Genomic DNA, 72,089 nt, shown 5'->3' on the forward strand with positions numbered 1-72,089 from the left:
AAGATACTTTGTGAAGATTACAATAAAAATATCTGAAGAACATCAATGAAGGACTTCTACTCTTTTGTGAATGCTTATGAACATTTCTCTTGAAAAAATTCTCTTGATGTACCGTACTTGATTGTTTGTTGCCTCTCTGTTCTTTCTTTTCATGTTCTCAAATATCTTGGGCAAAGACCATTCTGAGGTGCGACTGAAGAGAGTACACAGGGTGGGACTAAAGAGGAAGGGAGGTAATACCTATGCTATAGAGTTTCTGTCCAAACTTTACTCCTTTAAGGTTCAGGAGAAGATCGTTCTGGAGGCCTGCAAACAAGAACCAATATCGTTTCAGGGAGCCTCCTCTTCCCTGTTCTAGGATGTTGTTCCTGCTACCCTGGCGTGGCAAATGCTTCTCAAACCAGAAACAGATCCCCTCCAGACAGAAGATCTTATATACAGATAGACACTTTTATTTGTACGCTTTTATGATTGTTTAAACAAAATCGAATAAAGCATTATCTGATCTGATCAGATAGACATTTCCATTTGGCACAGACTTCAAGTTTAAAAACAAATCACAGCATTAAACAGAGCTAAAGGGAGAGGCAGTGCTGTTGGAAATAGACATCTCTGTCCCACAGAGCAGACCGGAGCACAGAGAGAAGCTTCAATAGACCAACCCCATGCCAAGACAGGTGGTCAATGGCAACAACAGTGCAGAGGTCGTCATACTGGGAATTAAGGCTATAATGGCAAAGCTTCATGGATCTTAGATGCCGAATGTACATCTAGAACTCAGATGAGTCTGAGGTCCCTGGAATCAACAAAGAACTGTTGACAAGCTCAGCCAAGACACTTACCTCAGAGTGAGCGACCACTTCAATGTGGTCAAATGATCAAACTGCGGGCATATGATCAAGAACGGCGTTAAAATTATCGCCGCTTTAGCAGCAAGAAACTGTTGCTAAAGCTGCGATAATGGGCTTGATAATATGTCCTTGAGAATTCCCATAGAAACCCATGTTCACACAAGAACATGGGCTTCTATGGGAATTGACAAGGGCATATTATCAAGCCCATTATCGCTGCTTTAGCAGTAGTTTCCTGCTGCTAAAGCGGCGATAGTTTTAACTCCTTTTCTTGATAATATGCCCCTGCTTCTTTCCAGGGAGTTACTAGGGAGGGATACTAGACTCCCAGGAATTTCTTAGCTAGAGCCTATGCTCACTAGCTCACTAGATGATCATATGCAGTGTACCTGAGGCACTGGACCACATTCCCAGATCTATCTCTCAACAGAAAAGTGTTTTGAATACTGAGGAGCTGCAGCTCCTACATTTCTTAGTTACATTTTGTTTTTGAATGTATGTCCAGAGCTGGTTGAAGTGAGGGGAGAGTAGAGAGGGCTAGGGAAGCGGGGGCGGGGAGTCTTGGGAGGCTACATGGGGAATCTTTGGGGCTTGTGCTCTCGAGCTGGGGCAACCCGACTGCAGAGAGTGCCCACATGCCAAGTTGTCCCATGGCAGTCACTTTAGGTACCTGGAATCTTAAAGGCATCAATTCCGCACACAAAGCACATTTTGGAAATATGTTCTGGATCTATAGTTTGGAATACTGGCTCTACAGGAAACTCACTTAAAATGGACAGAAGAACATAGATAATGACACAAATATTATTCACTGATTTACAAATCACCAGAAAATTCTGCACTATGGGGTAGCCCTGTTATTTAAATCGTCTCTCAAATTTCAAACAACAGGCCTTAAATCTGAGGAGCATAGGATGCTGATGGTCAAAGTGGTCCTTCATGGCTATAAATGCACTATAGCCACAATTTATGCACCAAATTCGAACCAGACAGCTTTTCTCTTCTCCTTCCTTAGCCATCTGGGGGGCTTTGCAGAGGGCGAGATCAGTGTTCTGGGAGATTTTAACCTCATTTGAGACTCAAGCCTTTGTAGTTTTTACTTCCGGATGGCACACATGGGTGTCTTCTCCTAGTCACAAAGCAAGAAATAACACAGTGAGGGCTATTAGATGCCTGGTGAACGTTCAACCTCACTACCAAGAACTACACCTTTTTCTCCCATACCATAAACAAGATTGTTGAATAAACCAAATCTTTGTGAGCCAAACATTGCAGCTGACTATTGTGACCACTAGGATACATCTAATAAGGATTTCTGGCCATGCCATGCTGGATCTCAATCTGGATTATCCGTGTCTGAAGTCATCCTTCTGCAGGTGGTTCTATCTGGGTCCCTTGACACAAGATTGCCTATTCCGAGATGAGCTCAGGACAACCATCTCGGAGTATTTCCAAACAAATATCTCCCAAGACATTAACTACGCCACAAATTGGAATGCCTTTAAGAAGGTGCTACAGGGAAAATGCATATGGCATGTGACCACTCTCATGAGACAAAAGACCAAGGAGCACTTGGCACTGGAGGTGGAACTGCTCTAAGTGGAAAGAGCCTATAAGGCATCCCCCACATTTACTCTTTAGCAGAAAAAGACTGCGCTGAGGGCAATCTTACAGCTATATAATCTAACGGAGCAGAAACTACACTTGTACACCTCAAAGAAACTATGTTTGAGAGGGGGAACATGATGAGCACCCATTTGGCTAGACAGTTGAGGGTGAAACAAGAAAAAGATTATAAAGGCCTGAACCAGGAACCAGGGGGAGTTTGACCTACATTCATGGGGTTTCACAAGACTCCAAATACTAGAGATTGGGTGCTCAATCACTCGCAAAATGATTGCCTATTAGGATCCACACTCCCTAGAATTTTACCAACCCAACAGCAACTCTTGGATGAGCCCATTCAGGTAGAGGAGGCCCAGGAAGAGATTCACTACCGAAAACGACACAAATCTCCGGGCCTGGATGGGCTCACAGCACAGTTCTACAAAACATTTAGTCCAGTCTTGACTCCCACTTGACCACTCTCTTTAAATCCTTTTCAGAGACGTATGCAATCACCCCCTCCATGGGAGAAGCACTCACAACAGTAATTCAAAAGCTGGGGAAATACCCTAGTAAATGTTCTTCTTATTGGCTGACCACTTTGTACTTTTCACTGATGCAAAGCTGTACACTAAAATACTAGCTAGTTGTCTTGAAGACATCAACACTGATTTGATACAGCCCGATCAGTCAGGATTTATTAAAGGGAGGCAGACTCATGACAATCTGCAATGAGTGGTTCATATAATGGAAACACCCACCAAGAAAAAAATACTTGCAGTACTATTGGCCTACATTTGACCCAGTAGCCTGGTCATTCCTCTTGTCCTCTTTGCGGCTATTAGACCTGGCTTTTTCAGTACGTTTCTCCCCAGACTTCTTGCATTCAGGCTCCTGTTTCTGACCTGGCATTTCACATTTGATGTACTACTAAGTCCCTAGTACAGTGCACTGTGTGTGCACAGGGCATGTAAATAAAATGCTGGTGGTGGGCCTTCAGCACTGATTTGGCAACCCACAAAAGCAGCCTTTTCAAAGCGCTCTCAGTCCTGCCGCTGCACTATCTGCATGCACGTTCTACTGCCATGTCAACCTGGCAAGTGCACCTAAATGTCAAGCCCTAACCTTCCCTTTTTTTACATGTGAGTGACCCCTAAGGTAGGCCCAATGTACCCCCATGCGCAGGGTGCAGTGTATGAGAAAGGTAGGACATGTACTGGTGTGTGTGACATGTTGTGATAGTGGAATACAGTGCATTTTGTTTTTCACTATTAAAAGGCTATCTGTCCCATAGGATAGAATGTAACACCTTACAACTGTAACCTCCAATGGGGACAAGATAGAAAGATGGAGTTTAGTATTCCTGAACTCAGAATGTAGAATTGCATCTTTTAGTAAAGATGATTTCCATATTGTGTGTTTGAAAATACCACTTTTAGAATGTGGGTATTTTCCTGCTTAGCATTCCTGTGTGAATCTGCTGCTTTGTGGATTGACTGGCCTTGGAGTGACAGGGACTAGGGATGTGCATTTTCTTCCAACAGTCACTGGGGGGGGTTGGGGGGGTTGAGGGGTGTCCTGCCTTTCATAGATGAGTCATGGCTAGGATGAATAGACCTGGGCTGCATTTAGAGTAGTGAGAGGAGATTTCCTTGCACCTGAATAGGCCTGGTTTGCCTTGGACAATGGTGTCTCCACTTTCTGCCAGGAAGCTAGCCCAGAGAGGACACAACTGGTTTGGACTGAAAAGACGCTTCCTGCCTCAAGACAACAAAGAGAAATGTGATATAAATATTGGGACCCAGACCCCAGGAATTTAGAACACGCTTGGATCAAGGAACCTGCCAAGGAGAAGAGCTGGAAAAGCTGCCAGGAGGAGTACTGCCCCTTTGCTGTTTTGTTGCTTTGCTGGGTTGGCCTGCAGTTGCTTCTTTATCTTCTGCCTTGGACAGTGAAAGGACTAAACTGAACTTTTTTTCACTTATTGTTAAGTATCTCCAAGGGCTTGAGATAGAACTTGCTTCTTCACGAAGTCTCAGGAATAGCAAAGATTTCACTTACCTCTGGGTACAGCCCCTGGGTCTTTGTGTCTCAATTGCCACAGAGGGAAACTGCAACTCAACGCCATCACTAATACCACCAGTGGTTCCATGAACGGAAGGCACAGTGGAGGGCACCACCACACCACAACCCTAGTCTCACCGACGATGACCACAAACCGAACCGCTGCTTGCACACTGTGTTCACATCTAACATGGGCTTCCATTGGAATTCATAGAGCATATTATCAGGACCATTATCGCCGCTTTATCAGCAGTTTCCTGCCGATAAAAGCGGCAATAATGTATCGCCTGTCCTTGATAATATGCCCCCTAGTTTCTTATCTATGGCGAACACTAAATTGTGGGCATGTAGAAAGCTATTCACTTTAGACCCTACTGCAGAGTGTTTCATATGCAATCCGTCCTTTATCAAAAAGGTTTTGGTTCTTTGGTGAGATTGTAATGAACCATGACTGGGGTGACAGTTGAAATCCCCGGGTAGAATTAGGTTATCAAGACTTAGGCCCTCTCCTTGCACTGTGTCTAATGCTCGTCTCAGTCTGATAAACTTGATGGCGCCAGCCTTACCTTTTTGGTAGTATAAAAATGTACTATGGTCAAGTGGAGCGATCTTCCCACCTCTAATTCAATGCCCTGGAGCACTCTGGAATGCCACTTCAGTTGCTTCATCGCCCCACCAAGATCAAATGCCACAAAGATAATCAAACCACCTCTCTCGCTCTGCCCGCTCTAGAGCTCGCCGCTGGGAGAAAGAAAGTTTTAAAACCCTCAATAAAAAAGTTGTTCTAAATCGCCTAGGTCTCTTGGAGGCAAATGATATTAAAAGATCTAATAAACAAGATCTACCTTTCATCAGCAAATTTCCCTGATAACCCGCCCACATACCATGAGACAAGGTTGAGGTTTTTTTCCGTTGTCATTAGTACGGATGAGATGAGGGATAATAACATTTTCTGTTGGGAGTAAAGCAACTTCGGAAAGACAACCACAAATAGGGTGTTCTGCGTTAGAGTTCGAGGGGGCCTCCTCGTCTGCCAGAACCAGTAAGGGGGACCTTAGAGGGGTTCATTCATAAAGCGACTAGTATCTTCAGCTGGAAGTCAATACAAATCATTGAGGTCTGCCTAAGGGGCAAAGCTGTTAGACAATGCATTCAATCCAACCTGAGCACAAACTTCTCCTCTTTGGGCAAAGGAATGCTATGTGCATGTATTATTCTGACATGTTCAATAAACAAAAGGAATAATTTAATATTATATTGAAAAATATTGAACTGTGCTGAGTAGTTCAGGTGATCCCGTGCTAGAGCAGGGTATTTAACAGTTTTGATCTCGCAATCTCCCTCAAAGCTCTTTCTTGAGGTCCCTCTTCAGGAAATTCTCCTAGCGATCAGGATACGTCTGTGGTCTGGCACATTAAATCTAGTGTGATTGCCCAACCAATGAGACCCTTTATTAATAAGATGACCCGTGGGACCCCTACTAAGACCACGGTACAAGGACAACAGTGTGGGGGGAGGTTAATCTCGGGGAGAAAAGGGATATTAATCAGCATTTTTTGCTCCCTCCCCGGTACCAGGTTACATGTCAGAAAAGACTGGGCAATAAGAAATTGTGACTTAATTGTCTCGGAAGCTGTATTTCTGATAGGAATATCCTGGTTTGCAAGGCCCAGAGACATGTCTATATTGATATGAGTCTGGCCTCTGGTTGGTTGCGCTAGGGGAGGCTGTTTTTGCAATGTACTGATCCAGCACGAGCCAAAACCTGATCAGGAATCAATACTCGATAACATCACAGAACAATGGCCCATACACATTCACAAAAATCCCTGATGCACCAGGGATCATTTTTTATTGACGTTCAATTCCTTTCCTTCAAAAATCCATGTGTAACATCACAAATACATATCTAACTTATACATCAACTTCACTTTTACTTGGTCGATGAACCAATAAGTTGAATAGTTGATGGTAATGAAAATACTATCTAACTAACTATTCAGTCAGCTAAAAAATCACAGACTCTCGGTAAGGTTAATAAAGCTTTATCTCAAATAAATGACTACAAATGCTCAATGTATATGGTCACAAATGCAAACAATGAAATTCGCAAAAGGGAGAGAAAACATCAGCAATTCAAATAGAGGCAAACTTATCAATCAACTATGACATGTGCATGAAAGAGTGGATAGTTTAAGAGACAAACGTTTCAGCAGAGCAATGCGAAACAAAAACACATCTAACAGAGGGATAGATGAAGAGACATAAGTTTCATCTAAATGATACTTGACAATATAAAAATGATGGAGTTGATAGGTGTAGAGACACCAGTTTCAGAGTCAAAAGTACATTTGAAAATAGTTATGCAAAGTACGAGTCAGAATAATACTACAAACTAGGCCTGGGCGATAAATTCCGCTCCGCACGCGAAATTTTAGGAATTTGGGTAATTTCGCATTTTGCAGAGAACGCGGAATTGCCAAAAATTCCGCTATCCACAGCTTCACAGAATTTTTTGCTTGTTCGCGCTTTCAAAATGCGTGTTTGCAAGATATTTCTCCCCGAGCACGCAGGAAAAAAGCATTGCGAACAGGTGGAACAAGCAATTCTGCTTGTTCGCTGAACTTTTGTATGCTTGCTGATATTTCTACAGTTTCACGGAGCTTTACGTAGTGCGACTACGTAAATTCCGCCCACCCCTACTACAAACCCAAAGGATCTGTAGAAATCCACCTCCCTGGCCAAGGAAGTGGAGGTGGTCTCCTGAAATAGAATCAGGGAACAAAGATTTTAGGACCTATGACCTAGGAGCAGGACAGAGACAGGAACAACTAGGCCTCTCTGCAAAACGACAAACAGCGATGCATTCACCCTTTTTCTCTTTCTCCCCGCAAGACGTAAACCACACCCCTAAAGGCCCCCCAGTTTTAACCTAAAACCTGCATGTCCATACCACATCAGTTGAAACATTTCACAAAACTCGCTAGCTGAAATGTGAATTTAGGAGGTGGCATGTCACACCATTGTAACTTCACTCATATTTTAGTCATGTTATTGTTCTACATCCTTTCCCATTGCCTAATTCTTGACTCATTCTCACGATTTTAAGACATGATACATTTAAAAAATGTTATACATAATTTTCAGCAATGTCCGCGGAAGGAGTCTTTAGTCCCACAGTCAGTCACATCCTTTGGCAGGCACTCAATATTCTCCTTCAGCATATCGGCCTTGAACCTTTGCATCTCATCTGCTGTGCTCAGCACTTCTGTCTGTTCAGACAGGTCAGTTTCACTCTTTTGTCCAACCCCTCCTTTATCCAGCTAACTTAAGGGAAATGGAATCTCATCCCGCTCACTATAGCAAGTGGAACATGAATATTCATTAATTATATGATAATGCACGTTTCACTGTTTACCACCCACCTTTGCACTTTCCTAGAATAAGCTTTAAACAAAAGCCGCATTATTTATTATTTGAAAGCAAGATGCAGCATGTAAACTATGAAATGCACATGCAGCCTAGTCATGCATTATTTCTTGTTTCTTTCAAAGGACAACGTAAATACGGTCTTAGTTATTTCATGTATTATCTAACTTTAGTGCATACATGCACAAAGCATTTTCCCTCATGTTCATGTAAGGTGCACATTACTTTTTCTATTACTATTTACTGTTAGTACGTATTATAGGGGTATTCATCCAAACAGGTTTCTTTTTGCGAAATTCTGCTCCATCAATCCCCCCTCTGATGGCTTTCAGGAGCCATCATAAAATACCCACCTTTCATATCTTCTAATTCTATTTCATCTCTTTTTCTCTTTCTTGCTCTTTGTTGATACTGATTCTTTTGTTTCTTTTCTTCCACTCTTACGCTTACAACATTTATATGTTGTTACTATCAATAAGGCTACTATAGCTACTGATATATTTGGCATTATTGTTTTTCCTAATAATGTACTTGTGATGGTAGAAAACCATTTACCTACAGAGGAGAAACTCTTACCAAGTCTCTCCCAAACACTGTCAACCTCCAGTTAGGTCAAATCATGTCATTTTGTAATATTCTTAATATATGCCTCAAATCCTTTACTCTTGTCAGGGATATATCTACAGCAGTGTTGGATTTTTAACATGCCACAGACTCCACCCTCTTTTGCCAATAAAATATCAAGGAAAAGTCGATTTTGCAAAACCATTGATCTGATTGCAACCATTACTCTGTCAATCATCAAGAACCCACCAGCAGTATAAATTGATAAACTATCAACCACTGTGAACAATTTTTGAATTTTGTGTGAATTCAGAATGACTCCAACCAAGGGTATTAGTGCAACCAAAACATCACCTACTATTTCTGAGAAACCTGCTCTCTTGTTATGTGTAAGTCCTTGTTTTATTTCACTTAGTCTGTCATTGTTTCTGCCTACATGATAGACCTTATCAAAGACTATTTAAAAGTATCAACCACCATACCAGTGTGCAGGCAACCTATAATAGGTTTTCTTACCACACACATATTAGCCTCCTGGATGAACAGGATCAGTTCCACCCTTTAATCCCCAACCTCCAGTAATTTGGAAAGTATGCTCACATTCACTAGAACCAATGACATAATTGTTATAGTTAGTTTTCATTCTAAACAAACATATTTTTCTCTTTTGATACCAGTCCAGGGACATTGCAGCGTATGTCTTGCCTTTCTCATAATTTCCTTCTTTAAAAGCCCACGGTGATACCTGTGAATTCTGTTCAGCATCTTTTCTTTGAAAACTTTCTCTTCTATCTTCTACCATCTCTATAAATAAATTTTTTTCAACCAGCAAACTACATGTTAGATTATTTTTATGAGCATATTCTATATCTAAAGTTTTAGTAATATGGATGAACTCCCCCATATAACGTGCATTTTTACTACTTAAATCCTTATTCAGATCCTTTATAACAGGTATATTTGGGTTTTCTAAGTCTTTTAATTCATTTTCTTTAGGTTGGCAAGTTTGCACCTCAACTTGTCACAGTTCTCTTAAGGCGGTCTTAATTTGTTTTCATTAACTTGCTCAGTGTCAGAACTGTGTTTTTCTTCACTTGGATCTAAGCCCTCAATTTCATCCAAGATGACATAAGTCCATTCTGGTACTGTGTATTTCTTACTTAAAATTCCTACTCTCCTTGTCGTTTGTACTAGTCCTTCTCCTGACTCTTCTTGTTCTGTTTGACTTAAGACCTCATTACTTTGTTCTGGTTTTCTCTTTGACTTTCTCCTCACAAGAGTGTACTTCAATCTTTTCACTCCACTTGTCCAATTATCACCTTTTCTTGATTTCTTAGTTTGAACTACTTTTTCACCTTCTGTATCTGGTTCACAAGTTCTTTTATTTGGCCTTTCTTCTAACTGTTCTTCTTCCTGATTTTCAGCAACTTCTGTTTCTGCTGATTTGACATTAATTTCACTGACTCCTGGCTAAACAGTGAACTCACTTTCTTCTGGATCAACAGTGAAGTCACTTTCTTCTGGCTTAACAGCAGTCTCTTGAGACCCAGTATCTGGTGCCCAATCTACTTGACTTGTTTACCATCTGTTTGTTCTTCAGAATCTGTCACTCTAGATTCTTTAGCTTCACAAACTTCAGCCACTGGTCTTTACTATTTGTTGCTCTTTTGGTCTTTCAAGTGGACTTGGGACTCGGCTGGTATGCTCGCATGGATCCAATTTGACAATAAACCACATTTCACTGCCATTGTCCTCACCAGTATGGTTTGATAAGGTCCATTGCACCTGGGTTCTAAACATGATTTTCTCATGGGTTTCTTGACGAGAACCCATTCACCAGGACTCAGATCATGAGCTTGATTCCTCTGTGTTTTAGTGGCATTTCTCCAACCTGGTAAGACACAGAACGCACAAGATCAGCCAATCCTCTGCAATAATCAAGCACTAGTAGTGTATAAAACTAGGACCCCCACTAGCTGTACTCCTAGGTCAGGGATAAATCATATAGGTAAACAACAACCTAGGCAGACGAAATACTTGTCAAATAGATATTATATGCACAGGGGACCATATTCAAAATGAGGTTAAAAAATAGAATTTATTGGCAAATACATCAGAAATTCATAAAATATTACAAAAATAATTTCAATAAGGCAAACATATAATAAAAATAAAATAAATAAAAATAGTTCAAAGAACTATAAGAAAATACACAACATGTAAGGCAATCACATTATAAAAGGCACAATTAAAAAACAAAATTCAGAATACAAAAGAAATGTTAGTGACACAAAAGTAATAACTCTCGACGCGCGTTTCGGCGATCAGCGCCTTCTTCAGGACAAGCCACACAGTAACCTTAGTGATAGTGAACATATATATTACAACCAAATAAATACATCACATAATAAATTTAATAAAAAAGAAAATAACAGGTAATGAATTCTAAGTAACAAATACTATTGTATTATAACTAACATTTGTTAAAAAACATCAAAGAAATGGCATTGTAAATTTGGTCCAAGGCCTATCTATAGACAAGTTCATTATATTAAAAGATACATCAAAAACATCATAGATTTCTGTGCTCGTTTCTCAGAGAACCCATAGTGACTATCAATGTAGACACTCAGTTGGAGAATTCCATGGGACTACAAAAAATTCTTAAATTGAATGGCTGATGAAACCTATAATATATAAAATAGAACGCATGAGGGATATTAACCAAAACGTAAAAAGATTAATTACACCAAATTTCCTTTTCCTCATCACTTGCTTCTTCCTGAATCTGCCTAACTTCATCCCAAGTTTCAAATGTGGTCGTGAACATAAGATGGCATTCAGTATTTCCCTTCTCAATTGCTCTGTTTAAGGCCATTAAATTTGGTGCACAGAAACGCGCTATTTGGTTGGCTTATCTGTTGCCCTTCGTCACATAGTGATCTCCTGAATTATGTGCGGCACATTTGACAATTGCAAATATTTTGGGCAATTGCAAAGCATTCAATAATTCCTTTACAGTTTTGCTGTTTCGTATAGGGGAACCTGAAAAAGTAAAAAATCCCCTTTGCATCCATAGCTGACTGAAGTTGTGTATAATCCCAAAACCATATTGCCTATCAGTAAATATGGTTACCCTCAGGCTTTTGGCAATTTTGCACGCTCTAATGAGAGCTATCAATTCTGCAATTTGAGCTGAGTTTACCCCTTTTAGACAGGATGCTTCTAGAATTCCCGCTATGGTGCAAACAGCATCGGCAGTGCATAATTCACATTTTTCATTTCTGAAACATGATCCATCCACAAATATCTCACAGTCTAATATTTCCAATGGAACATCCTCTATGTCTGGCCTGGGTTTGGTGCACGGTTCTGTCACATCCAAACAATCATAATCCACTTCCTGTCTCGCTTCCTCACAATGAGAATTCCACAATAGAGTTGCCGGGTGTACACCTCGCCACAGTGACATTTTCAGCACTCAGAATCACTCTTTTGTACTTAGTCATCCGACTAGAGGTCATGTACTTTTTCCTGGTATGAGTTAAAGAATCTCATCAGAATGTGGCACATACAGCTTGACTGAATATCCCATCACAATTGCTTCACTTTGTTCGAGACTCATGCAAGTGGGGGCTACTGCTTTCAAACATCCTGGTAAAGCTGCAGCCACCGAATCAAAAGTAGCAGAAAAATATGCTACTGGACATCGTGCCATTCGATGTTTGTGAGTTAGGACTGAAAGCGCACATCTATCTCCTCATCAGGTGTCTGAAATGCAATGGTGTAGAATAGATGGTGCAGTTTGTCTTGCATAATAAATCTCTACCTAAGAGATTTACTTGACTCGAATCACATACTACAAACGGATTCATTTCTCTGAGATTTCCAATATTAACTTTAATTGGATTTGTGACTGGTGTTCTAATATGTTTATTTGAGACTCCTACAACTTGGATAGTTTCTCCTGAGAGGTGTAGGTTCGGAATTTCTGCTGCACTCACAGTAGAACGGGTAGCACCAATGTCCACTAGGAATGTAATATCATTACCTTCCACTTTTCTATCAACAAATGGACCCGACTGATCTACCGCCAAAGATGAGCTAAGTGCATACTCTTCCTTCCCCCTCAGGTACCGTCATTGAGATGAGTCTGAATCACTCTCATTGCACTGCAACCCACATTGCAGAACCATTTGCGCAGTTTGATTCTTACCAACTTGATCACCTCCGTGAAATCCAGTGTTCGCACTGTACCATTGCACTTGAGCATTGACATTATTTGGCATGGGAGCTTGTGGCACCTGTAACTGTGGAGTAACTATCTTCTGCTGTTGTTTTTCACCCACCTAAATCTGCATCTGTGCAATTAAATTGTGTTTTACCCCATTATTCTTTTTAGAATATATCTACACTTGTTCTTCCAATGTCCATGCTTTCCGCACACATGACAAGGAAATTTCTTCATAGCTTCCTCTCTGCTCATTTTACCTCTACCTCCACTGGGTACCTGACCATTCTGATTCTGACCATTCATCTAATAACCTATTTGAGTATTATTGTTTGTTTCTTACTGCTCTGCTACCTTCACTTGCGCCCACATAATGTTTTCTCTTAATCTTTTATGTTTGGTATCAATCTTGTCACTACAATACTTTGCACACCTTAGGATTTCATCAACAGTTTCGCTCTGCCAGCAAATAAAATGCTGCTGTATCATATTGCTAATCTCTGGTCTTAGTCCAAACACAAAATCGTATACAAAATGTCCCATATCTTTGTCTCCAATATTCTCAAACCCATTGTACTGCTTGAAAACCTGCAACAACCTTTCATAATAGGCGCACACTGACTCTTTTGGTTCTTGGGTTGTCCTGTCAATTTTAACCAAATCTGTTTCTTTTGGAAACATTTTCCCTCTCAAATAAGTAATTACCAGATAATACTTTTTCATTACTTTAGCTGATGGTGCTCCTGTTTTAGGGTCTCTAGGATATTTTTCTTTTGGCCAATCGACAGTAATCTTACGCTCTGTCCATAAATCAGTGGGAACAACAATCTCAAACAATCCATCTAGATCATTTAAAAAAACTTAAAAACCTTCACAAACCTTTCTACCTGTTTGTACCACTTATTGGATTTTTCTCTTAATCTGGGAAAATCATTTATAAAAGACAATATATCCTGTCTGGTCCAAGGTACGTGAACATATCTACCACCTGTAACTTCTCTCATCGGGCATGCCCATTCAACTTGCTCTGTCTCTTTCAACTGACACATAGATGCTCCTTTACCAGGTGCTTCGTCTTTCTTTCTCATCTATCTGTATTTCCATCACTCCACTTCTCCCCATTTCTTCAAAATATTCATCAAATCTTTTATTTGCAGCCTTTTTTCCGGATGCATTCAAACTCTCTAGATCCTTGTCAGTAAAGTCCATTCTGTAAGATTCCTGCAACACTTTAGATTTTTCTACCTCTACTCCTAACTCACTAGCAGCTTTTGAAATTTTCCCATGAAGATTCTTCGCTCTCCAAGTAATGCTTTTACACAAGAACAGCAGTTCTTTCTCTCGGTAAGTTCCTAATCTGTTTCGACTTATTGTACCAATAATCATCTCTTCCAGATCTACTTTCAATTGACTCACATTTATACTCTAGGGTTGAGGTTTTGGCTTTGCCATTCCCTTTATCCAATTATTTAATTCTTCTGGTGCAGGACGATATTTAAGCTCTATTGTAATTGCTTTGCTCCTCTACTATCTCAAATGTAATGCTGATGTATATAATCTATATATAATCTATCCCACCGTATTTCAAAATGGGAGGGTTGGGGACTCTGGAATACCTTACCTTTATACTCATCCTCCTTCCCTCTCAGCCTGATCAGAGTACTCATGCCAGATAGCTCTAAATCTTTTGGTTGCTCCCATCCGTTTCGCATAGGCCTCCTCAAACGTAAAAAGTCTGTTCATTTTATTAAGCCAGGGGTCAATTCTGGGTTGTTTATCTGTTTTCCAATTTTGTAGGACTAGAGATCTTGCGACAGCTATGGCAATTAGTATGAAATATAGCTTGTTTAGTTAACCCTTTCACCTCCCCTGAAGTGCCAAATAACACCAGCATAACAGACGGTTGAATTCTAAGAGACAGAGATGAGGAGATCTTAGCAAAAACCTCATCCCAAAAAAGTCGTAGCTTATTGCATTCATAGAAAATATGTACCCATCCTCCCTCCTCCTGGGTATTACATCTAAAGCAACGGTTTCGATTTGTTGGATACATCTTATGCAATTACAGGGGGGGGTATAGTAGGCAAGCCATCTAGATAAAAAAACATCCTCTTGTAATTAGCCCCTCTGAGTGCTTTTTTTGATAACTCATTAAGTTGTTGCCATTCCCTTATTTTAAACTTACAATCGGTCTCTGAATAGATTTTTTGAATTTCTATTGTCAGAATCTCTGCTGAATGGGCTTTTTGATGCAATAGCCGGTACCAGCCACCTACCCCCATAATTTTTTTGCCATTTGCCTGAGAATTTGCTCTGGCATCTTATTCAATGTTACATAATTGTTTTTAAGAAAGTTAATTAACTGATAAAAGCTCAGAGAGAGGGCTGTTGTTAAAGAATTAGCTTGTAATCGGACTGTTTCCCAAGTTATTAAAGTCTCATGATTAAAGAAATGTCCAAGCCGACTAAAGTCTAATTCTTGCCACTGTTGATAAAGGCCTCTAGACAATATAAGACCACCTACTGCAGTCCTCAATAGAAGTAAAAGCATAAAATTCTGGAATATCATATAATTTAAAAAAGCTGCATTCTTTCTAATAATGTTAAGATGACTTTGTATCTGGTCCTTTTAGGCAATTTTGCCATCCGTAAGAAATTCGGGAGCCTTATTGCACTCTCTTTCAGCATTCGCACCAAGATAAATTATCAAATACTGAATTTTCCGCACCCAGTTGTGAAAGCAAATTTACTAATGATGCCTTGTAATATGTTGGAAAATGTGGTAAAGCTAAACCGCCTGAAGCTACATCCAATTGTAGTGTGGTAAATTTCACTCGGGAATGTTTGTTATTCCAGACAAATTTCCGAAATATGTGATCTAATTCCTTAAAATAAGAACTCTGAATTTACAAAGGAAGATTATTAAAAAGAAATAAAAACAGTAGGAGTATTGACATCTTAATCATCGAGTGGACTCAGTGGTATTTTCTAGCCTTATATGATATTGTGTGACCTCTAAAGGTCTCTTTAAATGCTTCCCATACCACAAACATGGATTGCGCTGACAAAAACTCCTTTATAAATACTTTGGTTTCTGCTATCCAGGTAGAATCTTGTTGTAGGGATTTATAGAATTGCCATCTAGACCTGTTATCAGAGTAATTTTTATCCTGAATATAAATGAGACTACGGAGTGGTCTGAAAAGGAGTTGGAAAATATTTCTGTAAGTCCGTTAGCGAATAATTTATCTACTAAGAAAAAATCCAGTCGAGATGCTGATCTAAATCTAGCTGAGTAGTAGGTATTCCATCTGAAATCCGGGATGTCCCAACCTCCAGGAGTCCAATAAAGAAAAATCTTCTGTTAATCTACTTATTAATTTTGTGGTTTTGGGCTTTAACTGACGCTTTGCCTTGTTTGATGTATCCAATACCAAATTCTGGATAAAGTTAAAGTCCCCACCCAAAATTAGTATACCTTCCATTTGTGCTATCAACTGATAGATTTGCTCTAAGGCCACTGTGTCATCATCTATTGGGCCATAGTAATTAACCAGGTTCAATACTGTTTAGTCTAACTTTACTTTTACCCAGATCCATCTCCCTTTACCATCCCGTCGTACCTCTTTAACCTGCCAAGCCAGTGAATTAGAGAATTAAAATCCCTACACCTCTTACCTCTAGACTGGCAGATGAGAAGTAAGCTTGCGTATATTTCTTTGAAGGGATATTTTCGGGGTATCTGACCTAAAATGAGTTTCCTGTAGAAATATAATTTCTGGGGAAAAAGAATTAATCCAATTTAAACAAGCCACACTTTTTAGTGGATTCAATAATTCATTAACATTACATGAAACTATTTTTATATTCTGCAAATTTGGTTCCATTTTTGATTCCATCCTAGAATTCCTCCTAAATCACTAATGATTATTTTCATCACCAAATTCATCCTGCTTTTTGTTATACCCCTCGGGAGGATATCTCCTAGGAATTTCTGGTGCCCCCATACCCTTATCCAAATGACTATACTGCTTTCCTGGTAATGTTTTCCCTTGCTATACCCTTGCATCCCCCCACCCTGAACTCCCACCTCGAAACTCCCAGAAAAGGGGGAATTGCCCACCATACCCCCTGCCTTCTCCCAGGTGCTGCCCCCCAATAAGGTGCCATGTTATTGCACCTTATAGTGACCCTGGCCCCACCACCGCTTTAGCAGAAGCTAGAAGCTTGAGAAAAGAAAGCTTAACTAACAGTATCCTGTATTCATTATTGGCTCACGGTGATTTTTAGTAGAAGCTCTTGGACATATGGAATTTGCCTTGCACAAGAACACACAATTTGGACTGTTGGGTTATAGACCCCTGAGCTCCTTGAGCCTTAAACAAATAGAGAAGTTTCACAAATTTATTTCACCGGCGGGCTGCGGTAGCTAACATGTTGGAGAAGATACAACAGCTTGGTACTTCTTGAGTTGAAATCTGTCGTATTTGGATAGCCTGAGATAGTACCCGCTCCTTAATTCTAAAATCTGCAAAATTAACAAGAATAGTTCTGGGTAATGTTGAATTCGGAAATGGCTGGGCTGGAACTCTGTGTGCTCTTGTAATAGTTAGATCTCCAGAGAAGCTCGGAAGAATGCTGTTTTTAATAAATGTCTCCACCAACTGAAGCATTTGTGCCCCCTCGCAGCCTTCTGGCACCCCCACCAATTGCAGATTTGAACGCCGGGAGTGGTTCTTCAATTCCTCAATTGTGGTCTCTAAACTAAACTTTTGTTTTTTATCCAAGTCCATTTGTTGCTGAATTGTCGTCATCTGATCCTCAAGTTGGGATATTCTTGACTCGGCCTCCTGCAACCTACCCGGAAAACTGGCTACAGATTCTTCGATTTTTGCCAACCGATGGTGCAGGGCCGCAATCTCATTTGCTTGAGTCGTTTTCCTTTCGCGAATCTCATCGAAAATAAGGTTTAACATAGATTTAATATCACATTGAAAGCTGGCCCCATTATCCAATTGTGAGGTCCCAGATGGTTCCGCACCGCCTGCCTGTGTTCAATCTTGATCTTCTGTTTCCGTGGTTTTTTCCAGCAGTGAGGTCGAGGGAAGGGCCTGTCCTCTCCTCGGATCCTTTCTTAACTGATTTTGCTGATTAGATGGTGAGACTGATAGTGAACTAGTGGCTGTTTAAATATCTACTGAACCTTCATTTTGTAATCCTACCACTGGCTGTGGTCCTTGCTGGAATGTTTGCTCTAGTTCAACTTCTTGAAATGGTTCATCACAGAGGGTCTGAGGGGATACGAGAGGTATGAGAGGTATTTTGGTTTTTTGAAAGAAGGGATACTCCTTTGCTTTTATTAAATTAATGCTGGTTGTTTCTTACCTTGTGGAATCTTGATTTTGACCTATTTCTGCCTCAACCGGGGCTCATACTACCTGATCATCTTGCTGAATAGTGGGCACCATGGACGGTGGGCTGCCCTGTACCAGGTCTACTCCCTCAGCTGTGGCATTTTCTTTTATTTTGCCTGTGCTTGTGACCTTGGCCAATACCAGCGGTGTGTCCTTACTGGTTCTGCTCTCAAGCTCACCCACCTCATCCTCAGAGCTAGATCTTCTAGCTGAGACCTGACGCGCTCTCAGCAGGCATTCGGCCCTTAATGTTGACAAGGTTGTCTTACTTTGGGTTGACCGGGTCTTAGATTTTTGCCCACCACTTGTGTCTACATGATTTAACCCGTTGGAGAGCTTCCAATGTTTTCCCATATTGAAATCGCTTTCCTTGTCGACCACAGAACTGTAGTTACTTAAGATTTTTGTAAATGCACTACTATTTCTAACTAAATCGTGTCTGGAGTAAGCATGAGCGAATTTTGCGGATCTCGCGTTCGCGAATTTTGCGGATTTGCGGATTCGCAATCCGCAAAATCCGCGAATTCCCGCGAATTTGCGGATTTTTTTTTTTTTTGTGTTCGCCCGTGTTTCTGCCAGTTCGCGAGGGTTTTGTACACTTTCGCAAATTGCGAACTTACCTGTCGGGTCGCAAGTTTCGCGAACTCTTTGTTTCTACGTGTCCAGCCTGTTTGGGACACTCTTCTTCATCACTGCCACTCTCTGTCACCACTGCCACTCTCTGACTACTCATGCCACCCTCTGGCCCACCCATGCCACCCTCTGTTTCATCACCACACCCTCTGGTTGTCCAGTGTACATTATTTTCGGCAAAGCAAAGCACACCTTCCCTGCCTCAAGTGACCTGAATTAATTTGGGGCTGATTCATGTGTCACAGAATATTTTTTTAGCTGGCACCTGCTTCCTTAGTGCGCCCTGATTAGTGATCTTTTGCACTTGCTAAGTGCTTTCATTGTTGCAAAATTAGTTACAACACCTGCCCTGCCCCAACTGACAATAATGAATTAGGGGCTGATTAATGGATTTTAACTTCCAGCCTGGCTCCTGCTTGTCTCCCTTAGCTGTAATTCAGGACCTTTGTGGCATATGTGTAACTATTCTGAGGTTCAGAGCAGGGTCACATACTAGTTTCAACTGGCAACTGAACTCTGGAGGGGCCCCTCAGGAAGCACTCCAGGAAATGGCTACTAATGATGAGCCTGAACTTTTGAACCTGGTAAGTAGTTACTTTCAGTTTTGCTAAGATCGTATTTCTGCAATTTTGCACTTATTCGCGGGGCGCGAACTCACGCGAACAGTGCGAGCAGTGCGAGCAAAATCCGCTGCTCGCGGATTTGCGGATTTTGCGGGAAATTCGCAAATCTCGCGGATTGCGGATTTCCCGAAAATCCGCAAAATCCGCGAGCGGAACGGATTTTCCGCCCACGCCTAGTCTGGAGGCACAGTAAACCTTCGTCTCACAACCAGCGCAAAATATAACCTTGTTTCAGCAGCCACAATGTCTCCTAGGTTGTTAATTTTGCAGAAGGTCAATAAAAAAAAATAAAAATAAAAATACTCTGTCCATTTTTTCGGCTCCCCTCAATTCATCCCACTCTTTCAATGAAGTCTCATATATCTCATACCCTCTCACTGCCTAAACACTACCAGCTTTTTTCAATACCTTCACTTTCTGGGATTTTTTAAACAAAGTCTGTTGATAAAGTGGAATTCAGCTTTTCCTTTTCCTCCTTGTCCTTGATTATGTAGTACTCGACAGCCAGCAACCAGAAGCAAGCAGTCAGCAGCCCGGTCCTATCTGCAAGTGCCAGGCTTTATTTACGATTTCCAGCTGTCTCCCTTTGTAGAAGCAGGATTGTCGGAGCTCCCGCAGCAGCTTTATGCACACCACAACCTTATCCTTGACCTTGAGCTGGGGGTTGAAATTCGATCGTGTTTCAACGCTGTATCAGGGCCCACAGCACAGCCAGAGACTGAAAGTTGTCTCTCCTCTGGAGCCGGTCAGCAAGCAGGTACGAACGCCGCCTCCATTGCAGAGGGAGGGGCCACGGGTCACCTGAGGCTACTCGCAGGAGGGTTTCGCTGTAGCATGCATCCACCTCCCCACTGCACCTACGGAACCAATTGTTACCGGTACCGTCAATGCTTCTGCATTCAGACTCAACTGATTTAACTTCTGGACCTGTTCTATATTTGCCCTATTCAACAAATTCATTTCATATTCTAGTACTACTCTAGCTATTTCTGTGACTTGTGGAGTTAATGGGTTTCCCATTTGTGGGGCACTTGAGTTACCTGCCCTGAATTTTCTTCATATGGCGCAGGTCTTTTGATCATGATATCCTCTAACAACTCATCATCATCAAAATCATTTGGATCATCCCTTAAGCTTGAAGTCTGTATATTTTTCTGTTTTTCTTTACACTTGCCTCCTGTCTGATCTTCAGCAACTTGGACTGGGTACAAACCTTCTGTTATCACAACTCTCCTCCATCTTTTCAGCATATATTCCCTCTTCTCAAAAGGATATCTAAACATCATACTCCTGTAACTGTAACTGTTACTTCTATATCTCTCTCTTTCGAATGCCTCAACTTCCCATTCCTTCAATGCTTTGTACTGTGTAAGCTTGGAATTCGGCTCTAATTAATTCATTCAATTTCTCAAATGCTGCAATATTCTTACATTAAATGAAGCATGCTGTGTAAAAGCTAAAACACCATCACCTTTTGTATACTCCACTTAATCCCTCCAACATCATATAGGAAGCAGGCGTTCTTGGAGGGGGAATCGGAATCCCCTCTCTAGTCACAATTGGTTTATCTCTTTAAAGAAATTCTTTATTTTCTTTAGAAACTTCATTTTTCTGACTCCTTACACTAATGAATCTCAATAACAAAACAAAGAATCTTTTCCTTAATTCTACTTATTCTATTTGTCGACTCTTGTCCTATACCTGCATAACTCACACCAACCATCCAATCCCGGCTCTCTACGTATCTGTTATCTCCACCAATACTAGTGCAGCTCACACCAACCAACCAATTAGAGCTCAGGAAATGCCAAACTGCCGGACCAATGCCAGCGCGGCTTTTTACGACCTCAGTATTACTCCTTTTACTGACCCTCCCTTCACAAAATATTACGTAATATTTTTTCTGCATTTTCTTAATCAATATTTCTGTTAGTAACAACATAAAACAATGCTACCTTGTCTGCTCCACTAAATAAAGAGATAGTCTTTACTTTTCAAAGAGATTTTCTTACACTGAAAACAATAATACTGACCAGAATTATCTCACTTCTCTAACAAGCTCCAGGAGGACCTGGTACTCCTCTAGGGATAAGGCAAAAATTTCACAAAGGGATTTTTTGGTGTGAAAAGAGGTATTGTTACTTTCCTGGGGATAAATCTAGAGTTTTAGAAGTGGACACTTATATGTGAATTTTCCCTAAATATAACACCTACAGCCCTCCATAACTTTGGTGTTATTACAACAGACAAAGTACGTCTGCAGTATGATTTCTTTATCCACACTCTTCTTCTGCCTACTTCAGGTTGAATTCCATTCCCGGTAATTCCTAAGATAACTCCATACCTGTACTTCTAGACAACATAGACCAGGACACTAAGTCTTCCTGTTAATAATCATTACCAAACTAATCAATAATTCAACCATCCTCTACTACCAGAAAACTGATCCAGCGCGAGCCAATACCTGATCAGGGATCAATACTTGATAACATCACAGAACAATGGCCCATACACATTCACCCAAAAACCTGATGCGCTAGGGGTAAATTTTTATAGACGTTCAATTCCTTTCCTTCAAAAATCCATGTGTAACATCACAAATACATGTCTAACTTCCCTTCTACTTGCTCAATGAACCAATTAGTAGAATAGTTGATGGTAATGATAATACTATCTACCTAACTATTCAGTTAGCTAAATAATCACAGACTCTCGGTAAGGTTAATAAAGCTTTATCTCAAATAAATGATTAAAAATGCCCAATGTATACAGTCACAAATGCAAACAATGAAATTCACAAAAGGGAGAGAAAACATCATCAATTCAAATAGAGTCAGACTCATCAATCAATTATGACATGAGGAGGGAAAACATGGCGGCCGGAAGCTAGCAGTCACGGGCAAGCTCCCCTGATGCGCGCTACCACGGCTCCTCATGGAACACAGCAAGCCCCTCAGAAAGCATTTCAGAAGATGATTTCTTAAAATAAATGGACCCCCTTTATTTTTTATCTCTATCACCACACTACCACCAGCCGCGAAGTTTTTTTCTCCTTGCCGTTTCTTTTTGTCTCTCTCTATTTTGCGGAGATCAAAAGAGGGAGATACTTACGAATTCACTTTTCTCCCACGTAGTTGGTGTCTTTGGTATTTCGGATAGTGTTTGAGGCTCGAGGCAGTGCTGCACCCTCGGAGCTCTCATTGCTACGGTTTGTCGGTGCAGCGTGGGAGTGGAGGCAACGGTTTTTTGGCCTGCAGTTCCTGGTCTATTCCAACATAGTCAGCACCTGTGAGTACGACCCCCGGGGCGGCGAGCGGACGACCTGGGAAGCATTGGATAACCAAAGCGAGGTAGGAGATCATCTTTTTCTCTACCTCGAGCCCAACACTACCCCAAATAAAGGCGGGGGTAAAACCTTGGAGCTCCTTCAGAACAAGGGAGTATTAGGTCTATCAGGACCTGTCTGGACTGCCCAAGTTGCTTAGGAAAGTCCGGAAGAGTCGGCTTGGATTACTCCCATGGTTGCGGGCTCACAGAGTTTTATGGATAACGGGGAGAGCAGTCTCCCTTGTAGTGCCCCCGCAGTGCAAATATTAAGCACAGCTTTAAACCAGCAGTTTGCCAGTACACTCTGCGTAACAAGGCTGCAAAATTAGATATAGGCACTGACTCCACTAATTCCACTCGTGCCTCAGCCTTAGGCAGGGCAACAGGACAGCCATCACGGAGAACATTTCTCCAGCAGGTGGAAAAGGGAATTGGAGGGCTAAGGAAGTCTTGTTTTCTAAAGTTAGAGTAACCTCATCTCTGACGACATTCTATAAAGTGCTATCCACTCCATCAGATAGGGGGTTAAATAAAAAATGTACTGTGGCATCTCCTAGTACACAGACTGCCCACCCACAGAACCCCTCCCCATCTCAAGAAAATATCTTGTCCGCCGCCCTCTCTGCCTGGGGGTATAAATGAAGCATGAGCACTAGTCGAGCAACAGGTGGCTATCCATCCCTCCTTAGATTTATCAAACTTGTACTCGGCTCTAGAAAATCAAAGAAATCAAGAAAATGGGCTGGGAACTCCTCAAGTATTGGCAAAGGTGGATGTAGCAGCTGCACCATCGTTATCAGCCTCTGATCTATCTGGTTCACCTGGTTTATCCAATATGGTACTCTCCAATATTGTGGGGGTTGAGTCATTAGTGGACATTCTACTGGCTCTAAGGGAGGATATTGGGAGAGGATTCTCCATTTCTGAAACCAATCAAGCTGCAATTCAATCATAATGTGAGGTATTAGCGCAAAAAATTGAAGAGGTTTCTCAGAGAACTGATATTCTGGAATCTGAAATCCCCAAAATGAAGGAAGCATTACAATGTTCCTCAGTAGAAATGGATAAACTAGCACACCAAAATAGGGATCTGAAAAAACAACCTAAAAATACTAAATGGTCCTGAGGACATGGAGGGGGGGACATTAAAAACTTTGTGATCTCTCTTGTAAAAGAAACAATTCTTAAGGACTCCCTGGAACTTGATCTGGCTTAAGCATGAGCGAATTTTGCGGATCTCGCGTTCGCGAATTTTGCGGATTTGCGGATTCGCAATCCGCAAAATCCGCGAATTCCCGCGAATTTGCGGATTTTTTTTTTTTTGTGTTCGCCCGTGTTTCTGCCAGTTCGCGAGGGTTTTGTACACTTTCGCAAATTGCGAACTTACCTGTCGGGTCGCAAGTTTCGCGAACTTGTTGTTTCTACGTGTCCAGCCTGTTTGGGACACTCTTCTTCATCACTGCCACTCTCTGTCACCACTGCCACTCTCTGACTACTCATGCCACCCTCTGGCCCACCCATGCCACCCTCTGTTTCATCACCACACCCTCTGGTTGTCCAGTGTACATTATTTTCGGCAAAGCAAAGCACACCTTCCCTGCCTCAAGTGACCTGAATTAATTTGGGGCTGATTAATGTGTCACAGAATATTTTTTTAGCTGGCACCTGCTTCCTTAGTGCGCCCTGATTAGTGATCTTTTGCACTTGCTAAGTGCTTTCATTGTTGCAAAATTAGTTACAACACCTGCCCTGCCCCAACTGACAATAATGAATTAGGGGCTGATTAATGGATTTTAACTTCCAGCCTGGCTCCTGCTTGTCTCCCTTAGCTGTAATTCAGGACCTTTGTGGCATATGTGTAACTATTCTGAGGTTCAGAGCAGGGTCACATAATAGTTTCAACTGGCAACTGAACTCTGGAGGGGCCCCTCAGGAAGCACTACAGGAAATGGCTACTAATGATGAGCCTGAACTTTTGAACCTGGTAAGTAGTTACTTTCAGTTTTGCTAAGATCGTATTTCTGCAATTTTGGACTTATTCGCGGGGCGCGAACTCACGCGAACTCACGCGAACAGTGCGAGCAGTGCGAGCAAAATCCGCTGCTCGCGGATTTGCGGATTTTGCGGGAGATTCGCGAATCTCGCGGATTGCGGATTTCCCGAAAATCCGCAAAATCCGCGAGCGGAACGGATTTTCCGCCCATGCCTAATCTGGCTCAGGACATTCAGCGAGTCCATCGGGACCCATACAAGAGGAATCTTGCAAAACTAAAGAAAAGAAACATTTTAGTGAATTTCCTTAAATACTCCCTAAAGGAGAAAATCTTATCCTTGGCTTTAAAAGCAGGCTTGGTTAAATGTAATTCCATTTCTAGACCATTCTCTTTCTCTATCAGGTCCGACATATCCCATATTACTGCAACGAAACAGCAGGAGCTGTGCAAAAGAATGGCAATCCTAAACTCATTGGGGGCTAAGGTACAACTAAGATTTCCGGCATCGCTTCGAATTATGTGGAACAACCACATGTATAATCCGTGCCAGATCGAGGAAGTAGACACCCTCATTGATAAATTAAGGAGTGGAAGTGGGATATAGGCTGATTAAGGGGGTAGTCCCTTATGTAATAATCACTATAAAGATTATCTCGCTCCTAGAGGGGACTAGTTTACTATCTGCATAATCAACTTCTTTTTTTCATGGTCGTGTCTAGGGATCTCGCCCATAGGGCTTATGCTCGCAGGAGTAGGGGCAGCAAGGGAGGGTCACAGGGGCAGGGAAAGGTTGAGGGAGGGTGGGGGAGCACTGGTGGGGGTGCATTGGGAAAAAATAAAAAAAATCCTCAATCTCTAATTTGTTTAAAAAATTAAGCCATCCTCAGAATGCTTGAATAAAATTTTGTTGGTGGGTAGAAATTGCAGCCATAATGAACAGTAAAATCAAATTTATCTCATGGAATATCAATGAGCTCAGTGTCCACGTAGGCAAAGTTTGGTTATGAAGTATCTCGAACAATCTTCAGCTCAGGTCTGTCTCCTTCAAGAGACCCACCTGAGTCATTTGGAATGTAGGACCATATTTGGTAAATACTGCTGGGTTGAGCTTTTTTGCTCATCTGAACAGGTAGTTAATAATAAGGGGGTTGCAATTTTAATTAGATCAGGGGCTAGAGGCAATATTAAATCAGTATCTTCATATCAGTCAGGGAGATGTATTATACTGCAGCTTGAAATAGATGGGATGGAGTTAACAATAGTATCATTCTATGGCCCAAATGTCAATGACCCGGTACATATTTCTAAAATGCAGGCTAAACTAATAGAAACTACTACCCCAATAATTATTCGAGGTGATTTTAACGTCCTTCTCAATCCCCTATGGGATAGATCTAATCATAGTTACCATGATGGAGCCCCATCCATTCGTCAAGCAATGACCAACATGATCGATGATCTTGGGCTGGCCGATGTTTGGAGGGCCAAGAAGGGAAATAAAACAGGTTTAACTTTTTTTAGTAAAAAATACGGTCACTCTTCGAGAATTAATGATATCCTTACTGATAGGCTGGGCCTAGAGAATGTTCTTGATATCTCCATTCTACCTAGTATTCTTTCTGAACATGCCCCCATCTCTTTTTCATATGTAGGGTGAAGGCAAAGCCTTAGCTTTAGATGGCCACTGAAATGGGCAATGCTTTCCAATGTTGAGATAATTAGTGCACTTAAAGTCTCTACAATAGACTATTTTGCTCTTAATATATGTTCAACCTCCCTAAACTTTGTCTGGGATGCTTTTTAATCAAATACGCGTGGTCAAATTCTTAGCCTGATCTGCTCCAAAAATAGGGAAGAGGCACTTGAAATTCAACAGTTTGAAAGAGAGATAAGTAAGCTGGAAGATGAAAGGGTGAGTAGCCCCCAGATTTCTACCTAGAAATTGGTACAAGTCCATAATGACCTTGATCACCTCCATTAGGATTATAGGGGAAAACTGAAACTAAAGGTAAAGGCCTAGTGGTCAGCCCATAATATGCAACATTATGAATACAGTGAAAAGGCGGGGGCCCTTCTAGCTTGGAAGTCACGGGTAGACAGAGCCAAAAATAACATAAGTGAGTTAACCATTCACAAGAGTGGGGATACCTCTAGTAAATTGGTGGATATGCAAAGGTGTCTTCTCTCGCTGTTTTCTGATCTATATAGGGAAGAGATCACTCCCAGCTCTGAGAATATCCAAAAGTGGCTGCGGCTTAAAGAACTACATGTTTTAACTGAGGGGAGCCAAGCCTCTCTCGATGCCCCCATAACAGAGAACTAAATTAAACATTATACATATTAATAAGATCAAGAATAATAAGGCTGCGGGGACTGACGCTCTCCTAGGTGAGGTTTATAAAATCCTTCAGGACGAACAGGCTCCAAGGCTGTGTGAACTATTCAACTTTCCAAACTCCTGGAAGGAGGCTACGATAGTCCTTATTTTAAAGCCAGGGAAGGATCCTCTTAAAGCCGACTTGTATAGGCTAATCTCCCTGCTCAATGCAGATTATAGGATCTTAATGAGTATTTTGAAAGGGAGATTGGTCAAGCTAGTCCCGCAGCTGATAAATACGGACCAAAAGGGTTTATTCCAGGGTGGTTTATTCATATGCAGATCCTAAAGTTAATAGGTAGTATAGATCTAGCAGTGGATGGCAGCATTCGACGCAGCTACAACATTCAACTGTGTCTGTTTGGTCTTTCTGTGGGAAACCCTAAAGACAATGGGTTTTGGTTTAATCTTTATACAGACCCTGATCAATTGCTACCAAGGGGGTTAGAACGTGTAGAACGGAGATTATTCTTTGTTTACAAGGTGTTAATATTCATAGCATTCACCAATTTGTCCAGTTCATCTTTATAGTGGAAGAGAAATTACATAGTGCTGACATCTTAAGTATATGATATATCAGCCACGGTAATGATATAATTTTTTTTATTGTTTCTCAGGAGTAGGCAGGCTATTTTATTGTACAAACTATTTTAACTTACGTTGTAGTTTACCATTCCTAATGTTGTAATTCAAAATGTTATTTTATGGTTGTGGTTAGCACAGGTGCACTTTAGCACCGGTAGGAGCTGTGTATTATATATTCGTTTTTAATTAATACAGTAATTCATATCTTGTTGCTGCTAGCATAATGCATTTTAGCTTTGTCACTGAAAATTAATGCACTTTATACCTTGCTGCTATTAGTTACAGATAATCTGTAACAGAAGTTACTAATTGCTCTTTTCTCTTTGCTGCTAATTGCTATTGTGATACTTTTAATACTTTCTGCTAGCACAATGCACATTAGTTTTGTCGCTGAGAGCACATTGCACTTTATTCAGTCATTGTAGATTGTTATTGGCAAATGGGTATTATTAGTTGCTAGTATAATGCACTTTAGTCTCTAACTGGAAAAGGGTTAAGCAAATGTTGATCAACTTATTTTAAGGCATTGTATCCGTATATGTTCAATCAGGCTTTGTGCTTGATATGTACTTCTTTGTAATGATTTTATTTAATCAACAAATACATTTACTTACTTACTTACTAATTACTACCAAGGTGCCTCTGCAGTAATTTTGTTAAATGGCATGTTAACATCAAGCTTTAACATAACAAGGGGAACGAGGCATGGCTGTCCCATCTCACCCTTACTTTTCGATTTATTTATACATCCTCTTGCCAAGCTATAAGATTGGATGAATCAATCACCCCTTTTAGTGTCTATCTAAATAGTAGCAAGTTAGCCCTCTATGCGGACAACTTGCTCCTGTACACCAATAATGCAGTTGAGGTACTCCCTAGAGTGGAAGCCCTCTTGGAGGAATTCGGCTCATATTCTGGTTATCTTGCCAGTTCCTCTAAGACAGAGGTAATGTGCTGGAACATCGACAATTGGGCTGGTAAAACAAATAGGGAATTTAGGGCCATATTATCAAGAAAGACATTATCGCTCTTTTATCGGCCGGAACGTGGCGATAATGGGCTTGATAATATGCCCTTGTGAATTCCCATTGAAGGCCAGGTTCTGGTCTTCCTCCACAGCATGCTGTTTGGAACTGGTCAGCCCTGGATACCACTGCTGTTGACCTGTATGAATCTTCTCTCCAAACACTATAAGTTTGTTAAACCGGCTTCGCTAAAAAAGAACCATTTTTATGTTATTAATAGACTATATTATACCCCCATGAAAATAGCAAAATATGTCCCTCTCTCCTCCTCAAAATGCCCAAGATGCAAATTCCCCCGGCTTATGATCTACATATATATTTGGAATGTGCTATGTTAAAGGGGTTTTGGCAGAATGTGGAATGTGCACTTGGAGCCATTTTTAAAGTTAAGATCAATTTGAATCTCTCCACAGTAATATTTGGGATCAATAATGATTTGATAAACTCCCTGTTGGTAACACAAAAAGGCTTGCTTTTGCATTTTATTCTTATTGCTCGAAGGGAGATCTGCAAATTGTGGAAGGAGCCACGACCCCCACTCTATGAGAACTGGCTGAGGGCTTCATTGGGTTTGGACCGCTTGGACCTGGGACACTTGAACGATAATAGTTTGATTATCTGGTCACAGCTCTTAGCATGGGGCAGAGAAATGAGACTGATTCAATGCCCCTAGGTCCAATGATTACACCAAGCTTCATACAAAGAAGTTGGCCTGGCTAGGCCTACAGCCAATGCAGTAGCAGAAGCCTGCGGGGCCTAGGTTGAAAGGCTGGCTTTTTGCTTGTATTTGCAGATGCTATATGGTGAGATGAGAACAAAACAAAAAAGAAAAAAAAATCAATTATGACATGAGCATGAAGGAGTGGCTCGTTTAAGAGACAATAGATTCAGCAAAACAATGCGAAACAAAAATACATCTAATGGAGGGATAGATGAAGAGACATAAGTTTTATCTAAATAATACTTAACAATATACCTATGACAGAGTGGATAGGTGAAGAGACATAAGTTTCAGAGACAAAAATAAATTTGCAAATAGTTATGCAAAGTACGAGTCAGAATAATAATACAAACCCAAAGGGTCTGTAGAAAACCACCTCTGGCCCACAAAGTGGAGGGGGTCCCCTGAAATAGAATCAGGGACCAAAATTTCCTGACCCAGGAGCAGGACAGTGACAGGAACAGCTAGGCCTCTATGATGAACAGCGTTGCATTCACCCTTCTTCTCTTTCTCCCCGCATGACCTAAACCACACTCCTAAAGGCTCCCCAGTTAAACCCTAAAACCCACATATCTGTCACACATCAGTTGAACCCTTTCACAAAACTTGACAGTTTATTGGAGAATTTAGGAGGTGGCTTGTCACACCACTGTGACTTCACTCATACTTTAGTCATGTTATTGTTCTACATCCTTCCCATTGCACAATTCTTGACTCAATCTCACAATAGTAACACTTGATATATTTAAACATTTTTATACATAATTTTCAGCATTGGAAGGAGTCTTTAGTCCCATGATCGGTCACATCCTTTGGCAGGCAGTTAATATTCTCCTTCAGCATATCGGTTTTGAACCATTGCATCTTTTCTGCTGTGCTCAGAGCTTCTGTGTGTTCAGATAGGTCAGTTTCACTCTTTTCTCCAACCCCTCCTTTATCCAGCCATCTTAAGGGAAACGGCATCTCATCCGGCTCACTATAGCCAATGGAACATGAACATTCAATAATTATATGATAATGTACTTTTCACTGTTTACCACCCACCTTTGCACTATTCCCTATTAATGTTTTCCTAGCATAAGCTTTAAGCAAAAGCGGCATCATTTAATATTTCAAAGCAAGGTGCAACATGTAAACTACGAAATGCACATGCGGTCTTGTCATGCATTATTTCTCGTTTCTTTCAAAGCACAATGTAAATACGGTTTCAGGTATTTCATGTATTATCTCACGTTAGTGCATACATGCACAAAGCATTTTCCCTCATGTTCATGTAAGGTGCACATTAGTTTTCTATTACTACTTACTGTTAGTACGTATTATGAGGGTATTCTTCCGAACAGGTTTCTTTTAGCGAAATCCTACTCCATCCGTACTAAACCCATTTCAGGGGTTGTTTTCTCTCTCCTATGGTGGGTGTAGTAATTGATAAAGAATTGCTATTTGGAAGGGGCGTGTTAGACTTGTCCTTTCCAATTAGTGAATCCTATTCACATGTATCAATGGTTTATGCCTGAAATAATGGCCTAAACCACTGAAAATGTATGTATCCCAAAATTGGAATTTTAACCCATTCGCAAAAGGGAAGGAGTCCCTTTTAGACCCTTCCCCTTGTGAATGTAAAAAAATGTTTGTTGGGGGTAGGAAGTGACGTCTAGCAACTCTCAAACAAACAAAAACGTAAACTTTTCTTTCAAAATGCAGCCCAGTGTCCTTTTAGAAAAAAAGAGCTGCATTCAAAAAATTACATGTATGTACACAGATCGGTTGAGATAATTATTTACTAATCACAAATAGTCCTGGCTGCAATCTGATACCAGTATATTGTGAGCCGTCAATAGTACATCTGGCCCCAAATTCGTAAGAATGGCTGTCGGGAGAACATCAAGCACTTCAGGTGTCTTTATACTTGACTATCACTGTCACTGAAGTCTGAATTTATGGATCTTACAAACTCAATGCACCTTCATAAATGTCTCTCAAATGACAGACTTATGTCTGTAGAGGGATTGGTGACTTTTGAAAAGCATCGACCTCCAACAAAAATAAAACTGGGCGCACCAATTTATTAGTGCAGGATGTCAAGAGCTTACTTGTGACAATAATTGACTCAACATTTGATGACAGTTTGTTAAAGCTGCTTGAAATATCGCCACTTAAACGACCTTGAATAATATCTTCAGCATGGCAGAAAACAACGGTGTTCTCTTAGTAGTGGGAACAAATATTTTGCAACCTCTCTGAGCAAATCCCCATGACAAATAAAGTTAAATATTCGGACCGGATTATGCACACTACTGGGTTTGCATGTCAATGTTTACTTGGCATTAAAATGTAATTTCTCATATCCGTTGATTTCTTTAAGGTAATTCGAGTGCACTTGTGGTCTGATTTGGCTTGTATCAACTCCATTTCGAAGTGAAAGTTTCATTTCGGGGAGCATTGTGGGTAAACAGTGAACACCTGCTTTATTAAATTGTAAGTTTTTGATCAACTTCGTCGACTTTTTGTGATTGTGATTTTGAAAGGCATCTAATTCTGATCACTATATTGGTGATTAGAAAGCGCAAGGCACCCGAACAGCAGGCATAAGCCCATACACGCGCATCTGATGTATGAATTTAAATCAATTCATCCCACCTTACCTGATAGTTTAGGCAAACAAGTTTGCTTTTTTTCTAAAATATTCTGACTTACCCTAACATTTGGAACGTTCTAAAGTGAACATTTATAGGGCTACTCCTACATGACAATGATAAACCTGGTTCGCACTGAGTTGTATATTCAGATTCACCACAAGACTTGAAGCGCCTGGTTGATGGCTCTGAGTATTGGCCGAAGGCGAAGAAGCTGGTTGGTTAATAAGTGAGATAAGCCCAGATCACAACGATCCACGTTTTGGCCACTGGGCCAGAATTTCCTGGTCTAGACTGGGAAGAGAGAGCATCTTCCATCATTGAAGTACAAGAGTTGGCTCCTCATGCTATCTTCAAGTACTATGTTAGAAGAGGTGTTTAAGAGACTGGTAAGCAGCATGTGTCCCTCTGAAATACAAATGTAGGTGAATTATGCCCCCAGATCAGTGGCAACTGCTAGCTTTCACAGAATCCAGACATATAAAGTGATGTTGGAGTCTAACTCATTCAAGAATCTTGTTATGGTAAAAATGATAGTAGTCGCTGGTCACTAAACCATGGTGACTGCCATGAACATTCTGCTAAATCCTCTGTGGTATAAGGCAAGACCATTCCAGACCTACTCCTAAGCAGCACATCATAAGAGATCGCATTGTATTTCTATTTCTCAACATATTCAATTCTAACACAGCTATTAACTATTGGAGCTGAAAATAGCCTTACTACACTAAGGGGAACATACCAGACAGACATACTTCACATGCATTAGTACACTTTTTCAGATTCTTTATATAACCCACTGTGTGCGAGAGTCCAGATCTATAAGTGATATATTGTCAATGTTTTCACAACTATCCGCAATGATATAGACCTAGATTTGATCTTAGAGGGATTTTAAAAAGCGTTCTAGGTGTATTTACCTTAAATGTGTCAATGAAGGGACTGCAAGCATTCACAGCAGAATAGCTCTACGCTTGGCCACAGTAAAAGGGTGATCTGTTTAAATCTTCCAGTTCAGTCCCTATTATCACTTTCCGGACTCATTCTGAGTATGTCAATATACAAAGTCCTCCCACTGTCACTGGGGTCTTCTACATATATTAATCCACAGCTCCACTATCAATGGAAATGCCCAAAGCATGTGCAGCCTTTTCCCAGTCAAATATGGCAGCTGTGGGACAGTTTCTACCTAGAGGCCAGTCACACAACTTTAGGCTGAGACGAGTACCATATACCTTCTTCTGAATCTTGCATTAAATCAGTTTATGTTTGGAATTAAAGGATATAATCTTCACGAGCATGCACCACCCATCCCACTGAAGGGGCAAAAAAGTAATGGCTGCAATGCTTGAATTGATCTAAGCCACTAGTAATTAATCGTGGAGGCATATGGAAATCAGTCTTGGTAGTACAGGCTGGACTGTTCCTATTGCAGCGGTATGAAAGCTGGTTTGCAAATGGCTGCATCTAAACTGAGGTGGCATGGTGGGCAAAATAAATATGTATTAGAATGCCGTGCACCGTAAGAGTAGAAAAAGACTCTTCGCCTAACGCTGTTGTGACAGCAACCTATCAACTCTAGTGCAGCTCTTATGGACCAGGAAGCAAAATAAGTACTCTTTATGGTTGTTATTATTAAATATATAGCACATCATAGTCGAAATATAAGATCTCCATTATCATTTTGTTCTTTGAAGGTGTTCAGGCAAGTGTTGTATACATTTCTGGATCCTAGACAAAATTAAAGTCTCCGGCCTACTTATCCATACCAATTTGCTTATCAAAAGGGGTTGTGAAGAAATAGGCATCACTTTGGTTTACGTTTGGTTTGAGGATGTGCACTGCATTGTCTGAAAGAATACCCTACTCCAAAACCACCTACCCAGGCTATCCTCAACTTGGATATAGATAACTGGGGGCAGACATATGAGGAGTGATATACAACCCCTCTAGATGAGGTGATATAAGATGTATTGATGATCAGACCCACACTCTCTCCAGCCTTGTATATTCTCACATGTGTATCCCTTGCTCCTAAAACCAATCCAGTTAAGTAGTGTGTGCTATACAAATAAACATATGTTATTCTACACTTGACTGGGTTGCAAGTGCCCATCCCTTTGAAGGTCTAAAACATATTTGCATTAAAACATTGGAATGCTGAGTGCTCCATTGACAACAATGGAGTGCTCCAGGCTTCTGATGAGTGGTAGAAGGCAGGAGCTTCAACATTCCAATGTTTGTTCACAGCAGCCCATGGGGATTTCAACCCCTCGAGCTCTGTGAGGCTCTAAGGCAGGGGTCTTCAAACTGTGGGGCACGACCCCCAGAAGGCCGTGGAGCGATGCAAAGGGGTCGCGCCTTCACAGTCCTATTTCTTCCCAAGCTCAAGGGCTTCAGTCCCCCTCCTCCCTCATTGTGTCTCTCAGCCCGGCTGCTGCTGCAGTATAACTCGAGCTGTGGGGTGGGCTGGGCAGTGTCTGGAGTCATCTCCAACACGCCTGAGTTTTTCACAGGTCTTTAAAGACCATTTGCATATTTACATGCCTTTGTAAACAGATTACAGAGGCTTCGTTTTTTTCCTGGTTTCAGTATCCCCTGGGCCCCCACTGTGCCTGTTCCTTACATTTGTATTTTACAATTACTGCTGTAGTGTGAAAATGTATTTAATGAAAAGGAATATAAAGTAGGGTTTGCCAAAATAAAAATGCCTGCCTGTTTTGTTTAAAGAGCCTGCAAAGATCTCCTCTTGACACTAAATAGACTTTTAAATACAAAAGTATCTATGCATTAGTTATGTGACTTTTCTGTCTTTTTTCTCTTTGTCAGTCAGGGATCATTGAGGCAGCCCTAGAACACAATTAAAAGTGCTATCCATTTATATTTGTTGTTCGAAGTATGCAAAGATCAGGGCCTAAAATACAGCTTTAGGTGTGTGCTTTTTTTTGTACCGACTGGGCCATCAAAATAATCTGCTGGCATCCCTAACCATATTACTGTAAGTTTGTTGCAGGATCCGCACATTATTTATTTCCTCCACCCTCGATCCCTTATTAATGCTGCAGTAGTTTAACTTAGATCTAAAACCCTACGCCGCCATCAAGAACATGCTGAGTTACTTCAAGTGTATGGAAATGCACCCTGCATTCAGACTACTCGCTCCTCATTCTCGCCCTTCACTTTCACGCTCACTGTGCACTCACACTGATCACCATGCACTCACACCATTTACCCTGCACTCACAGTAATCACAATGCACTCACACTGATCACCATGCACTCACACCATTCACCTGCTCACCCTGCACTCACAGTGATCACTCTGCACTCACAATGCACTTGCGCTGTTCACCCTATACCTCGCCCTGCAGTCACACGAGTACACTACTCATCCTGCACTCATGTGACACTTCACTCACCTGACCCCCTCACTGCTCAATAAGCAACTCACTCAAACAAGCCCATCAGTAATCATACATTCGTTCGTCCCATTCTGAACTTGCATCCGCACCCAAATTCATACGCCACCTCACTCACCCTGCAGTCACTTCTCTTACCCTACTCTCGCACTGTTGCATCACTCACCGTGCACTCACATGGGCACTCTTTTCACCCACACAGTGTGCAGAGGGTTAATGTGCCTGCTACAATGAACGTGTACCATGCAGATCAAAGAACTGAGTGTGAGTAAACTATGAGTAGCGCTATAAAAAATGAAATGTTTGTCAGAAAGGTGCTATAGGGAGATGAGGTGCATTGTTAAAGTTAGAGGTTGAATGGGGAGAGTTCAGATGTCAAAGGGGTGAAAGAAAATGGCCTGCAAAGTGAGAGAAGGATCTTTGGTTAGGAGAGGAGAGAGGGATGGAAGGGAGGGGGTGAGAGGAAAGCTGCATGGGTAAACTGCTTAACTCTGCACAAAACCGCCAGGTTTTTAAGGGACCCCAGGAGCCTCTCCTGGCCAGGGCCAGGTGAGCTTCTAATGTAGCAGCACGTATTCCTGTGAAGTGGAAGGCCCTTCTCAAAGGTTGACTAGAAATCTTTCTGATGTTAATTGCTGTATTTTGGTTATAAACGGGTACTGATGGGGGTGATATATTTCCTCAGTGTTACTGTGTGTAAAAAATGTCAAAATAATGAAGCAATGCTATCCCAAAATACGCGGCATCACATAACATCACTTACATTTTCTTCCCACACAATTTAGTCAAGCCTGTCGCGTAATTTGGTCCTCACTTGCCTCATAATTCTAGTAGCCCTGCCTACAGATTTAGAATTGTTTGTCAGGAGGGGGTCCTTACGCCTCAAAATGTTGACACAGTGGGTCTCGGCATCCAAAAGTTTGAAGACCTCTGCTCTAAGGCTATATTATAACATAGGAATGTTAAGCTCTCTATTGTAGACATTGGAGTAGCTCCGGGCTTCTAATGGTTGGTAGAAGTGATCCAGCGCCAATCACGGATCGATAATCAGTAACAATACACAGGCCCATACACCACTTACCCAATACACATTCACTAAAATGACGCTGAGTGAGTTTCAAGACTAATGAATACTCGAAATCAGTTGTTCATTATACAGACTTGTATCTTATACTCTAAATACATAACTGAGTCTGCATATCAACTTTTTTCCTCTGGACGATAGACCTAAAGTTGAGAAGTTGATGGTAACAGTAATAATTAACTATCTATCTATCCTTACTACAAAAATTACCACAAACTCAATCTAATATAGTTTATCACCAAATAATGTACCTAATAAGAGCTTAACATGTAGAGATTCACAAGGATAATACTGCATTAATCACAGAGAGAGAGAACATTTCAATGCAAACAGTCTCAACCCCATATCAAATGAACAAAAATGCATATTAAGGAGTGGATAGGCGTAGAGACAAATGTTTCAGAGATAAAATACATTTGCAAATATTTATGCAAAGTATAGAATCATTAGCTAATACTAACCTAAGGAAATAGAGAAATGCTACCCCCTGGCCATGAAGATAGTAGGGGGTCCCCCAAGATAGATTCAGGGAAGACAGATTAAGAGGATACTTGTTGCAAGACAGGAACAGGCAGCCGCGGGCCGTGGAGGGAGTTACGGTGGGGCAGGGAGGCGGGGAGGGGGAGGGGCAGGGTGGAGAGGGCTAAAAACCGGCATATGGATAATTACAGGTAAGTAAACAATGTAAATAATAAAACGAATTTCGTAGCGCGCTCTGCATCGCAAAATGCGATGCAGTGCTTGCTTCGAAATTCGTTTTATTATTTAAATTGTTTACTTACCTGTAATTATCCATATGCCGGTTTTTAGCCCTCTCCACCCTGCCCCTCCCCCTCCCCACCTCCCTGCCCCACCGCAACTCTCTCCACGGCCCGCGCCTGGGAACAGGAAACAGGTGGGCCTCTGAAAACCGACAGACAGCAACAATCTCCCTGTAGGTTCTCCCCAGCCCTTCTCAACCACACCCTTAAGGCACCTCAATTATACCCTAAAACCTACATGTCCAACCCACAATAGTTAAAAAATTTTGAGAAACTCTTTCTCTCATTGGCTGATTCAGGGGTGTTATATCACACTGATAGAGCGCGTAGGTAACCCAACTAAAATTTGTACAAATACTCACCTGGGCCCATAATTCCAAATTGTATACCTTAACAATTATTTAGGTAACTCACTCTCTACTACCAGTATATTGTAATTTTATCTCTAATTCCTATACCAATATCTTACCAATCATTTTCACTAGATACTTAAACACGATGAATCAGGGAGTTGAGTTGAGGGAAAGGCACTCAAAATATCATAACATGTGTAATTATATAATAACCATAGACTCAGGGTAGGTTCAAACTCTTTATCTAATCATCATCATCATGAATCATAAGCCACAAGTTAAATGCTATTAGACTATCAATAACCAACATCAGAAACAGCGTATAGTGATGAATAAGATAGATTATGCCAACCATTTAGAAACTTTGAAGTAAAGGGAAGGTGGAAACAAGGAACATGCTAATTTCGCAACTTGATTAAAGGGGGGTAAAGAAAAGGAACATACTAAGCCCAAAGACTTTCGTAATTAATTGGCAGTTTGAAAAGGAGAACACAACTTATGGAATTAGATTATTCAGATTTTAGCTTAATAACTATAGGGAAGGTAAGATTTGGAACAATACTCTAAAATTCAGCTTATCTCTTTAAAGGGCGGGTAAGAAAATGAACATATACTATTTTAGAGACATTTAGCATTGACTAAAGGTGGGTTGAAAATTGGAACACGCTAATAGTCAGTAAAGCATGAAAATCTCATTTACCAAGGGACGGGGAAAAAAGGAACATATGCAATCAAAAGCTTGGCAAATTCGGGGAAGGTAAAAAAGGGATGCAAGTTATTTGACAATCACCCACACAGACTTATATTTACCTAGGATAGTGTGAAGACCAACCCTGGCCACGGGTCAGTTGGAAAGGACTAGAGAAACCACAAAGACTTCAGTGCCAGTAGGCGAGCAGGTGCAGCTCATGGACAATCAGGACAGGATAACCCCAGAATTTGTATCAGGACCGGACCACTGATTGTTAAGACCAGCACCCGCAGTTTCGGTTGCAACGCCTGAGCTACTCCCCCTCTGCAAGGAATCTGCCAAAACCCCGATTGGGTTATAACTTTTATCAACAAAGTGCTTCGCCAGCACTTTCACTTCCCAAAAACCCCGATTGGGTTCTCGAACCTCCCAACAGAGTGCTCTGCAGCTCTCTGCTTTCAGCCACCTATAGAGTGCGTGGGTCAGTGAAAGATCAGCTATTCAGACAAGTCGGACAATTTCTCTAGCTAAACCTACACTAATTATACTGTTTTTGAGGTCAGTGTACCACCCCCCAATGTTGCAAGTGTAAGGATCCCCAATTTTGATTAGACAAAGGAGGAGGACAGGTCATCACACCACCTAAATTTTAGACTTTTTCCATCTCTTTATTCAAATTCCGTCTCCGCCCCTTAAATTTCAGGTTCTCGTGACATCTTCAGTCCTTTATACAATGAATGTTCTATTTACGAATAAAATGTATTCTGTCTAGGGTTCATGAGGGCAGCTTCCCAGGAGCATCTTCTAGTCAGTCAGCTCCTTGGCAATAGTCCTAAGGTCACTGCTCCATAGACTTGTGATTCTCGCGCAGTCGCAGTTTCAACAAAGATGGAGTACAGCATTACAATACACGCCAAGTTTCACAGTGTAACATGAAATGAAAGAGAAACAGTTTTAGAGTACAAAATAAAAGTATTATACTGTAAACCATGAATTACTATACTATACCCATTACTTTATAATTAAAGATTGCATTAGGATTAAGCAGAACGAACAGCTTAGCGAAAGCAGCATTGCAAGCTTCTCGCATGTGAGAACACAGAACAGCCATTTTAGCACTAGTGCGCAGATGCCAAAGGGTTCACTCCAAAGCTGCGAGTACGTCATGTCACGTGGGTATGACAGACGCATGCGCAGTAGAAATTCCTGCGTAGCAGCAGCCATTTTAGATGCAAGCGTATTAGGATTAGAAAACACATAAGTAAGCTTCTCTCAGTTTTTCCCATGTAAGTGTAAAATGCATGAATTTAGTAAGACAAACAGGTTGGTTATTTCGTTATATGTTATTTGAGGTTCATGAGTACGAGCAAGTCGCTTCGTATGCGAATCCTTGCTCCATTAACACCACCATAGTCACAATCATATTTTCTTAAAGTTATTTGTCTTTCATAAATTAAACTACTTTATCCACGTCCGATGACTTCATATTTCCTTTGGTAAATAACATGTTCCAAATTACTACACATTCATTGTTCATTGCTGTCGCTGTCCGTGGAAGCAGTTTGTACATTTCTCTTGCTTCTCATGGCCAACCTTCCGTTAGGCAAGCAAATGTCTCTTGAAGGTTATCAGCCTCAGCCACCGCCACTTCTCTCTCAGAGCTCGATTTTCGGCTTATTAAATGATTTTTCTTTTTTTCTTTAACCCATTACAGACATGCAGAAATGTAGGCCCATGCGTTTCTAAAAAATGAATGGAACACAGACATTATTAATTTCATGAAATGTATTTTTTCACTGTTTACCACCCACCATTGCACTATCCCATGTTAAGTCCCTAGCAAGAGCATTAATGTGCAAAAGCAGCATTATTTTTATTTTATTTTACAAGCAAAACGCAAATGTGGTCTAGTCTGCCATGCATTAGTCTCATATTATTGCATGCATGTGCACAGCATTTTCCCGTGTGCTATTAATAAATCTTACTGAGGAACCAATCCAAGCAGGTTTTATTTTCTCAAAACACTGCTCCATCAATTCCCCCTTTGATGGCATTTTTAGCCATCACAAAATACACATCATAACAACTGCCACCTGTATTTTTATCTAAAAGTCTGTACTCTTTTCTCTCTAAATCTCATATAAATCTTTCATCATTTCATAATAATTTCCTCTCATGTCGTTTAATTCTATCTCATAGCTCTATGTTTGTTATCTGACTCTGTCATCTTCGTCTTTTCACATCTACACTTGCAAAATGTATATGTCACTATTATGAATAAGTTCACAATAGCTATTGAAATAACTGGTATTAGTATTTTTCTTAATAGACTATTCCCAAATGTAGAAAACCATTTACCTATAGAGGAAAAACTTTCACCAAGTTTCTCCCAAACATCATCAACTCTAGTTGGGTAAAATCTACATGTAATTAAGTAATATTCTTAATATACCCCTCAAGACTTTTACTCTTATCAGGGATATAAGTAAAGAAGTGTTGAATTTTTAACATGCCACAGACTCCACCCTCTTTTGCCAATCAAATATCAAGGGCAAGCTGATTTTGCAAAATCATTGATCTAATTGCAACCATTTCAGTATCAGTCATTAAAAACTAGACAATTTTCAATTTTTTTCAAATTTAGAACAACACCAACCAAAGGTATAAGTGCACCAAAAAAATCACCTACTATTTCTGAAAAATGTGGTCTCTTTTTGCGTATTAGTCCATGCTTTATTTCATTCTTCTTCCTATTTCTTTTTTATCAACGTGGTAGACCTTAGGAAATACGATCCCAAAATAACAACTACCATACCAATGTGCAGGCAACCTATAGTAGGCACTTTTACCACACACATAATAAACTCCTGGAAAAACAGGACCAGTTCCTCCTTTCAATTCCCATCCACCGGTTATTAAGAAAGTATGTTCACATTCACTAGTACCAATGAAATAATTATTCTAGTCAGTTTTTACTCTAAGCAAGCAAAGTTTCCCTTTATGATACCAATCCAGAGACATTCCAGCGTAAGTCTCACCTTCCTTACAATTACCCTCTTTGAAAGCCCATGGTGGTAGATGTGAGGTTCTAAACAGCGGACTTACTTTTTTAAAAATACTGTCTTCTATTTTCTACCATATTAATAAATTCCTTCTCTTCAGCCCGCAAACTACAGGTAACATTATTTCCATGAGCATATACTATATCTAGAGTCTGTGTAATATGAAATAATTCTCCCATATATTCTGCTTTTCTATTACTATATACCTTATTCATATCCTTTCTAATTGGAATTTCTGAAAATACGAAATCCATATTTGAATGTTAAAACTGTAGGTGCCTCATCACGTAAAAAAGACTACTTAGTACACTACACAACACACCATACATTAGAGGTAAGTGATGGTAAGTAACTCCCTCCAAGACAGACGAAGGTAATTGCATACAGTGGTTAAACCAGACTTAATGTAGTGCCCAAGGAGTTTTGAGTACAGTCCACGTTTTCCAATCAGCCGTGTCCGTGTGAGAGGAGTAGAGCGGGTTGTGTACGGGCTGACAACACAGGCCCTGCAGCTCAGAAAGGGCGCCGCAAGCTGCCGAGTTGTGGGCTGGGTTAGCCCTCAGCTCTTGTTTCCTGCTCCTCTGCAAGTCTGTCATCTGAAAGCGTCCGCAGCAGTAGAGAGGAAAACAGAGCTTGCACAGAGCCTGCAGAGCCCGCGGAGGTTGCGGCGGCTCAGCGGTTTGGCAGCGGTTGGCAGCGGTTTGTACACGAGACGGGAGTGAGTACAGGGGTGTCACTGAATAATGCAAAGCAGTGGCTCCTGAGTTCGGTTTGGTTGGTGAAGGAGCTGGTGAAGGAGCTGCCGAGTAGCGAGGGAATCCAGAGAATCTAGAAGATCTGGAGTTTCCTTAACGCTCTTGAAGCAAGAGCAGCTTCAGAGTGTGGCACGGCCGGCTGCAGACCTCTGACCTGCTGGACTGTTCTTCCTTATCCCCGTCTCCCGTTATCCGTCTCCTGTTACCTGCAGTGGCAGGCAGGCAGCCCTAACAGCCCCTGGGTCAATGTAGAGTTGCAGGGTGTCATAAACTTATGGGACTCACAGGACTGGTTCCTTCCCGCCCCTGTTACTGGCTTCTAACTGCCCTGGACCAATGGAGTGCATGGGGCAGCCTTGATCGGATTGAAAGCACTGAAGGCTGTCCCTATTCTGTCTGCCTCGCAAGCCTGTGTCTGCCAACTGGAGGGAGCTGGGGGTGCAGGGAATTTGGAGCAGCCACTTTTAGCCTCTCTAACCCGTGAGCTTGAGCCCGCCTCCCTGCAGAAGTGGCCTGGGGGCTGGAGGCTGGAGGCTCTGGAAGCGGTCTTCAGCATCGGGTACTCGCCACCTTGCTGTGCCTGCCTGGAGCTTTCATCTTTGGGTCCTTACCGCCACTCTAATGGTAAGAAGGTTTGATTGTAAGCCTCACAATCCTGGTATACCTGAGGTTTATGGGCTCTTTCTTTTTGTTTTGCTTCATCTCTGCCCCCTCCCAGCTGCTGCGAGAATGCTGCCTCCATCCTTAGCAAAGCAATACCAAAGGGGATGATGGACGGAGCGTTTGAGCAAATCAAACACTTTCCCCCAGTCAACTGATCTGGGTTTAATCCATCACCATTCTTTAGCTCACTCCACTACCCCAGTTCAGACATGGCCAATGCAAATCAGTCAGACCCTGTGCCTCATGGGAAAAGTCCAGACCGAACTGCCAAACCATGTCTACCCTGGACCGGAAACAAGCATCCTGGGACTGGTTTTGGATTCATAATCCACATCAGCCAGGCGATCTTGAATCCAGTGGTAGAGTGAGCAAGGGACACACGTCTGGGCATACCCTGCCAACTTATGGCGAACAAAGCAATACCAAAGATGATGATGGACGGAGCGTTTGAGCAAATCCAACACTCACCCCATGTCAACTGATCTGGGTTTAATCCATCACCATTCTTTAGCTCACGCCAGCACCCCAGTTCAGACATGGCCATATGCAAATCAGTCTGACCCTGTGCCTCATGGGAACAGTCCAGGCCGAACTGCCAAACCATGTCTTCCCTGGACCGGAAACAAGCATCCTGGGACCGGTTTCGGATTCATAATCCTCATCAACCAGGCTATCTTGAATCCAGTGGTAGAGTGAGCAACAGACCCACGTCCGGGCATACCCTGCCAACTTAGGGCGAACAAAGCAATACCACAGGGAATGATGGACTGAGCGTTTGAGCAAATCAAACACTCACCCCCAGTCAACTGATCTGTGTTTAATCCATCACGATTCTTTAGCTCACTCCACCACCCCAGTTCAGACATGGCCATATGCAAATCAGTCTGACCCTGAGCCTCATGGGAACAGTCCAGCCCGAACTGCCAAACCATGTCTTCCCTGGACCAGAAACAAGCATCCTGGAACCGGTTTTGGATTCATAATCCTCATCAGTCAGGCTATCTTGAATCCAGTGGTAGAGTGGGCAAGGACCCACGTCTGGGCATACCCTGCCAACTTAGGGCAAACAAAGCAATACAAAGGGGATGGTAGACGGAGTGTTTGAGCAAATCAATCACTTACCCCCAGTCAACTGACCTGGGTTTAACCCCTTCCCTGCTCATGACGAGCTCAGCTCGTCATGAGGCACAGTGGAGCTGTGCTGATGACGAGCTGAGCTCGTCATAAAAGAAGGAGAATAGCAATTTCCAGCACAGGCTGGGAATTGCCTTAGCAGCCAAGGTGTTAATCCATCACCATTCTTTAGCTCACTCCACCACTCTAGTTCAGACATGGCCATATAAAAATTAGTCTGACCCTGTGCCTCATGGGAACAGTCCAGCCCAAACTGCCAAGCCATGTCTGAACTGGGGTGGTGTGGTGAGAAAAATAACGATAGATTAAACCCGGATCTGTGACTGGGGGTGTATGTTTTGCCATTGTGCAACATTCCGTCAATCAATTGTTGTTTTTGCATGCGTCACCCCGAGAGGGACGGGTATGCTCAGACGTGAGTCCAGTGCGCTCCATGCCACTGAAGTCAAGCTATCCTGGCTGATGAAGGCTGATAGCCAGAAACCGGTCCTAGGAGGCTTGATTCCGGTCCAGGGAAGACATGGCTTGGCAGTTCGGGCTAGACTGTTCCCATGAGGCACAGGGTCAGATTGATTTGCATATGGCCGTGTCTGAACTGAAGTGGTGTGATGAGCAAAATAACGATGAATTAAACCCAGATCTGTGACTGGGGGGTGAGTGTTTTGCATTGTGCAACATTCCGTCCATCAATTGTTGTTTTTGCATCCATCCTTAGCAGGCTGATCGTAGAGAGGAAGTTGCTTCTGGAGATTATTTTTCAGTAAACAACCTGAGTGGAGGTGAGAGTCTGCTCCCTTTTGACATTTAAGTATGCCAGTGTCAGTGTGTGATGTCTGCTAAAAAATTACGATCGGGCCATGTACTTTCCTCTTCTCCAAGTTGTACAAACAGATTAAGGAGATCGTATTGCGGGTCCAGACATTTACAGCATCTCTGTTATAAAGCTCAACCAGCCATTACTGGCTTCTGGGGGTAGGGGGGGAAGGGGGGGGGAGGCCCCATCCACCTTTCAGGGTCAACCCCCTATTTCATTGGCGAAAGGGTGTTAAAAGCTAGGAACAAGGAAGGACTCACAATAATTCCTAAAGGGAATAATACGAAAAATAAACACAAAAAGATAAGACGATTCTCTAAACAGAAAATGGCAAAATTACATTTCCTACAGATTCCCGATTGTCAGAGTGATCCCCTAATTACAATGGAGGAGGGAAGTCTTAAATTGCCAGTTGAGAAGAGTGCTTCCAGAGACCCGACTATGGTACATTTTACATTAGACAGGGGTATGGCGGCGACAGTAATGGCAGATATTCCATCAAATCCTGTTTTCCAGTCTCCACAAGTAACTTATTCCATCCAGACCAGTCGTCCGCCCCCCTGAGTAGAAGGATTTTAAAGGGAGGAGGGGCTGCTGTACCTCAGACATGGCCTAGGGCATTGAGGACCAGAGTGGATGCATGCTTAATGGTGGGGTCTCATGTACTGGGTAACTTACAGATAGGATCTTGTAGAACTTTCACAGGGACAACAACATCATATAACAGAAAATCAGATATCCCAATCACCACTACAGTGTCACATCTAACGGCTCAGTTTAATGAGGAAACACAAGCTGTCAATTCTGGTGACAGAGTGCCTCTATGGATATCCAAGAGACGATGTGAAGAAAGATAATGGGGTGCAGAATGTCTCTTCTTCCATCATGGATTTTATCTGGCTATTTGATGGTGAATACTGCCCGGTAAATAGAGGATTAATTCTGAAGCTTTTTTCTGAGATAGAGGCACTAAAGTTGGTGAAAAGTAGGAATATCTCGTCGGTGAAGATTAACTTGCATGAGAGCTTCTTATATTCCAGGGTCATTTTTAGATCTCTGATTGTGGCAAAACTGGTCCTGCAAAACTGCAAACATTTTCTAAAACAAGGGCTGGAATTTATGCCTCTATTAGAGTCTAAGGAATATCGCACGTTGTGCCCTACACTTCAGTACCCGAAAGTACAGAGGCCTGGTAATCCTTTGGTGTTAGACGCTTTGGGCCCCGACTCAGAGTTCTCATTGGGTAATGGTCTAAATATTAAGGTGTCATTAGACAAAAGAGGTCGCTCAATTAATTTGGTGTCAGAAGCCGTAGGCACCCATCAGGACAAAGACATAGATGACGATTTGGCTCAGTGTAGTTGGTTTGCAAAATCCTTGAATACCAACTGCCCGGTGGTAGAAAGAAGTGGTTCATTGAGGTAGCCCAGGGGAGAGGGGGGTACTTCTACCCTGGAATATAGCCAGTTTAGGTCATAAAGATGAGAAACTGAATTATTTAAAATCCTGGAATCCCTCAATTATATGCTTACAGGAGACCTGGTTGTGTAAAGATTTCAATTGTGATGGCTTTTTTGTTTTTTCTTGTTATGCTAAGCACTCCAAAATGGGTCATGCTAGCTTGGGAGTATTCATTTTGCTCAAACAATACGATAAACTGGAATCAGAAAGTCTTCCACCATCCATCAAATCTTTGTATCTGCCTTAAGCTGACATATTTGGGAGAATCTGGCAGCCTTACTTTCTTTCTGGTGGCAAATCTATATATCCCTCCAGGGAGAAACTTTGACCATTTCTTAAGTACACTTTTCTCATATATTAACAAGATAGCTACCCTGGAAGAATGCCATTCAGTTATATTAGTGGGTTATCTGAATTCGAAAATTTCGAATTCTGCACTGGAGATTTATACCAATCCAAACAAAGAGGAAATTTGGCATATTCCAAATTCTCTGCTACCACATAAAATAAAAACGGACAAACAGGGTCTTCTCCTGCTTGATAACATCAGAAGCATGGACTTGGGCATTTTAAATGGTAGGGTTCCACTTGATAAAATAGCAGATTTTACTTTCAACTCCCATCATACACAAAGAATTTTCGGACTACGTAGTAGTCTCTTACCAAGTGTTTGGGGCCTGTGAAAACTAAGTGGTATCTTTGTCAATATGGAGTGACCACAGTGTATTGGATTTGATAATAGCCTTTAATTTACCCGCATTGAACCAAGGGAATAGGGGCCAGGGCTTTGTGGGTTTTAATAAAGCTAATGGCCACTCCTTTGGACTCCAAAAGATACCACTGAGGTAGGTGTGATGGTGAAGTAAAGTTATGTAGAATGACAGGGTTCTGATTCCTTAAACTTTTTACAGTTTTTTGAGGCACAAATGAAGCAGATAAAAAATGTAAGTACTGACTCAACTGGCCCTCATGTTACGAACAAGGGTTTGCCACTGCTCAAAGAATTAAATCAAGAAATTAACCGTTTAATCAGAAAACAACATTTACAATTCGAAATCGATTGCCTTAAGTGAGCTAGATATCATTATAAATCTAGAGAAAAGAGAAGGGAGTTTGATGCCAAATGGATTGGGTTAAAGGAAGCTGGCAGAGCCAACAACTCAAAAAATACTGGCACCTGAATACTGCAATTCAAGACAGAGGGCTCAGAAAGGGAGTGGGTGGTCAATATCTCATTATGTATAAAAAAATGGTACAGTACCTTTTTTGACGCCCTCTACAGAGGAGTCTTCACTTCTGGAAAATGGTCCTCCATCAAGGGATGAAGTAGTGTGCTACTTAAAGAATTGTAGATCCTCCGGCACACAAGTGCCGGATGGAATTCCGATCGTGTTAATTAAAAAGGAGCCAGCGGCTGGGGGAGCTTATTTAGCTCCTTTGTTGATTTTGTGCTTCCAAACTATTAATATACCCTCCTCCTGAAAGGGGAGCATTATAGTTCCTTTGTATAAGAGGGTCCAAACAGTCAACCTACTAGTTTTAAACTGATTGCGTTGTTGAGACGGTATGGACAAATTATTTGCTAAAACCATACTCTGTCACCTGCAGCAATGGGTCAATAATCAGAACATCTTACCACCTGAACAGGCAGGCTTAAGAAAGAACCATGGAACCCTGGAAAGCATGTCAGTCTATACGGATTTAATCAATTTCTAAATGGCGTTTGATTAAGTGGATCGTCAAACACTGTGGAGAAAGATTCATCATCTCAGAATGCCACACCATCTCCTGGGTCTCCTGATGGAAGAACATACATACAGGGGACGCACCTCTTATTGTTCCAGCCACGCCAAATCCTGCAAGGGGTGGAATCCGCCCTGATTGCCTGCCATGAGGGGTACGGCCAGCGAACTACATCGCCCAGAAGCCCCAGCCCAGACGCCTGCTGCTAGCATCAAAAAGCTGGGCTGAATTTATGCAAAGCGGGTGCCCCACAGAGCGGGTCGTGTGCGGGCAGTGCCCAGGCGAAGCCCGGGTCAAGGGCGGGCCCGTCCTTTCCCGTCAGTGGCTGGAAGAGGCTGGGCTGGGACACCCCCCTGTGATCCAGACTTTGTATCCGGCGGGTACAGTGCACATTGGGAAATCTGCGATAAGTGACTTCACTTAGGACCCGTGGTCCCCTCTTACAGACAGTGAGCGAGTACAGTGTGCTGGGGAATTGCTTGACTTGGAGTCTAATCATGGAGAAAATAAAGGCTGTGGATGGTGCGGGAGGGGATTTAGACACAGGTGTGCGGGCCCGGAAGTGGAAGAAAAAGGTGAGAAAAGTTACCAAGACTCCCCTAAATAAATGTGTCATGGATAGAATTGACAATATTATTGCTGAGTGTGAGGGAATTCTTTCACCCGATGAATCTACCTTGGCAACTATTGTTAAATCTCCTGCAACCAAGAATAGAGGACTATTTCATACTCCATATATACCCCAAATGTTCCGGAGACTTCCTAATACACAGGCCTTGGGTTCTGTGTCTCCTGCAGACCCTGTTCAGCCGGGTGAAAGGGGCATAAGGGTGAGGAGTCCTGTTGATATTTCCCAGGGGGCGGAAGTTAGTCACCTGGAGCCATCAGTGGTTGTGTGTTCAAACCACTTTGCTGCCCTTGCAGAGCTTACAGATACACCAAGCGGGGCTGCAGAACATCTTCACTCTGGAGGCCCATGTACTGCCCCTGAGATTTCCATAGAACCATGTGATATTGCTCCTATGACCCTTAGAGATGTGGTACAGGTGGTAGGTTCTCTTCGTTTAGAAATCGCAGAATTAAAAAGGATGATATTAGATCTAGCGGTTGACCATTTACCAGATGTAGGTGGCCAATCAGTTCCCTGTACCTAAAGTAAATCTGCACAAGAAGGTATTCCCTTGTTTCATCAGGGGCTGGTCCAAATGCCAGCAAAACCCCCTACTTTTTTGGGCCTCCACCCAACAGCCCGAAATTTCCAAATAGAGCCACGGGTGCATCATCCTTCGAAAAATCGGGTACAAGGGTGTATTGACCCGGGGCCTGGCTTGATAAACAGCTCTCCTGCATGTAAAACCATTTCGGCAGGAGTGCCCACAGGCTCTTCCATGAGGAACAAAGTCCATCCACAAAGTCCAGGGGCTACTATTAGGGACAAAGCAATAACTATTCACCTTCCACCAGAATGCTCACCATATGTGGTGATTCTTAAAAATGTTCCATCTTTGGATAATCATCGAAAAGAGTCATACCCTGAGCTCAAGAATAAGGTATGCCATTGGCTTTCTTAATCTATAAATTTCTCTCCTAGTTATATCGGGGATGTTTTGTTTGTGAGACAAGTTAAGTGGGTTGGTCCCTCTGTGAAACAGGAGGGAGGTGATTGTGTTGTAGTTAACTGTAGACCCTACTTACTTGCAAAATGGCTGAGAGAGGGAGGAAGATTCTGGAATAACCAGTGTGGGGCAGGCAGGATTAGTATTCTACCACTTGGTGATTTCTACAAGCATTTAGATATAAATCATGAAGGTATCAATAGAGGGGGGACTTGGAGCCGGAGGTCTGCTACTTGGGGATTTGAATCATCGTTAGCAGGGGCTGGCAGTGCTTACTCGCTATCAGACCTGGGCGCCCAGGATTGACTTTCATCTGTACCTGGTATAATCTTAGACCCCCCTGGGTCATCAAATGGTGTGGTTCTACTTGGGGGTGCAGTGCAACCTCTCGATTTTTCCTTGTTTTTAACTGACACCATTTCTCCAGACGAATATAAGGCAGTTCATGCTAGCGACAGAGAGGATCCAAAGGCGAGGGATATTATTAAGGAGGTGGTATGTCCTATGCAAACTTTGGAAATTCTCTCATGGAATGTTGCAGGTATCCAATCTAAACTAAAAGATTTGTACTGGTGTACCTTCATGGAGAAATTTCATATATGCATTCTACAGGAAACCTGGGTGGTGGAAAAAGTTCATAGAGTAGGCTGTACTACTTATAGCGTGGGGCAAAAAAAGGGAGAGTTAGGTCGAGCTGCTGGTGGACTTTTGACTTGGGTTAAGAACTCCTTGGTTGGCAGATTACAGGTTCTTAACCTTATATCAGATGAATTATTAGGCCTGGAAGTTTGTTTCCCTAATGGGAAAACTCCACTGAAGATTTTTAACATTTATAATCGTTTTAGCAGCCCCCATAGACCCTCAAATACAATACCCGCGCTGTTAGATCATTTACATGCTTCCACAGGGGATTACTATTTGATGGTCGCCGGTGATTTTAATATCTCCTTTGAACCTGTAAATTCTATACAGGATTTGACAGCATCTGAAGATGAAGCAAGAGGGATTGAGAGATTAAATATTCCCTGTCTAAAAAAAAGCTCTAAGGTTGTAGAACAGATTTTATCATTTACCATTTATTATGGCCTGCGTGCATACAACAGCAGAACAGAATCAGATAGAGACGCATCCCATACCTTTAAGAGAGGGCTATTTAAATCAAGACTAGATTATATCATGGTAGACCTAGATCTCTGGACAAACGTTAAAGATATGAAGGTCCTCGAAAGAAGCGACAGTGACCATAACGCACTAGCTCTCTCTATGTGCGACGTGATTGATCGGCTTTTCCCCTCTAAGTATAAATACCCCCCCATAATAGTCAGCGAGGATGGAAGAAGAGTTTAGTGGGCAAATATTTTGGCTGAACAGAATGCGGTAGCCCAGATCTATGCAAAGGTGTCAGATGTTATCATTAATCTAGACCCAAAAAAGGGTAATAAAAATGACCCCTTAAGGATCTTTGAGAACCTGAAAAATGATATTAAGGGATATTTTTGTAAACCGCTTAGTAATTCCCAACTGAATAGATTTACAGTCCCATGGTTCAACAATACCTGCAAAATGGCCAGGGCAACCCTGATCACAGCAGTTAAGGGAAGCTCTTCCTCAATCATAAGAGAGTGTAGGAAAAGCTATCAAAAAATTCAAAAGGAGGCCAAGAAAGATTGGGAGATTGAAAAATTGAGGCTCCTGGTAGAGGCCTCCCACCAAAAAAACATTAAAGCTTTTTGGCACCTTTTTGCTAGAAGTTCATCCAGGGAGGTGGCTCAATCTGACTCCCACCCACAGCCCCAGGTATGGGAAGACTATTATGCGCAGCTTTTTGCAAACTCTGAGGGAACAGTAGGACCCGTTTTACGCCCAATGACCTCAGATGATCCTGAAAAGGATTTTTATGAGATCAATGTTGGTGAAACTATTATGGTTCTAAAAACCTTAAAAAAGGGGAAGGCCCCTGGCCTTGACAGACTCCCAGGTGACCTGTTTAGTTCAGAGCCGGTTGTATGTGGCCCTGCTCTGACTGAAGTCTTCAATGCTATCCTTAAAGGAGGCACGCTTCCGCCCGCATGGTTGGGCGCAGAAATTATTCCCATCCATAAGAAGGGGGACAAAGGGTTACCAGAGAACTACAGGCCGATTAGCTTAATAGATGTCCCCCCAAAAAATGTCAGCAAAGTAATCCTAAACCAAATCCAAGATTGGATGGGTGGCACAAACATTCTGTCGGACCTCCAAGAAGGATTTAGGGAATCCACAAGCACAACAGACCAGGTCCTCAGGTTCATGACGGTACTCTGGAAAGAGGTCGACATCAACAGGGGCCACTCGTATGTTGTGTTCGTGGACCTGAAGACCGCTTTTGATTCTATAAAACAGGAACAGTTGTGGTCCACCCTGAGGGATATGGGATGCCGCTTTATTTGGTTAACATCTTGATCCGTATGCACTATGAAACCTATGCAAAGGTGAGATGGAGCGGTAAGGCTGCCCTTTCTGGGAAAATATCTATACAGAAAGGAGTAGGTCAGGGGTGTGTCCTGGGTCCCACTCTTTTCACCCTCTTCATAAATAGTATTATAGGGGAGCTTTTTAATTGTGGTGGGGACCGCCTAAAACTGGCAGGTCAACAGATCCCTTCTTTATTATTTGCTGACGACACCCTACTTATTGCAAAAACTCCTAGTGGCATCCAAAATTTATTAAATAGATTTGAAAAGGCTTGCCAGAGTAGATGATTAATGATAAGCTGTGGTAAAACAAAATACATGGTTTTCAATCCATATAAGAAAAGCACAGGGTCTTTGTTTCTGGACTCCCAGGTTCTGGAGAAGGTTAAAGCTTTTGATTATCTGGGAATCAGGAAAAGTGATGATGTATCTTGGTCAAATCAGATTAGAAAGAGTACTTTGACTCTTCAACATGTTGATAGAGCGCTATTATGCAAGGTTTGAACTTCCCCCTATAGACCTTTAGCCCCTATATTAAAAATTCATAAGGCAAAGGGTTTAGGAGCGGCCCTCTATGGGGCAGATGTATGGGGTTTGGACAATGTAAAAGAGTTGACCAGGGCTGAAAATAAGTTTGCTAGGGCAATTGCTAACCTTCCAGGGTGCACACCTTTAATACCCCTCAGATCTGATTTAGGGTTACGATGTATAGGACACTGCGCTATCTTAAGGGCTCTTACCTTTTGGTTAAGAATTTGGTGAGCAGCACTAAGGTATCACTAAGATGTGCTATGGGCGAACTTCTTGATTTACACAAAAAAAGGGGCGCATTACATTGCTCAAACAACTGAGGGACTGGTTTACTAAGCTTAGTATGAGTTACTTATGGGATGATCCAGGGTCTATTCAGAAGGCGACTATTCCGATTTTTAAAAAAAGATCTGGGCTTTTATAGACCATGAATTTTTGATAAAAAATACCAAAGGCTCGCTTACAATAAATGTTCTTAATTTTAAATGCGAGCTTGCCTTTGAACAGTTTTTAGATGACATTAAGCCGCTTCAGGCTAGATCTTTATATTTGCAGTTCAGATATGGGATTTTACCATTACACACTAGATAAGTTCTTGGGCCAACACACTCATTTCACCTATATGTCCTGTGTGTCTGGATAAATCGGAGACTATAGAACACTTTCTCTTTTTCTGTCCTGCTTATAATGATCATCGGAAAAATGGATCATCCCTGTGAGCCGCATTTTATGCTGTATTCGCCCTTCTGATGCCATTAGGATATTTACATCTGATAATACCAGGTGGCTTGTATTTGCACTAACTAGGTATCTCTTGTATGCGTGGCGAAAACGTTTGAAGCTTTTATCAATTTAACCCTAGCACATGCAAAATAGTATTGATTGAAATGAACTGTTACTACTGCTTTTTTCAACTCACCCTGGTCTGAGAGTATTTGATATATTTTTTAATTGTAATTGCTGCTATTTGGAATATGATGTTTTTACCCAATTTTATTCAACAGTTTTTATATTGTATTATGATGTTTTTTATTTCTCTAAATGATCAATTTCTTTTTTGATCGAATCATTTAACCAACTTACTTACATACAGACATTTGGGGGTCCATTAAGATGTAGGGCTTTTCCACCCGGTCGGCGAGTATCATTACGGCTTTCTCGAGCAACTCTGGATTGAAGGGAAAATACGTATCATGTTTGTGCATTTCAGACTAATGGGTGAGATTTAATTTATGAGGAGTATATCCTGAATATTGCTGGATTTATGGTTAAGGCAGAATATATGCCAAGTGACAAGACATTACAAGAGCTCTGAAGAAGTAAAGTTTGCTAGATTTATGCACGACGAAACATGTGTTGGCTGATTTTCTATTCTTTGAACTTTGGAACAATTAAACATTATTTGAAGGGCTGCTTTTCTATGAATTGAACTATGGAACAGTTAAACATTATTTGAAGAATTATAGTCTGAACTGTACCAATTGAAGAACTAATCTTGAGAAGAAGGACCTTTTATGGACATTTGCTATTAATATATGAGTGCTCGGGGAAACCTTGTATCTATTCTACCTCTACAGTTGCGCCAAACACACACTGTCTCTTCCCCCTCAGGCACCGTAATTGAGATGAGTCTGTATCACTTTCATTGCATTGCAAAACGTATTGCAAAATCATTTGCACATTTTGATTCTTACAAACTTGTTCACCTGCGTGAAATACAGTATTCACCCTGTATCTCTGTATTTACCTGTCCTGGGGCTGCGCTCTGGACGCCGCGCACCCCTCGCCGCCACTTCACCCCCCTTGGCTCACGCTGCCTGAGCGCCCCACGCTGAGCGTTCTCCCCCCTCTGACGGGCAGGTCACTGGGGCAGGGACGGGCGTGGCTTTCATCTCGGGCTGCTCTGGGGTTGGCGGTGTAGCTCCTCTGTCCCTCCACCCCCTGCCACGCCCCTACTGCTTCCTGCGGCCTACTTTATGGCACTTCTATCCGGGCCGCGCAGTGGACGAGCGCAGCGGCGCGACGAAGGCGCGCCGAAGTTGCGCCTAAGTTAAGCCCCTCTGCGCCCGTCCGCGACAGGCCGGGACCTGGGGCCTTACACCCTGCCCCTCCGCGTGCATATTCATCTGTGCAACTCCTCTCCTGTTCGGCTGATGTGCCTCTTCCCCTTTCCCTCACGCAGCACCTCACTTCCTTAGGTATTTATGCCCCCCATCCTGGCCGTGCTGCTTTCCTGCAATCTATCCCTTCTTTGCACTCCCAGGATTCCACGCCTTCTATCACCACTTCTCCTCCTTCCCATATTGCCTCTGCCTGTCTTCTCAACACTCACTCGGCAGGCAAGCACCAACAGTAATTATTCAACCTTCTTACCTCAGATTCCCCTGACATTCTGTTTTTAACAGAAACTTGGTTTTCTGAGGCTTCACTTCCTGATATCCTGGCCATCCTCCCCGATTCCTATTACGCCCTCCGGGCTGATCGCACTGACGGCAGGATCGGAGGGGGTGTAGCCATGGTTGTTCGGGCCAGTCTTCAATTCCAGATTCTCTCTCAACCTTCTATAGCTGGGGTGGACTTTCTGGTTGCCCGTTCCACTAACCTTCCCGTCCCTCTGACAGTCGTCCTTGTGTACCGCCCCCCCCTGAGTATGCCCTTATTTGTAGCCTCCCTGCAGGAACTCCTTCCTACGCTTGTAGTTAACAACTCCTCGGTTCTCCTGCTGGGAGACTTCAATTATTGGCCTGGAGACTCCAGGGAGGACTTAGCGTCCAAGGACTTCACGGCCACTCTCTTGTGCCTTAACCTCCAGTCCCATGTTTCTGCTCCCACCCACAATCTTGGCCATACACTAGATCAAGTCTGGTCATCCCAGGACATAGTCTCTCCCCCTAGCATCCTTCCCTGCACATGGTCTGACCATTCTCTCATCTTTTTCACCATTAATCTTGGCTCCCTTCACAAACCCCCTCGCCCTAAGAACATCTTTGCCCGCATCTGGAACCGTGCGGATCTGCATTCCCTCTCTCTTTCTCTTGCATCTTCTCCCCCTGACCTCAATGACCTTCCTCTTGATACCCAGGCCGCTGCAGTTAGCAATTGGCTATCTTCCTCCTGCGTAATTAATCAGAAAGGGGGATTAGGGATTGGGACATCTGTTTCATTCCCCAGGGTAAGTTAATAATTAATCAGAAAGGAGAAACAGACACTTGTTACACTTCTAGACCATTGGTATAGAAGATTTTAGAGTAACCTCAAAAAACCCAATGCTGATGTAGTTGTGCGGTATATCTGTTTCATCCGCCCTGCATTAGGGTTATTGGCAGTTATCATCGGGTACTCCAAAAGTAGTGGTGTTGCCCGCCTCAACCCGAGGCACCTCTGGTCTATTGTGCAGTGTCCAGAGAAGTGAAGAAAAAAGTGTGCAAATTAAATTCTCAAAAAAAGAAAAAAAATAGTTAAAAACTGGAGAGTCACCCTTAAAGGCTTTTAATATTGGTGTGATTTCCAGATTCGCTTAAAAAAGAATAGGTACTACTTTGTAGATCGAGTTACTGGATCTAGGTAGTGTTATATATACAACGTCGACAAGTTTCAGCTCTCTGGGCCCGAGGGGTCTATAGAGCTTTCGTCAGGACTCACATACAAATAAACAATGGACTTATTACTCACACCATTTGTGTAGTTTTACCAAAGTAGGTTCCTGTTTTTATTTCAGGAAAATTGCTCCTCCGGTTTCTGTAATAGAATGGGGAGAATACATAGAGAGCGCTGTCCTACCTTATACCGGAGAAACTCTTTCTTGCATCGGGGATATCGCAACTGCTTTACCCAGAGCTGTATTTGAAGATTATCGCATTAGTTATCATATCACACGGGTATCTTACCGGAGTTCTGTGGTTTCAGAATCCTCCCTCCGCCATTACCCGCGTGTATTCGGAATTCCGCCTTGTGCTGGCTCTGCCCCCGGAAATGATACCTCCATTGGAAGGAATCATTTTTAAAGGCACAGGAATCCCAAGTGGCTTGTTACTGCGTTTTTTGTCATTGCGAACTTTATGCAGGCACCGAGTGGAGAACAGAGTTGGTTTTTTATGAGCCCAATGGCTACCTTTATTAGAGGTGGATTGTTCAGATAGAAATTAAGATGATTAGGTTTATTTCTCACAGTTCTAGATGTATAGGGAGGTTTACATGCGGGTAATGGCGGAGGGAGGATTCTGAAACCACAGAACTCCGGTAAGATAAGAGCCAGCGCGTAAAGCTATTTAAATTGATTTATAACTTGTCAAAACATTACTACTGCTCGAATTCGAACCGCAGATCCCCTCCCGAATCCTAAGTCTCCTTAAATGAATAATAATTTTATTCATTAAATGCATGAACCTGATTCAGAATGTAGAAATCAAGTGTGTATTTCTCTATGTATTCTCCCCATTCTATTACAGAAACCGGAGGAGCAATTTTCCTGAAATAAAAACAGGAACCTACTTTGGTAAAACTACACAAATGGTGTGAGTAATAAGTCCATTGTTTATTTGTAACAAGTGTCTGTTTCTCCTTTCTGATTAATTATTATCTTCCTCCTGCGACCAAGTTGCCCCTCTTAAGATCGTTAAGTCTATTCGCCCACATGAAGCCCACAGATGGTTCAATTCTGAACTCAAGGTTCTTAAACTGGAACTCAGACGCTCTGAGCGTCTTTGGCGCCGTAATTACTGCCCCGACCTCAGGGCCAAATACAAACGCCTGCTGAACGACTACAAGAAAGCCATCCTTGCGTCTAAGACCAAGTACTTCTCTGAGCAGGTCGCATTGTCTGCTAACAAATCTAAAGAGATTTTTTCTCTGGTCAACAACTTGGCCACCTCTGATCGTGTATGCCCCAAGCTCATCCCTTCCCAGGCCCTCTGCTCCTCCTTAAACGACTTCTTTATCGAGAAGATCGTTAAAATAAAATCTAACATTCCTACCACACCCTTCCCCTTCCATCATCCTGCCCCCCTGCTCCTAATTCTTCCTTCGATTCCTTCCCGTCCATTTCCTTGGAATCTTTCCTTGCCTTGCTCATCAAAACCAAGTCCGGCTCTCCAGCCGATTGTGCTCCTGCTCGCGTGCTGAGAACTCTCTTTACCTCTTGCCCTACCACTCCCCTCTCTCTTCTTAATGCCTCTCTTTCAACTGGCTTGGTCCCCTCTTCATTTAAATCTGCGATCGTCTTTCCTATTCTTAAAAAACCTGGTCTGGACTCTTCTCTCCTTTCTAACTTCAGACCCATCTCTCTCCTATCCTATCTCGCCAAAATTCTCGAAAGTTACGTCACCTCTTGCCTTTCCTCCTACGTTGAGCAGAACCATCTTCTCGCTTCCCATCAAGCGGGCTTCCGCTCGGGCCACTCTACGGAGTCAGTGGTGCTTGCGGTTCTTGATGAGCTGAAAGCCAAGGCCGATACCAACTCCCCTCAAGCTCTGGTTCTCCTCAACCTGTCCGCTGCAATCGACACGGTTGATCATACCATCTTACTTGACCGTGTCGGCGCAGCGGGCATTCGGGGTTCTGCTCTCTCCTGGATCACGTCCTTTCTTACAGGACGTACACAAGCTGTTCACCTTTCTGGTTTTTCTGCCCCTCCCCTCCCGGTGTCCTGTGGGGTTCCTCAAGGTTCTTCCCTCTCTCCTCTTCTTTTTAACCTCTATATTCGTCCCCTTATTGTTTCTCTTCTTGATCTGGGGGTCTCTGTGTATAATTACGCAGATAACCTCCAGCTCGTCTTTGACCTTTCCTCCTCTTCTCACTCCTTATCATTTTTTCGTTCCACTCTGGTTTTTATTTCCGGATGGATGAGCGCCAATCATCTCAAGCTCAACCCAGACAAGACTGAGCTTGTCCTGACTGGTGGCTCATCCAGTCCTTGGTCCTCTGCTTTCTGGCCCCCCATCTTTGGTCCCCCTCCTACCCCGGTTTCTTCTGTCAAAACGCTGGGCATCAAGGTCAGCCAGGACCTGTCAATGCATGGCCAGGTCAGCTCTATAGTGTCCTCCTGCTTTCTTTCCCTCCGTCAGATTCGAAAAATCTCCCGTGTTTTTCCCTGGATTCCTTTAAAATTATCATTTCGGCCCTCATCACCTCCCGCCTTGATTATGGAACCAGCCTGTTCGTGGGCATCCCTGCCTACGAAACCCGCCGTCTTCAAGCAATCCAGAACCAGGCTGCCCGTCTTATTTTTCATCTTCCCAAAACTCACCATATCACCCCTGTCCTCAAATCACTTCACTGGCTACCGGTTTTGCAGAGATCCCTATTTAAACTAGGGTGCCTAGTTTTCCGGGCTGTTGATCGCTCTGCTCCGGCGTTCATCAATACCCTGATCTCCACTCACACCCCTGCCCGTACCCTCCGCTCTTCTACTTCTGCCCTCCTTACTGTTCCCCGCTATCGCAAATCCCGCACTGGTGGTACTAGATTCTCTGTTCTTGCCCCCCAGTTCTGGAGCTCCCTTCCTCTATCCATGCGTTCTATCCCCATTTTCTCACACTTCCGTAAAGCGCTTAAAACTTTTTTGTTTGCCCAGGCCTACTCCTGCTAACCTCCTCAGCCCCATTCTGTTCTGTCCAGTAGAGCTCTCAGCGCCAGGAAGCAGCTCGGCCACCGTGCGCTCAACAAATACCGTATTCATCATTCATTCATTCATTCATTCATTCATTCATTCATTCATTCATTCATTCATTCATTCATTCATTCATTCATTCATTCATTCATTCATCTCTGTACTTGAGCATTCACATTATTTGGCATAGGAGCTTGTGCCACCTGTAACTGTGGAGTAACTACCTGCTGCTGCTGTTGCTGTTGTTGATTCACAACCACCTGATTCTGCATCTTTGGATTCAAATTTTGATTCACCCCATTACTCTTCTAAACGGGTCTGCACTTGTTCTTCCAATGTCCATATTTTCTGCACGCTTGACAAGGATATTTCTTTTTCAAATTATCTTTACTCATTTTACCTCTACTTCTACCACCACCAGATACTTGACCATTCTGGTTCTGACCTTTCATTTGATAATCTGTTTGAGAACTACCATTTACTTCTTGCTGCTCTGCTACCTTCAATTGTGCCCACATCATTTTCTCTTTTAACTTTTTATGTCTCAAATCAATATCGTCACTACAATATTTCGCTTACCTCAAAATGTCATCAACTGTTTCTTCTGCCAGCAAATCAAATGTTGCTGAATCATGTTATTAATCTCGGGTTTCAATTGAAACACAAAACGATACACAAAATGTCCCATATCTTTATCTACGATATTCTCAAACACACTGTACCGTTTGAACACCTGTAACAACCTTTCATAGTATGCATGTACTGATTTATTTGGTTCTTGAGTTGTCCTGTCTATTTTAACCCAATATGTTTATTTTGGAGAACTTTTACTCTTCAGGTAAGTTATTACTTGATTATACGTTTTCATCACCTAATCTGATGGTGCACCTGTTTTTGGATCTCTTTGATATTCCTCTTTAGGCCAATCAATAGTAATCTTACACTCAGTCCATAAATCAGCTGGAACAACAAACTCAAAAAAACCATGCAGATTTCTCAACAGAACCTTTGAAACGTTCACAAACCTTTCTACTTGTTTATACCATTCAACTGGTTTTTCCCTCAGCCTAGGAAAATCATTTGTAAAGGATAATATATCCTATCTTGTCCAAGGAACGTGAACGTTTCCAAAACCTGGAACTTCTCTCATCGGACACACCCTTTCAGCTTGTGCTGTCTCCCTCAATGGAAACAAAGATGCTTCTTTGTCAGTAATCATTCCATCTTTCTTTGTTGCCCATCCACCTTTCTTTCATTCTACATCTCACCATTTCATCAGGGTATGTATCAACTCTTTTATCTGCACTCTTTTACCAGATGCATTCAAACTCTCCAAATCCTTATCAGAAAAATCCAGTCTATACATTTTCTGTAACACCTTTGACTTCTTTATGTCTATTCCATATTCACAAGCAGCCTCTGCAAATTTCTCAAGTAATATTTTTACTCAAGAATAATAACTCTTCATCTCGATAATTACCTAATCTGTCTGGATTTATGGTGCCAATAATCATTTCTTCCAAATTCACTCTCAATTTACTCACATCTATAATTTGTGGTTGAGGTTTTTGCTTTTCCATTCCCCCTATCCAGTCATCTAACTCATCTGGCAAGGGACCCATTGAACTCCCTGATGCTGAAGTAACATTTGTCACTATTCTCCTCTGGTCCATTTGTGCACTTCTCTTCGGAGTTTCTGTTATAAAACTCACAAACTGGAAGATCAACCAATGAAGTATTTGTTTCAACCTGTTCAGCCTCATCAACTTCCGTTACTACTTCATTCCTAACACTATTCATTGGGACTTTTAATGCATGTACTCTTGGGATATTCTGTTTATCTCCATACAATGTAGTTATAGGACCTCTTGTTACTGGCAACTCTTCTCTTGCTTTTTTTAACATGTCCATTTCTCTCTCCTGTACTACTCTAGTAACCACTGGAACTTGTGGAACCTGTGGAATTAATGGGGTTCCCATTAATGGTGCATTTGAAACTGACTCACTCGAGTTTTCTTGATATCGTGGAGGTCTTTTACTCAAGATATCATCTAACAATTCATCATCAGAATTGCTTGGGTCAAAATGTTATCCTGATGTTTCTATGTTTTTCTTTTTAATAATAATAATAATAATATAGCATTGTATAAAGCGCGAACAGCTACCTCACACGGAGGTGTCCCGGCGCTGGAAGGAACAGACCTAGCCACAAGGACCTCAATTAAGCGCCTAGCGGGGTTGAGTGAAAAGCCAGGTCTTCAGCATCTGCTTAAAGCAGGACTCGGAGGGGGCCTGCTGAAGCCCTGGGGGCAGGGTATTCCATAGTGTTGGCACATTGGCCGAGAAAGTACGTCCTCCCAACCGAGCCCTTTTTGCTCGTGGAACTGCAAGCTGAACGCGGCAGTTAGAGCGGAGAGAGCGGGCCTGGATGTATCTCGGCAGCCAAGCTTTCAGGTAATTTGGGCAGGTGCCATACAGAGATCTGAAGGCCCACGTAAGTGCCTTAAATTTGATCCTGCTGGCTACTGGTAACCAGTGAAGTGAAAGAAGGTGCGGAGAGACCGAATGCTTAAAAGGAATACGCATTAACAGTCTCGCAGCCGCATTCTGGACCCGTTGCAACCGCTGAGTTAGGTACTTTGGTAAGCCCAGATAGAGGACGTTTGCGTAATCCAGCCTTGATGTCACTGTGGCATGGATTACTGTTTTTCGACAACCCTCTGGTAGAAGTCGCAGAATCTTCCGAAGATTCCTCAATTTACACAGACAGCACCCAACTACTTGCTGGATGTGCGAGGCAAAGGACAAACTGTCGTCCCACCGCACTCCCAGATTTTTTGCCGTTTGGCTAGGTGAAGTGGCCTGTCCCATCGCAGCCGGCCACCAAAGCTCCGAGGGTGGAGGGGAGCCTTTGCCAAAGAAGATCACTTCCCTCTTGTTTGCATTAAGTTTTAATTTGTTTGTGTTCATCCAGCACGCAATGTCTTGGAGACAGCCCTTGAAGCTCGAAAAGGACGCCTCCGACACCTCCGAATACGGAAACACCAGTTGGGTGTCATCGGCATATGAAATTGCCTTGACCCCCCAATTGGCAATCAGCGTGAAAAGTGGAGCCAGGTAGATATTGAATAATAGTGGGCTAAGTGCAGACCCCTGAGGGACGCCACAGCTGAGGACCTTAGGTGTTGAAGAAACGGTCCCCAGCGCCACCTTCTGGGTTCTCTGAGTCAGATACGACTGTATCCACCCCAGCGCCTGGTCCTGGAGGCCTACCTCAGCCAGTCGCCTCAACAGCCTTGCGCGGTCAACCGTATCAAAAGCGGCCGACAGATCCAGGAGCACCAGCATCGCTGAGTTTCCTGAATCCATCGACCACCTTACTGACTCTGCCACCTCAATCAGTGCTGTCTCAGTGCTAAAGCCGGGCCTAAAGCCCGATTGGGTTTCATGCAATATCCTATTGTCCTCAATGAATTTACTTAACTGCCGCTGGATTACTTTCTCAAACATTTTGCCTGGCGCTGCCAACAGAGAAATCGGGCGAAGGTTACTAAGGTCCGTGGGATCCCCATTTGGTTTTTCATTAACGGGAGGAGGGTGGCATGTTTCCATATCTTCGGGAACACCCCTGAGGAGATGGACATATTTCAGATGTGCTGTATTGTGGGAGCCACAAAGTCAGCCATTGCGCTCCAGAGCTTAGGTGGACAGGGGTCGTCAGGTGACCCTGACTTGCGGCGACTTAGTTCCTGCATAACCAAGTTCAGAGCTATCGGCTGGAATTGAGCTAGAGTTTCACCAGCCACCTCTTTGACAACCAGATCCGTCTTCTCTCTCCGTTTTTCTCTTTACATTTGCCTCCAGTCGATTCCTCAGCAACTAAAACTGGGTATAAGCCATCCGTTTAATTCTATCATCTCGTTTTTCAAAAGGATATCTAGACATTATGCTTCTGTATCTTCTGCTACCCTTACATTTCCCTCGCTTGTATGCCTCATGTCCCCATTCCTTAAGTGCCTCGTCGTGTATAGGTACAGGTCTTGGTTCAAGACAATTCATTTGTCCTCTCAGATTCTGTATACTGATTACATTAAATGTACCATGCTCTGGAAATGTTAAAACACCATCATCTTTTGTATATTCTACCCAATTCTCTAACCATGTACATGTATGGTAACCACGTTCCAGCATCATAAAGGAAGCAGGCGTTCTTGGGGGTGGAATAGGAATTCTCCCTCTAGTTACTATTGGTTTTTCCGTTTTAAAGAAATTCTTTATCTTATTAATCAGCTTCATTCTTCCGACTCTTTAAACTAAAATAAAATCCAATAAACCAACAACAAACTCTTCACACTTTCTATTTGCTAGCGATCATCCAATACCAGCACAACTCACATCAACCAACCAATTGGAGCACTCCTATGTAATCTGTATCTCGACCAATACCAACACAGCTCACAAGTGTCAACCAATCATGGCTCTCTAAGCTCCTGCTATCTGACCAATGCCAACCCTTCTAATGACCCTCCCTTTTCAAAATAATACGACAATGTATGTTCTAGGTTTTTCTTAACCAAAACCTTAGGAAAAACGACATAAAACAATGCTACCTTATCTGTTCCACTAAATAAAGAGATAGTCTTCACTTCTAAATGAGATTATTTCACTTCGAGTAAAACAACGACCAGCGCTATTCTACACCCAAACAAGCTACAAACGGCATTGGTACTCCTCTAGGGATAAGGCCAAAGTTTCACAAGAAGACTTTTATTTAAAAGAGGTCTTAGTACTCCCCTGGGGATAATGCCAGAGTTTTAGAAGTGGACCCTTGGCTATAACACACAAACATCTACTCCCACATGAATTGTCCCTATTATAACACCTGCAGCCTTTCGCAACAGACAACAGACAAAGTACTTCTCCAGTGTGATAACTTATCCCCACACTTCTTCTGCCTACTTCAGGCTAACACATTATTATCATTCTGGGATCTCAGGTAACTCCGTACCCGCAATTCTAGCCAACATAGAAGAAAACACTGACTCTTCATGTTAGGAAACAAATAATCAAAAATCAATAATTATTACCAAACAAATCAATAATTAACTATCCTCTGCTACCAAAAACTGATCCAGCGCCAATCAGGGATAGATAATCAATAACAATACACAGGCCCATACAACACTTTCTCAATACACATTCAAGACTAAGGAATACTCAAAACCAGTTGTTCATTATACAGACTTGTATCTTATACTCTAAATACATAACTGAGTCTACATATCAACTTCTTTCCTCTGGTTGATGGACCTAAAGTTGAGAAGTTGATGGTAATAATAATAACTAACTATCTATATATCCTTTCTACTAAATAACCACAAACTCAATGTCAAGTTAATATTGTTTATCACCAAATAATGTAGTAAATAAGAGCTCAACATGTACAGATTCACAAGGCAAACAATACATTAATCACAGAGAGAGAGAGAACATTTCAAATGCAAACAGTGTCAAACTCATATCAATTTAACAAAAATGCATATGAAGAAGTGGATAGGCATAGAGACAAACGTTTCCGAGATAAAAGACATTTGCAAATAATTATGCAAAGTACAGAATCAATAGCTAATACTAACCTAAGGAAATAGAGAAATGCTACCCCGTGGCCACGGAGATAGTAGGGGGTCCCACGAGATAGATTAAGGGAACATAGTTTAACAAGATTTTAGTTGCAGGACAGGAACAGAAAACAGGTAGGCCTCAGCAAACTGACGGATAGTGATGATTTCTCTCTAAGCTCTCCCCAATGTTTCTCAACCACACCCTTTAAGGCACCTCAATTATACCCTAAAACCCACATGTCCAACCCACAATAGTTAAAACATTTTGTGAAACTCGGTCTTTCATTGGCTGATTTCATAAATTGCACTACATTATCCAGTCAGATGACTTCATATTTACTTTGGTAAATAACATGTTACAAATTACTACACATTTATTGTTCATTGCTGTTGCTTTCTGCGAAAGAAGTTTGTACATTTCTCTTGCTTCTCAGTTACTTGGCAGACAAACAAATGTCTCTGGAAGGTTATCAGCCTCAACCGCCGCCAGTTCTCTCTCAGAGCTCGATTTTCAGCTATTTAACTGATTTTCTTTTTTTTAACCCATTACAGACATGCAGAAATGTAGGCCCATGAGTTTCTCTACAATGAATGCAACACAGACATTATTAAATTCACAAAATGTATTTTCTCACTGTTTACCACCCACCATTGCACTATCCCATGTTAAGTCCCTAGCAAGAGCATTAATGTCCAAAATCAGCAATATTTTTATTTTATTTTAGAAGCAGAACACAAATGTGGTCTAGCCTGGCATGCATTAGTCTTGTATTATTGCACGCATGCGCAAAGCATTTTTATGTGTACTTGTGTTTGTGAACGTTAGTTTCACAGCACACTATTAATAAATGTGATTTGATTTGATTTGATTTATTGACTTATAGAGCGCGCGAATGCCCAGGGGCGTCTTGGCGCTAGACCAAAAAAGGAGTTCTGAACGAATCAAGACCTCTAAGAGGCGGCCGTGTAGAGCCAGGTGTTCACTGCCTTTCTGAAAGAGAGCAGTGAAGGACTGTTTTTTATGGAAATGGGGAGCAGGTTCCAGATCTTTGCTGTATGTAAGATGAAACTTCTGCCTCCCCATCTGGCTCTTTTAAATCTGGGCACCGCTATCAGTTTGGCAATGGGGAGCCAGTGCAGGGATTTTAATTTATGGGTGAATGGCTCGTGTTTAGGAATATCTAACACCAGCCTTGCAGCCGCATTCTGCAAACTCTGAATTTTTTAAAGGACTTGCTGCTTGGCTCCGGCATACAGGGCATTCCCGTAATCCATCCTAGACGGAGCAAGGGCAGTTACCACCATTTTCTTGCTGTCTGTTGGGATGAAGGGCAATAGTTTTTTGATCATTTTCAGACAGACCAAACTGCCGAAACTAGTTTACTGGCCTGGGCGTCGAAAGAGAGGTTAACGTCTAAGGTCATGCACAGATTTCTGACCTTCTCTACAGGAACAGGACAGCTGCCCAGGCCACCACTCAGGGGACCAGATGATCGGGTTACCCCCTAGCACTAAAACCTCGCTTTTGTCCCCATTCAATTTTAGACAATTGAAGAGCATCCATTGTCTGACTGTGAGAAAGATCGGGTCGGAACCCCTGTTAAGGCGGAACTACAAAGCCCAGACACCCTTGCTCGGCCATGGCGGCATTCCGTCTCACCTGAAACTTGGACGAAGACCGATATCTCTCCTCTCTTTCCACAGCGTGAGGCAACGGCTAGAGGAGGTGCTACGAACAATGGACGAATAAAAACAGACGCCTCACAGGACACGGGGTCGTCGCAGAACGTCGAGGAGGCGGGACCAGGGACGAACCACGAGGAGGACGCTGAATCTCGGAGCCGGGAACCGGAGCTGAACGCCGAGAGTCAAGACAGCGTTGCTGACCTGGAGGAGGAGGCGGGGGAAACCGAAGACCGCTGGACGGAGGAGTGGTGGTGTCCCCCGGAGGAGGCTGGAGAGCGTGCCGTGACTCAGGAGAGTTACGGCGGGGCCGGTGAGTGACTTTGAACCGAAGCCCTTTTGGGGAAACTGTTGTGTGTTAAGGGAGGTGGGAGGCAGGGAGGACATTTCGGGAGGCGGGTGGGTTTTGTAAAGGGAACTACGAAACTGGCCTTGGTAAAAGAGTAATACCCACTGTTTCACCTACGCTACTGGACTGGGATTAGGGCCTTGGTTTATGACTCAAACACCTCTTCATTCTTATCCTTATTCCATACCCGCTCACTCCCTATTCCCTTACCCACCACTTCCAATACCTTTACGCACTCCCCTTCACTGTACCCGATTTTCGTGCACTACTTTACGGTGTAGGAGCAAGGGTTTCGAACCAACCAGATCACTGACGGTCCCTTTTTCTTCCCTCTCGGTACCTCCGGTTAACCAACACCACGGAGACGCGGTCGCCCCAGGACCAACGACCCTCGGACGAAGAAGAAGAAACATCGCCTACCACGGCAGACCCCTTCAACCTTGGAGAACTTGGTGCCGCGTGTGGAAGTTCAGACCCTGTCGTGAAACCTAAAGCCTTGTTTCCTGACAATAAAAGTGCTGTTCGCCAATATATTCAGCCTCCGCGTCTGTATATCCGACCTCACCTCCCACAAGTGGTGTCAGAAGTGGGATCCAACGGAGACATGGAGGCTGCAATCACCAAAATGGCTGAACACCAAGAACATTTGGGAAAAGTCATGGAGAAGTTCTTACATGTTGTAGAGGAAGACCGAGAGAAAACGCAGAAAGTCCTTACAGGACAGAGTCAAACACATGAAGCAGCCATGGACAAGTTGGCTGAAATACTCGGGAATCAAAAAGGTCCTACCACACTGCCCTCAATGGTCATGCAAAAATATGTAAGTGGAGAGGACCCTGATTTCTTTTTCACGAACTTCGAACGTATAGCTACTGCCGCCGCATGGCCTGCTGACAAATGGGGACAGTATTTGGGGCCGCTTCTTTCAGGGGATCTACAAGCAGCCTATCAAGCGGCTACCATACAAGGGGCCGTGCCATATGCGGATATCAAACGCTGCATAATGGAAAGATTGGGGGTGGACGATGAGTCCTATCGGATAAAGTTACGTCAGATAAAAGAGGGTCCACAAGAAACACCCCGAGCCTTGTACTTCAGGGTAAAAGATATGACTGACCGATGGTTGAAGCCGGCCACCTCGGATAAGGATGGTATCATGTCAAAAATATATCTTGAACAATATCTGGCCTCTCTTCATCCTCCAATACAGAGGTGGGTTAGACAACAACCACGGTTGACCCTCGAATCTGCCGTAGAAATTGCAAGCGCTTATAACAGGGCCCAAGAACTTCAAAAGGGCAGAGAGGATACCCAGTGGAGAACCCCCGGACCGGGACATCACAGACCGGCTCGTACTTCTACCCCTAAAAAACCAGATCCTGTTGCTTTCTTACCTGGACCTGTGATCCCCACCCCAGTGTTCAGACCACCAAACCCGGGACCCCAATGTTTCCATTGTGGAGGGATGGGACATATTGCTAAATTTTGTCCCCAAAAAGAGGAACCAATGGAAATAGGAATAGCCAGGAACTACTATTGTTCTAACCCGAGAGAACCATTGCCACCCTATCATTGTGAAGTGAAAGTGAATGGACAGCCTACTTTGGCGTTAGCCGACACGGGTTGTCGACAGAGTGTAGTTCGGCCCCAAGATTTTCAACCCAGAGTAGTACCCAGTGAGGAGATGGTGGCTATTCGATGTGTACACGGGGACGTTAAACAATACCCAACTTCCCAAGTTACGATTCAACACACCAACGACCCCGGAACCTCCCTGAAAGTAGGTCTGATCCCTAATCTACCGGAGAGAGTCATTCTGGGTAACGACTATCCCCAGCTGTCTCACATGCTAGCATATGATAAGCACAAAGGAGAAGACTGGTGGGCTGAGGCTCCTTTTTCTAACGCAGACGAACATGAGTGGCCTGAATCAAAACCAAGAAAGAGTAGGAAACAGAGGAGAATAGAAAAAGGGAAACCACCTATCGTGTTGCCTGTTATACGTGAAGATAATCCTTGGGAAACCGACAGAAGTTTTCGATCCACACAAAGAGAGGATCCGATTCTGCAAGAGGCGTGGAAGAACGCACTAGAACAGGAAGATCCCCTTCATGTAGGTCCCTATTTTTTTAAGAAAAATGGGCTACTCTATAGGAAGGGAAATCCTACACAAGACCCCCAGTTAATAGTACCCACCCCATTTCGAGAGAAGGTAATGTTTCTAGCCCATAGTCACTTGCTAGGTGGACATTTTGGTCCGGACAAAACTGAGAAACAAATCCTAGAGAAATTCTACTGGCCAGGGATATACCAACAGGTAAAAAAATATTGCAGGGAATGCCCCATATGCCAAAAACACAGTAGGTACATACCTCCCCGTGCACCCTTGCGTCCACTCCCGGTGATAGAAGAGCCCTTTACCAGAGTTGGCATGGACATTATAGGGCCCTTGTTACCCTCAAGGAGTGGGTGTAGGTTTGTGTTGGTGTTGGTGGATTACGCCACCCGCTTTCCTGAGGCTATTGCTTTACGACGGCCAGATGCGGTTAATATTGCCAAAGCAATGATAACCGTGTTTTCCAGGGTGGGGTTTCCAAAAGAAATCCTGACAGATCAAGGAACCCCATTCATATCCAAGGTCATGAAGCAAGTGTGTACCCAACTAGGCATACATCAAATTAGAACAGCGGCTTACCACCCTCAGACTGACGGATTAGTTGAAAGGTATAATGCTACGCTTAAGACAACCCTTAAAAACTGTTAGAACTCGAAACGAGAAAGTGGGAGGATATGTTACCGTTGGCACTGTTCGCCATACGGTGCAAACTACAGAAAAGTACAGGTTATTCACCTTTTGAACTACTATATGGACACCAGCCACGAACCTTCTTGGACATGGCCCAAGAAAAGTGGGAGAATGAACCCGATAACGCAAAGCCCTTAGTGGATTATGTATCCACACTTAAAACACATCTGAGTCAGATTCGGACTATTGTCCGTAATAATCTGGAAGAGGCACAAGCGGCTCAGAAGAAACAATATGACAAAAAGGCAAAGGAGAGGAAATTTGAGGTGGGTGACCTCGTTTTGTTAATGATGGCCTCATCCGACCACAAACTACTGGGTCAATGGCAGGGCCCGTATAAAGTTACAGAGAAAGTCACTCCTGTGACTTATAGGATAGAGCTAGATTCGACCCGGGGTACCTCACAAATATATCACATCAATTTGCTAAAAAAATGGGAAGGCCCTCAACCTGTTCTAAATTCCCAAATTGAGAATGAGGTACCTCTATTTTCTCAATGTATTGACACTATTCTTCCAAACCCTTTGAAAGAAAAGTTAATGCAGAATCTCGCTCCCCTTGGAGGAGTGTTTTCCTTAACTCCAGGAAGGACGTCCCTAGTACAACATGCCATCAGAACCCCTGTAGGTAAAAGGGTACGACTTCGGCCCTATCGGATACCCGAGGCCCGTCGTCAAACCATAAGAGAGGAAGTCCAGAAGATGCTGGAAATGGATATTATCGAACCATCATCTAGTGAGTGGAACTCCCCAATTGTTTTGGTTCCGAAACCGGATGGTTCGGTTAGATTTTGCATTGACTTCCGAGAGGTTAACAAGTTATCGGAGTTTGACACTTATCCCCTTCCAAGAGTGGATGAAATGATTGAAAAGATAGGGAAAGCTCAGTACATCAGCACATTGGACTTGTGTAAAGGGTATTGGCAAATCCCTTTACGTCCCCAAGATAAGGAAAAAACAGCCTTCTCCACTCCAGAGGGATTGTACCATTTTAAGGTCATGCCCTTTGGCTTACACGGGGCACCAGCTACTTTTCAAAGGGCGATGAATTGTATATTACGCCCCCACGAAAAATATGCCGGTGCGTATATAGATGACATCGTCATTTTCAGTGAGACATGGGACCAACACGTACAACACCTGAAGCAAGTCATAATCACTCTAGGAGAAAATGGATTGAAAATCAATCCGTCAAAAAGCCATCTAGCAGCCCAAACAGTGAAATATTTGGGATACCTCTTGGGAGAGGGAATGATTAGACCACAAGATTCCAAACTGGCAGCTATTTCCCAGATTCCACTTCCCAAAAACAAGAAAGACCTACGGGCCTTTTTGGGGCTTTTGGGATATTATAGACGATTTATTCCCAATTTTTCCCAAATTGCATCGCCTCTCACTAACCTGCTGCAAAAGACCTCCAATACTGAGGAGCGTTTAAAACATCCTACCCCTGACATACTTAGAGCCTTCCAAACTCTAAAAGGATCCCTAACGTCTGAAACGGTACTAGCCAGTCCTGACTATTCTCTCCCATTTGTCTTACAGACAGATGCGTCAGATCAGGGATTAGGAGCAGTGCTCTCACAAGTAACTCACCAGGGACAAGAACAGCCTATTTTATATATAAGCAGAAAATTGTTTCCTAGAGAACAGAATTATGCAGTCATTGAAAAAGAGGCCCTGGCAGTTAAGTGGGCCATAGAAACACTGCGTTACTATCTGGAAGGTAGAGAGTTTACTTTATTCACGGATCATGCCCCTTTGGAATGGTTATCTCGCAACAAAGGAAACAACGATCGTGTATTACGATGGTTCTTGGCACTGCAACCCTACAGATTTCATACGAAACATCGGAAAGGGTCAGAGCAAGGGAATGTTGATTTCCTATCCAGGTATCCTCAGGACAGAAACCCTAGTAACAGGACACCAAGGGAAAGGGGATGTGAGAAAGATCGGGTCGGAACCCCTGTTAAGGCGGAACTACAAAGCCCAGACACCCTTGCTCGGCCATGGCGGCATTCCGTCTCACCTGAAACTTGGACGAAGACCGATATCTCTCCTCTCTTTTCACAGCGTGAGGCAACGGCTAGAGGAGGTGCTACGAACAATGGACGAATAAAAACAGACGCCTCACAGGACACGGGGTCGTCGCAGAACGTCGAGGAGGCGGGACCAGGGACGAACCACGAGGAGGACGCTGAATCTCGGAGCCGGGAACCGGAGCTGAACGCCGAGAGTCAAGACAGCGTTGCTGACCTGGAGGAGGAGGCGGGGGAAACCGAAGACCGCTGGACGGAGGAGTGGTGGTGTCCCCCGGAGGAGGCTGGAGAGCGTGCCGTGACTCAGGAGAGTTACGGCGGGGCCGGTGAGTGACTTTGAACCGAAGCCCTTTTGGGGAAACTGTTGTGT

The sequence above is a fragment of the Lissotriton vulgaris genome, chromosome 1_1, assembly GCF_964263255.1.
Source record: "Lissotriton vulgaris chromosome 1_1, aLisVul1.2, whole genome shotgun sequence".
NCBI lineage: Eukaryota > Metazoa > Chordata > Amphibia > Caudata > Salamandridae > Lissotriton > Lissotriton vulgaris.